Here is a 72,089-nt window from a genome sequence, read left to right as displayed (position 1 = left end):
TGCTTTGCTTCCCCACCCCCATACTCGCCAGATTTAGCCCCCAGTGACTTCTGGCTCTTTGTTAATCTTAAAAAATTGCTCCAGGGAAAAGGAGTTGGCTCAAATGAGGAGGTCATCGCTGAAACTGAAGCTTATTTTGAAGCGAAAGATAATTTTGTCGTGAATACGACTTACTTTACTATGGGGCGCCTTTTCAAAATTAGCCATATGGAAGAACTTAATCGTGAATATCTCGACTTGTATTAAAGGTAGCAACATAATTCTTTCACCATTTCATCAAAAATATGATCAGGAATTCAGGATAATATTTTGAACAGTGTGCAATAACCACAAACAACTCAAAAATTAAGTTTTCTTAAAATTTGAAAACAACGCGGAAAACTCTTTACTTTCGCTTGGGTTTTTCACGCAAGGACGACGATTTTGAGGTAGTCAGGCACATATCTTCAACTGAATGCGTATAAAAGGGGAACCGTGGTCGAAAATCGATCATTTCTTTTCGTGCGTTCGATGGAAGCAGACGTCGTGGGAGTGGAATCATCAACCAGCAGCGACGGAGAATGCACCTTCTGCGTGGTTAAAACCTCAAACGTTCAGGTCGCATCTCATTCGCTTGCTGGCCATCGAGGCGAGAGGACCTTAACCAGCAACAGCAGCGGGAGTTAACCAGCAGCGACGGAGAATGCACCTTCTGCGTGGTTAAAACCTCAAACGCTCAGGTCGCATCTCTCATTCGCTTGCTGGCCATCAAGGCGAGAACCAGCAGCGACTGAAACTGGATTCTGAGTCTGTTATTGGATCTAAATTTAGGTCTTGAACTCAGGGTCCAGTTCTCTATTCCAGACTTCTATTCGGTTCTTCTTAAAACCATAATAATACTCCTAAAGAATTATGCGGAATTTACTTTACTGTACCTCTATACAACCCATTTTTGTCGTGAATACGACTTACTTTACTATGGGGTGCCTTTTCAAAATTTACCCTCTGAGAGAGTGATAAGTTTTTGATCGTGAATATCTATTGTTGTATCTAATGAATCAACATAATTCTTGCGACATGCCGACATGGAAATATGATCACAATTTTATGATAAAATTTTCAGTTTTGTGACATAGTCTCAAATAATTCAAAATTAAACTTTTCTGAAATGTTTGGTATAAACGAGTATCAAAGAGGATAATTCATAAGGCGCGTTTGCCTTATGCGTATTTTTAAAGCTCATAGCTCAGTGATCTGTGAAAGGATTTATATAATCTAACTACCAACAGAATCGAAATTTTTCAATTTAAACGTGTATAGCAAAAGCATTGAAGTATTTCAATAGTACACTATTGAAAAACCTGTCTCATTTGCTCCATGTCAACATCAGCCAATCAGAACGCGTTCTAAGGAAGAGAACAAAATATCTGCTGCTGTACAACAAATCGTCCGGGAAAAATGTTTCGAAAAGTGGTGAATATCGCAGTGAGTTCCTCAATTTGGTCCTTGTGAATGCTAGAAACGAATCTCAACAGCATATAGATATTTTCTTTTAATAAATTATGCGAATCCGAAATGAAATAATCGACATTAAAATTCTATATGCGGCTATTTTTATAGCCGTTAGGACCGCCCATTAGTGAAAAAGCTACAAACGAAATCACATAAAAGGAAATCTCTTAACAAAAAGTACGGGTGTGTAATGTCAGAGACATAACTGGATGTCGTGAATACGAATATGACACGCTTTATTTATGCTTCCGAATTCGAATTGGTAGTTCATCGATTGTTTGAATTGTGCAACTTTCCCCTCTTTCATTACTAGAAATTTAAACGATGCGCCTAGACTAAATTACAGATTAGTTACATTAAACATTCTGAAACGCACTTAAATACTATGAAATAAGCAGTATAGTTCTTTATAATAAAAAAATGGTGACGATTTGAGTTAGTTCAGCACGCAGACTCTGAATTCTAAACCCATATTCCAGAACTAAGCTCTAAAACATGAAGACGATTTTTCGCCATGACTACCAGAATGGGTTTTATAGAGTACAGTAAAGTAAATTTCCGCATAATTCTTTAGGAGTATTATTATGGTTCTAAAAAGAACCGAATATAAGAAGTATGGAATAAAGAACTGGATCCTGAGTTCAAGAACTAAATTTAGAACCAATAACACACTCAGAATCCAGTTTCAATTCTAGAATTGCAATTTCGAAACTCAAATTAGTTCCGGAATACAGTTCCAGAATCCAGTTTCAGCACGCAGGCTCTGAATTCTAAACCTATATTGCGGAACTACAATCTGAAAATTGAACTTCTCGTTATGACTACCGAAAACCAAATGATGGCAGGTGCTCTCTCCGTCGCTGATGGTTTAACTCCCGCGATGGCAGTCTGCTCGCCTTGAAGCCCAGCAAGCGAATGAGAGTTGCTACCTGAGCGTTTGAGGTTTTAACCACGCAGAAGGCGCTCTCTCCCTCGCTGCTGGTTGATGGTTTAACTCTCGCGATGGCAGTCTGCTCGCCTTGAAGGCCAGCAAGCGAATGAGAGTTGCTACCTGAGCGTTTGAGGTTTTAACCACGCAGAAGGCGCTCTCTCCCTCGCTGCTGGTTGATGGTTTAACTCTCGCGATGGCAGTCTGCTCGCCTTGAAGGCCAGCAAGCGAATGAAAGTTGCTACCACGCAGAAGGCGCCCTCTCCCTCGCTGTTGGTTGAAGGTTTAACTTCCACGACGTCTGCTCCCATCGAACGCACGAAAAGAAATGATCGTTTTTCACCACGGTTCCCCTTTTATACGCATTCAGTTGAAGATATGTGCCTGGCTACCTCAAAATCGTCGTCCTTGCGCGAAAAACCCAAGCGAAAGTAAATAGTTTTCCGCATTATTTTGAAATTTTGAGAAAACTTAATTTTTGAGTTGTTGTATGGGTATGGGTTGTATAGAGGTACAGTAAAGTAAATTCCGCATAATTCTTTAGGAGTATTATTATGGTTTTAAGAACAACCGAATAGAAGTCTGGAATAGAGAACTGGACCCTGAGTTCAAGACCTAAATTTAGATCCAATAACACTCAGAATCCAGTTTCAGTCGCTGCTGGTTCTCGCCTTGGTGGCCAGCAAGCGAATGAGAGATGCGACCTGAGCGTTTGAGGTTTTTATTAACCACGCAGAAGGTGCATTCTCTCTCGCTGCTGGTGGAAAGTGTAACTCCCGCTGCTGCTGCTGGCTGGTCCTCTCGCCTCGATGGCCAGCAAGCGAATGAGAGATGCGACCTGAGCGTTTGAGGTTTTTAACCACGCAGAAGGTGCATTCTCCGTCGCTGCTGGTTAACTCTCGCTGCTGCTGCTGGCTGGTCCTCGCGCCTCGATGGGCAGCAAGCGAATGAGAGATGCGACCTGAGCGTTTGAGGTTTTTATTAACCACGCAGAAGGTGCATTCTCTCTCGCTGCTGGTGGAAAGTTTAACTCTCGCTGCTGCTGCTGGCTGGTCCTCTCGCCTCGATGGCCAGCAAGCGAATGAGAGATGCGACCTGAGCGTTTGAGGTTTTTATTAACCACGCAGAAGGTGCATTCTCTCTCTGCTGCTGGTGGAAAGTTTAACTCCCGCTGCTGCTGCTGGTTGGTCCTCGCGCCTCGATGGCCAGCAAGCGAATGAGAGATGCGACCTGAGCGTTTGAGGTTTTTATTAACCACGCAGAAGGTGCATTCTCTCTCGCTGCTGGTGGAAAGTTTAACTCCCGCTGCTGCTGCTGGCTGGTCCTCTCGCCTCGATGGCCAGCAAGCGAATGAGAGATGCGACCTGAGCGTTTGAGGTTTTTAATTAACCACGCAGAAGGTGCATTCTCTCTCGCTGCTGGTTGATGATTCCACTCCCACGACGTCTGCTTCCATCGAACGCACGAAAAGAAATGATCGATTTTCGACCACGGTTCCTCTTTTATACGCATTCAGTTGAAGATATGTGCCTGACTATCTCAAAATCGTCGTCCTTGCGCGAAAAACCCAAGCGAAAGTAAAAAGTTTTCCGCGTTGTTTTCAAATTTTAAGAAAACTTAATTTTTGAGTTGTTTGTGGTTATCGCACACTGTTCAAAATATTATCCTGAATTCCTGATCATATTTTTGATGAAATGGTGAAAGAATTATGTTGCTACCATTAATACAAGTCGAGATATTCACGATTAAGTTCTGCCCATTCTTCCATATGGCTAATTTTGAAAAGGCACCCCATAGTAAAGTAAGTCGTATTCACGACAAAAATCAATCAGTTTGGATTCAATCGCCACTGCGAGCAGATGTGTTTTGTGTCGTCTGCACAGCTAGTTTCGCTTTCCACAAGAGCGATTACGTCACAGCTGCCAGTCATTAGCATTGGGAAAAAAACAACGGTGGAGAGCATTGCACAATATCAGCCGTTCTAATGGCTCTAAAAGTTTGCTAAAGAGCTATTAGGATTTGTTGTTCGCAAATCGTAGGGAAATATCCTCAGTTTACGGCAAATCTAGAACAATTTGCTTAGATTTGTGCACTTTTCGCTGTGTGAAATTCACAGTAATCGAGATCAAGTGAAACTTTCTTTGTTTTTGCTAAAAATGTGAAAAAGGGGAATGCATGCATAATTCATACAATTGATATTCGGAAGTGTTAAGGAACATGTCAGTTGTTTTCGTATTCACGACATCCAGTTATGTCTCTGACATTACCCACCCGCCTTTTATCTTTTACACGACACTATTGCTAGAATCATTGAATCTGTTGACCACTGATTGACGAGTTCTGGTATTTTTCTTGCTATTCGTATAAGCAATCTGTTTGTTTCCAACTCGTTTTTTCCTCATTCGTTCTTATTACTATTTTTCATGGATTGCTTTTAATGGGTCTATCCATCTCCTCGCTCTCATCTCTAGAAGGATTTGCTTCCTTAAAATGACCACAAATCCCTCAAATTTCGTTACACTATATTGGGTTTGCATGTGTGGCATAGGTTTAATCTGGTCTTTCCTATATTCTGTGTTGTTGGTTGATAGTATTGGTTTTCTTCTATTTCAATTCTTGGCACTTTGCGTTTTATCTTTTTCTTAGTCGCTTGAACTAGCGTTATGTTTTCTTCTACAGTTTCCACTTTTTAATTAAATTGCATCCTTTTTCCTGCCTCTCTGTCTCGATCGACATTGTTTATTTCTGTGTCCGAATCTCCAGTATTGACTGCGTGATATTGTAATATTCTTTCTTTTGGGTTCTGATGTTCCATATTTAGTCTTTTTCTGTCTTACTTCCTGTTATGACATTCGGGTCCTGCAATTCCATAATAGCAACTAGGTTTTCTTCCTCTCTTTCTGGTACGTCTGTTTTATCGTTTTGTGAGTTTTGATCTGTAATCTGTTTTTTTATTATTATTTGTGTTCGCGTTATTCTTCCGGTAATTTTTCGGCTCTCGATTATTCTCTGCATTTTAGTTTCTTTCATCATTTCCATCTATTTTAATTTTCCACTTTTATTCCTATTGTAACTTCTAAACATATCAATTTCAATATTTTGTCGTTCATATATATATATATATATATATATATATATATATATATATATATATATATATATATATATATATATATATATATATATATATATATATATATATATATATATATATATATATATATATATATATATATATATATATATATATATATATATATATATATATATATATATATATATATATATATATATATATATATATATATATATATATATATATATATATATATATTATATATATATATATCAAATCATGCCACTCGCTCGGAAGGGTGAGTGTCCCCTATAGTGAGATTATTATTTCTTTTTTTGTTGCGTTCGGTGACGAGATGGCAGATTTTATGAATAATAGGTTGATTATATTTCAGCTGCACAAATAGCATAAACAACCCACAGTTTGCTTTCGAAATTGCAAAAGCTCGTGCACATGTTTGGCAGCAAACCTAACCGACCGGCAGTTTCACTTCCAGGAAGAGTCGTTAATTCCACGGCTTAAAATCCTATTTAAATGATCGAGTTTCCTGTTTTTCATCGAATGGCAAATAATCGCTAACGAAATGTAAAAGCAACCGGGATTGAGTTCATATCAGCGATTTCGTGTATATTGTTGCATTGTTACCTAAAATTACAAAGAAAATATAAAGTTTTCGTTCGTTCTTTTTATTAACAGGATTATTTTGAGCATAATTTGTCTTATACATTTTTCTGGGAATATTTGACAACATCTAAGAGGCGGCTAGAAGCATAAAATGCTAGTTTTGAAAGCAACAATTAAGTACTTGTTAAGAAACTATGTCGTTGATAAAATAAAGCATTGTAGCTTTGGGGCGTTCTTCGAGTGTTTGTAAGTTTATGAGCCTTATATGATGGAATAGGAAATGTAGTCCAGTTTACTTTACGAAACGCATACAGTAGACATTGTTTTTGGACAGATTCGATGCGTTCTACGTGTACGGGCGTTCAAACTATGCTGTAGTATTCCAAAATTGGCATGACATAAGTTGTATATAATAATATTATTGTGTAAGAGTCCTGAAATTTATGACTGAAACGTTTAATGAAGCCTAACATACTATTTGCTTTATTGACAATTGTATTATAATGCTCCACGAAAGTAAGTTTTGAGTCTAAAATTACGCCTAGGCCTCTAATAATTTTACATTTTTCTACTGATTCGTTTCGTAAATATATGTTAATAGAAGGATCCATGATTTTCGACTAAATGATATTGAACTAAAGCTAATTTTAGGGAGTTAGAACCTTCAGTTACTAATATATCATCGTCAATTGCACATTTCTATGAAAAAGAAGTATCTATAATTATTTTTATAACACAATTTTGAACTGAATCCATTTGCAAGCCATCGCTTCGCTCGAAATTTGAGTTTTCCGTATGTACACGACCCCATCGACAAATCAATTCAATTAGGGTAACGGCTCCCTATTTCATCTGAGCTCCTATTTCCATCTCATCCCTTCACCTCATTACTTTGAACATGAATATTTTAAAACCTACCTGAACCAAACTGTGAAATGTTTTAAAATGATTATAAAAGCTATTGTCACACTTTCCTATTGAAAGAAATGGTTTTAAGTTCTTCGGTTATCGTTTTTTTCATTTAAAATAAACTCACTTTTCAATTTAGGACACATTTTCGTCTCAAGATTTACAGTTCGTCATGTTTCTGATTATCTACTAATCGATTCGTCTCAAAACATGATCACTTTTTCGCACAATTACACTACCATTGAATGCTGGATGACTTCATGTTCACTTGCTACTTGTTTAATTAACGATTTAATACTTCAAAAACTACCCGACAAACAATAAAAGTCTTGAATGAGATGAAAGTTTTTCACTTAGTTCACTTGATTGCGCTTTGTTTTCATCTCATTTGGTTTCGCAAAGTTGCCAAGTTATTTCATAATGTTACAAAACAAAAATTGTTTTTCTTCTTCAAAATCTCATCAAAAAATATGTTTTTTGGTATCCGTGACATTAGTTTTATTATATTATTGATATTAATATTTCAATAAAACTGTTTTGGCTTCAAATATCACCAGGAAGATCATGTTAAATACTAATGAAATAACCATTGTGGCAAATCTAGTAGCACTGGTTTCATTCCGCTATACGTCAACATAACGCTGTGAAGTGTGTGTAATTCATCGGCTTTGCACAGAGATGCCAGATATTTTCATAGAAAATATGTATTACGTTGCAAAGAAACTCTACATCTGGTCTATCTGTTTTCACTATTAAAATGATGTTAAATCTGTTTTCACTAATAAAATCTGTTAACATCATTTTATAAGTGAAAACAGATAGACCAGATATAGACTTTCTATGCAACGTAATACATATTCTATGAAAATATCTGGCTTCAAATAGTTCAAATTGGTTCCAAATTTTAATATAAATATTTGTCAGTGTTCATAATCAATTATCTACATAAAACATTTCCAGCAGTGATTTGTCCGTTGATTAATAAACTTTAAAAGAATCACTGCAATCAAATACTAAAAGATACTCAGAGAGAAAAGTCTAATTTTTTACTTCTTTCTTTCTATGAAAATTTTAAATTGAAAGCGAAAGGTAACGAAAACGACTGAAAATTTTTTAAACGTTGAAATGATTTCAAACTGGTTCTAAAAATATCGTATATTGTCTCATAGTTGGCATTAGGCCGTTTTTAAGAAGAATTCTGACATTTTGAACCTGAGAGTGTAATAGTGGAATATTTCGTTTTGATTGCTGTCGCCATTGCTAATTTATAGGATGAATAAAGGATCAACGATAGGGTGGATAAAAATCCATTGAGATGAAATTAGGAGCAGAGTAGTGAACATTTCACAAGTGTTTTTTGCTGTTTTATGGACATTATTTTAATTTCCAAGGAATGTGAATCAAACCTCAATGTGGAGCAAGGCGAATGAAGCAGTACTATGAAATAGTTATAGTGATTTTAGTGGCTAAATCGAGGTTTGAAGGCGACGTCCTTACAAATGAGATGAAATAGGGAGCCCTTACCCTATCATCTATAAATGCCTGAAGAGAAGGATTGCTAATAGTATCGTAATAATCGAAAGAGAAAGTAAACAAAGAGAATCTCTCATTCTTACATTCGTCGTTTTGACCAGACAGATTTTATCCATTTTATCAAGCCCAACTATTTCGTCGGATACGCCTCGATTCGATCCTGATACTAAAAAAAAAGAAAAACGATTTTTGATCCGGAATTAAATAATTGCCAGAAAAATTGAAAAAAATTGCAGCTTCTTTGATTGAAAACCAACCACTTCGATCTCTGGTGATACCTTTCTCTAAGAAATATATATTACTGCAGTTTATCACTCTTGCATGGAAGCACAAACAAAAGATTTACTAAAACTCACAATGAAATATACTTCACTTGATGGAAATGAAATTCCAAATATATTTTACACCAGAACAATACTAAAAGCATACAATTTTACACCAGAACAATTTAAAAAACATTTTTTTTCTTTTTCGCAGCTGAACACGAAGCCGTTTTTTCACTTTTTGTTTTCTTTTCCATACATCCAGGGCTTTCCTCTCAGCAGGCCGTTCAATTTTGTTGATTTTTGAGCGCTTGTTGAACGACATATTGCACGAAATATTCGTTCAATTTGCTGGAACGGTTTGTTGTTGTTTTTTCTCTTGCAAAAATAGTGTGAAAATTAAGTGTTACCTTTACATAGAAAGAATTTTTTTTGTTATTCTACGTGAGGTAGAAGTATTCTGCAGTAAAACTAGTCCAACGGGACTCCAACTCCTCATGTTAAAAATGGCTCAACAATGGACCACCGTCTGCCGGGTTTGTTGAACGAAAAAAATAACATTCCGTTCAACGGTCTGTTTCAAAATCGGCAAACGAAGGACCCGTGTTGGCCTCCCGTTGAACGATTGATTGGACTTTCATTGGACCAATGATCCAACGTATTGGACCAATGAAGGACCACCGTTGAACGTTTTTTTCTAAGTGGGTTGTTTTTATACAGCCGCTACACGCATCTCGAAGAATGATTAAAAATATACCTTCAATTTCGCCTTACATATAACCATTTTATCACTAATCTACTTTTTCATATAAATGATTAACAATTAGTCAAAAATGGTTATTTTATTTTTAGCGTGTTGACCATTGGATTAGAAAATTAATTAGGAGTGCATCTGGTAAAAAATCACCAATGTATCTTTCATAATGGTTCCAATGTAAGCTGTGAGAAAGAAAGGAACTGAAGCTCAATCTAGAAGGAATAGACTTCAAAACATGACCCAACCCCGTCGGTCGCCGATTTGCTCCGGTTCATTAGTAGAAAATATCCTCTGCCATGGGATAGTTATTGACCCTTCGCCTGACGGGTTCCTACTGAACATTCCCATGTTATTTCCCATCATATGAATACCATGTAGAACATTGAACGGTTTATAGAAGTGCTTAATGACCCTCAAGTTAACCCATCTTGTATCAATCCGGTCTGCAGCAAATGCAATTTTTCTCGAAAGTAGGGGCGGTTCCAACTGCGTATCGATTGATGCTGTGCATCGAAGTGCATTGCATTGTGGTTTGGTTTGAACTATCCGGAGGTTGATTCTTGACTTGTAAACCTATCAATCTATGGATAAGGATAAGATGCTGTTAGTTTCAGTTCATCGGTGATGATGATGATGAGGGTTGAGGGTTGAAGGGATGGAAACGGATATCAGATTCGTTTCGGAAAGCGTGTGTGCAGGTTTTGAGTTCGTATGCCGACAAAACATTCCACTGCTGCTAATTTTGTTCCTGGAATAGAAAACTTCGTAATGAACTGCCTGTATGGGAATGGGGAGGTTTATTTTAGGAACGAACGATTTGTTTGTCAGTATATTTCACCTATCAGATCAGTTCGAAATGCATCTCATTATAATTCCAATCACAAAACATGATTGGGTTTCATCCCAATGTAGGCGAAATGCACCAACCTGTTTCTATATCAACGACGGATGGAATGGTTAAAGCAATGGAATAACTGCATATGCTAGAATGATCGTAAAAACAAATTAAATACTAAATTTGAATCTAATTACGTTTGATTAATTGCATTACGACTGGCGCATTTGTGAAACAAGTACCAGTGATTGCACAGTTCGATGCCCTCGACAACGGCAATTATAGCCATCGGGAAAACTAATTACTAGTTCGTTTTTATTTTAAATCAGAACTAACAGCATCGTTACAACGACGCCAGATTATCGTTGTGTTGATTGTTACTCGTTCGAAATTGAGTAAAATATATTCAACTTTTTGACAAACTTTCCAATCGTGTGAACGTTCCGGTAAAGAAAGTATCAAATTAACCTTAACCGACAGTGACGTTCTGTTGACGGAAGTCTGTTCGTCTGAATCGTGCTTTATGACCGTTAAATTCATGTTACGTCTGTAGGTTGCATCGGATTTCAACTCAGATCAAACAACTGCATACATTCAATCAGTCAGCAGCAATTTCCAGTAATTTTACACACAATTTAAAGTGAAACAAAACCAACCTACTACCTGATCTCGGTGGAATCTATTCTCAAATTTATATGGTTTCGATTTGCTACATTGCAAAGCACGAACATGACACGGTTGGGATTATTTATCTACTATAATTCACATGTGCTCATGTTGTAAATAACATGCCCGATTAGACATTCATGGATGTTCTCAGTTTCTCACAAAGGTGTTGTCGAATGTCGAGGCCCATCAGCAGGTAACGTGTGTACAGTTTGTGTACTGGGCTTGTCGCAGCATAGACAGGTACTAATTAGCAGCCCATTACAAAACTGTTGTTTTCGTAGCTTAGAAATTATTTCGAGAAACGCAGAATTTCCATTGCACCAGAATCGTTTCATATTGATTTTTTTAAATTACAAGTAAATATAACTTATTCAAGTGTCGTTTTGCCATTCCAGGGACAGATACACAGATGGCACGATCAAACCTTTTATATACATTGCGAATGCACGCAAGACAGATATAAGACCACTAACTCGTATGTCTGCTTTATATTTGTTTATGTAATGTATTAAACTTAGGATGTTATGAAACATCACCAATTTATCGAAAAACTTGAAAAATAATTTGGAATTAGTGAAATAAAATATGTGATGCAAATTTAAGAAAAATTATTTTCATTACACATGTGAAATATTTTTCGGGATCGAACATTTAGCTTTGTATATTTTTTTAGTATATACACACTTAAAACCATTTCTTGAGTTCGGCATAATAAAATGGCGTGTTTATAATGTTGAGAAAATACAAACAAAATTAATTGACTAGATTTTTAATTACTGATGATTCGGTAATTTATTTTTTTTTTTTCATTTTTTCGTTTTATTGGATTGCCGAATATTCAGTGAACGTTTCACTGAGCAAACAGTAAATCTTATGCTGACGATTTCGGCAATATTTGACGTTTGTCAAATTTTAGGATGCCGAGACGCTCAGTAATTTTATTTTTGCCGAGATGATTGCTGATTACTCGGCTGTGCGAATCTCGGCATTTTTTTGCCGAGAATCAGCTAAAAAATTTAAGTGTGTACCGAGGGGGACGACACTTCTGATTTGCAGCGACTTTTCAGCGAAATCTGCTTGAAATTTTCTTATTCCTTCGAGTTTTTCGTCATTCATGAGAGCTTTCCAAAAATCTAAGAAAATCCTCAATAATTCCATCAAATCCAGAATTTCCAATCTATCTTTGCTCGAATTCTCATAATACTGATTCTAATTTCGAGCGATTTGGCAACCATTAATATGACAATCATTATTTATTTAGATTTGGCAACAATGCTTACGTGTTGTTTTTATTCTATCAAGCACTTACCAGAGCTGCCATTTTAAAATATGTGTTTCAATTCGAAAAATATGCAAAATATCTGCGACGGATATTTTCGTTTCAAATCAGTAAAAATATGTGAGAAACGTTTGAAAAATATGCCAGTTTCATGAGATATTCCTATAAATTTGCGAATTCCGTAAAATTCCGAGATTTGAAACGCAAAATCTGATCAGTGAAATAGATAAAAAATCTTTTGCTGTTAAGGGAAAATCTGTGAATATAGTAACCCTGGCACTCACTACTCAAACAGGATTATGTTTATATGGTTTATATAGATTTTTTTTGTTATTATTATGTTTATATTCATGTTTATTTTGATCATAGTAGTATGTGGACCAGTGCAGTAAAACTTCATTCAACTCAATTGAAACTGAATGTGGAACACATTGACGATCTCTCTAATGCAGTACACTTCACTATCTGACGCACACAATGTTTGCTGACGGCCCGAACGGGCAGCATTCAGTTCATCACTCGTTTCTCTTCAATCGAGGCTCAGTTTAACCACCGTCAGTTGATCTCTTGAAGTAACAAAATATCTCTTCCAATAGTGTGAGAGTGGCCTTCAAATGAAGTTCATGTATACATTCGAATTGGTTCAAGATAACAGATGAAAGACAAACCAGGCAGCTGACATATCAATCACAGAATGCACAAAAATTAATGGTTTCCTCCTTCAGTTTTCATTTTTAATACTTTACTCCATTTAAAATTCTATTCGTTCGAATTTGCTTACTACCAAGAGCGAAGGCAATGAAGCAGGTAGACTACTTGGCACTCGAAACTGAGCAAGCAAAACTTCAAATGACTAGGTACGATTATTCAACTGACGATGAATTCCGCGAGCTTCACTTGAAAATGGCAGCAAAAGTCAAATGAACTAGTAGGGATATGCTGACGGTCAGCGGCCATAAATTTCATTTTCATCTTATATTATTCGATTGAAAATGAAATTTTACCGCACTGATGTGGACTACCTGTGAAGCTCTCAACGTGTGAGCATATTGCTTCGCGAAGAAATTTTGTGTATTTCTCGGGATAGAACGATTTTTCTCGTACTGGAGTGAATCAGTGTAGCGACGCCGTGAAACTATCATCGGGAATCTATATAAATAAAAATGAACAATACATGTAAAAAATCACTATCGAAAAGATTTAAATACGAAATAAAACAATAATCAAACAATACACGGGCAAGACGGGTTATCACTGGCCTGAGTGTAGTGGATTATTCTAAAACTGAACACGTAAGTATTTCAAATGAAAGTTAACATGATTCAACAAAGTAATAAAAGTTAGAAACTGAAATGAGTTTGCGGAGAATCAATGGAATTATATCAAACTCTGATCCATACTTACTAGATTTCTCCTTTTCGTCTTTTTGGTTTCTCGCAGACTAATTTCAACTTCCAGTTTGGATTAATTTCTCACTTTTTATCTCTGTCCTAGCAATGTCCAAAAACTACATTTGACTCCTCGACGACAATTTTTTACAATATTCTACAACGATTTAGCTGTTTTGAAGATGAAGTGTTCGGAAGTAATTCATTCTATATCAACCGATCTGGTGAATTCTTTCTTCAAACGAAATCCTTCGGTAAGTACTAGTTCATTGATCTATAATCATTGAGTAAATATTCCTAAAGATTCAACTGTACAGATATACTGAATTAGCACTACAGTGAGAAATAAATGAATTTTTATCAATGCTTTATACATACATTTCGAAAGCATTTACATTGCCATTTTTACTAAGTTTATTAAACAGCCAAAGCGGCAGTTGTTTTTCTATTTTATCTGGTGCATCTCATATAAAAATAACTCTTATTTCAGGACATCAGGTCACAGTACTATTTTTACCTTGACGCGCATTGTTTCGTGGAGCTTACCATGTTGGCACTCTCCTGGATTAATTTTCGAGAGCGAAACGAACAAAGCAGGTGTATCAGCAGCCGAGGAATGCAATATTCCAATAGAAAAGGAATAATTATGTTACAAGAAGAACAATATAGGTTTCATTCAAATCATATTTTTATTTATTGTATTAGCAGAAGCCAATAAAAGTGCACGAATGTATTTCGATGTGTTTAATTTATAAAATATGCCATAAGTGTGAGTTTCTGGCTTTTCCAAATGAGAGATATAGTATTTTGTGTCTAGAGTACGTTCGTTGAATTCTTCATCTAATTCTAATACAATATCCTTTTTACAACAAACAATTGTAAAGTAATTTCCAATTACCCCAACACCTTTTGCGGTGGTACCTGTAGGTACATGTATTGGAGCTTCAGTTAAAGTATACGACGTTCGGTCTCCACTCAAATATTTGAAACCATATATTTTTACTATGAACACTTCTTCGTTTGCTTTCATCGCTATCCATTCTCCGCAGCGGATTGAAGTAAATACTTTATTAACCTCACGCACAACTGCTTCATTGACTGCCGATGTTTCTCGAAATCGATAAGAGCGATCACTCGAGCATCTTTGAGTGCCATTAGATAAAATCCATAGGAACGTACTTTTCTTGACATGAATCACAGTACCTTTCTTGTTTCTAATAGCGAATGTATGTCTTGTTGAGCATTTCGAATTCTTCAAATTCAACTCTCCTCCAGAATTAGGGATTAGTTCTTCCACATCGTTTATATCTAACGCTTCAAAGTTTCGTTCAATTGCACTATTTCCGGAGCATTGTAGAGAAATGAATTCAAAATCAGTTGGTTTTGTTCGCGAATGTCGCAGTGAAAGAGAATCTGTAAATTCGATATCCAATTTATCAATTCCAAGACTGATAAGAGTATCAAATGCATATGCTCTTGCTTTCGTTAAAGTACATACAATTTCTTGAGTTGATGGCATGTCGAAGTTTACAGTATTTGTATTTTGTTGTATTCTCGGGAAGGAAAATTCTTCAGTCCTGCTATACATAATATCTTGTTTTGCTTGTATGCGATTCAGTCTGGATTGAAAACTTTTCATAGTGAAATTAACCACTGTCGATTCAGTTGTTGTAAACGATCGTGCTGCACGAAAAAAACTTTCGCATGTCTGACTGTGCAAAAGTGTAGGTATATATGGTATGTTTTCATCTCGACAAATGTTGATATATTTTACAAGGCTGTGAGCATTTAGTTCCAAACACCAATATGTATTGCTTGTAATACAATGTTTAACTGTTTTAAATTTATTCATGCACCATTTTCTCCAAGCTCTTATTACAAACAGCGTATACCTGCAGAAAATGTAAATTCAATTGATGTGTTATACCAGAACAAATTAGATTATACTACCAGCAATTGAAAACAGCCTCTGTTGGTGATATACATGGATCCATAAACGCCGATAGAATGAATTTCATCAATGATAAATACAAAACAGTTGCTTGGCTTGATGTTACTGACTGTTCCATGCAGAGCAGTACCTCTGGTTTAATAATTTTCAGAACGGGTTGGAATTTCATTTTATCGTCTTCGTTTAAATCACCCAATATCAGACCATGTTTATCTTTTGATACGTTACGAATGAGATCTTCCAGGTGTGTACGTGTTATTTGATGTTTACCTACAAATACGCAAATAATTTTAATATGAACGCAACCATGAATTTAGACAATTTAGAAGCCCTGGGTAAATAATTGCTAATAAGCTGTATTTATTGAAATTAAATACGGATTAAAAAACGGCGTCTTCATTTATTGCATTACACTTCATCGGTCTACCCAACTAACCAAAAGTTCGGATTAGTAGGACTCATTTGGCTTAAGCAGCGAGTAAGTTCACGCGGAACTAATTCTGTACTACGAAATGTCAAAAATTACCAGGTGTTTTCTTAAGCAGCAAGAAAGTTCGCGCGGAACTTGTTCTGTACTTTCATGTTTTCAAAAGTTCCGCGTGTACATTTGAGCAGCAAGAAAGTGACTGTTTTAAGTAATTGTGGAACTTCTGGCTGCTTGGGTAGCGAGAATTGGGTAGTATTGTTGAATTGTAGTTGAAACATGTTTTACCTTAGCACGTAAAACTGTTATTTCTAGCATATCAATTAGCTACCAAAGCTTACCAATGATAAGTTGTTTGTCACGTCGCATTAACCGAGTTCTAAATTTATTAATAGTATGAGTAGGATCCTGCACGCATATATTTTCAGCTGAACATGACGCAATAAAGTATTCCCCGTAAGGATTGTCAGTGATTGTTGGCATACGCATATCTTCCATCATTGCGGTTACATACCGTGGATCGCCGTCAGTTGATGTGGCTATAACCCCTATATCAGCATTAAGCAGTTTAGTTTTTATCGAATTCCATCTGGTTCGTACTTGACTACTAGTGAATTTGTTATCTGTACAAAAATATTGCAAACAGAAAGGTGCAGTTTTTTGCTTTAACGGCTGAGTCATAGTAACCACAACATTACGTCCTATGGGATATTGATGAACATCAGCAATGAGTTTTCGAGGGTTAGTAATTTCAAATAAATCACATTGTGGCATTCCGTTGTTGTCTAAAGGAGCTACCAATCCGCAAACTTTATTTCTAGTAGAATCATATTCGAGAGCTCCGTTGATCTTCGTTGCATCTTCACTCATTATTACAATCATTGGTAGATTATTTCTTATTATATATGCCTTAAGCTCCTCAACTCTAACAATGCCTTCTTCGATAGATTTTGATCTTTTCTGTAAGTCACGTTGCAATGTTCTAATGCTTGGGCATGGTGTATTCGCATATAAGAAATTGTAACCCTCCGGGCCTTGTTGCATGAATTCATATAAAAAAATTTCCCTTTCGACGTTACTGTAACGCATGCCGCAGCTGCGTGTCATGTTTCTCCGGCGATTTTGTACTGACTGCAACAGAGATATAAATGGTGAAGACTGGCCAAGTTCTAGTGCATCAGCAGAGGCCACAGGCTGATGCACTATGCATTTAAATTTTCGGTAGAAGTTCCTTCCTCGTCGCTAGCACGAAGAGCCTCTCTCTCTGGTAACTCCAAGTAAGATGATTCCGAATGTTCTGAACGAATAGTGTTATTATCAATACTTTCAATTTGTTCGTATTCTGCTTGTTCGCTTAGCACGTGGTCGCCATCTAAGTAACTGTTATTCGCTTCATTGATGTTGAAATCAAGAGCTTCCCGCGCACTATTTTCCTCAGACATAATGTCATATGACCGCTCAGCTTGATTTGGTTCGATTTCCAATATATAGGAATTTTCTTCACGCACAGCCATTTCGTTCCAGCTAGCTGAAATCTTTTGGCCCACAAATCTATGCACATTTCTTACATGCGATGTAAAATTTGAAATCTTCCATACACCCTTACAATCCACATTACAGGTTACAAGATGTTGGCAAATAGGACACTGAACTTTCGCCCTGACCGTATTCTCCGTTTTTTCAAGCGAAACATGAATATTAGAGAGCATTAAGCAAAACTGTTTTATCACACTAGATCCACTATTCCTATGAGAGAAATAAAAACAATGTTGGGAAAATAAAGGTTTGTCATTTTATACCTACGATCATAGTAAATTACATAAATTACCTACGATCATAGTAATCTCTAATTTTAGCGATGATTGAGACTACAACTGACTCATCTGTCGTCCGTGTGTTTAAAGAATGATTTTTTTTATACTTCGCGAAGTACATCCAACCTTTTTGTTGAACACTATCAGCAATTTTTTTAATTAATGCTCGTTCTCCAGCCATAAACCGAAATTTGCTTGGATTGGAGTTATATGTTCCCCAATATTGTTGTAGCTGTGGATGATTCGCTGGTAGATTCATCGTCTCCGGTAAGAGACGAATATCGGTTTCGATGTCATCAATTTGTTCATCTGTCAAACTTACAATCGCAGGGTTAATGAAACCAGATATTTCTAAAGCATTCTTGATATGCTTTGGGATGGAGCATGCCAAAAATTTTTCGATTTTCTCCCAGAATAAATCCTAGACGTGAAATTAGGTACGTAGTGAATATATATATATATATATATATATATATATATATATATATATATATATATATATATATATATATATATATATATATATATATATATATATATATATATATATATATATATATATATATATATATATATATATATATATATATATATATATATGTATAACTCTACCATTGTATTCTTTTAGTTAGACAATATTTGTTTTTCTATATAATAAGGCCATTCAAACATGTTCAAATTATTTCTTAATTTGGGTTGTCAAACACTGCTTGAAATATTGAATAGTAAATCAGTGGTATGCATTTCGAGCAGTTTCAATTTTTCAATCGCACTTATTCTAAACTATTCCAAATCATTCTTCTGCTTTTTTCAAAACATTTCAATTTAATCCGAATTATTCGACAACATTTTAAAAAATCCAATAACTAAACATCAAACTAAAACTATTCTTACATACAATCACGGAGTGTCGTCCCCCTCGGTGTGTACGCATTTTCTGGAGTTGATGCTTGGGTCACGGTAACATGCATTTGTAGTCCGGTAGCCTCTCAGGTCGCGTACTCATTCTAGTTTCGGGCGTCATGGTGATTATCACTTCAATCTTTTTAATACTGTATTGGGAGTCGAGAACTGAATTTTGAATTGGAATCCAGAACCTAAAGCCACAGACTAACAGACATGACAGTATGAGTAAATTCTTATAAAAATAATTTTTCGTGATGCTCTAGTTCCACCTATGTATATTGTACTGCGCGAACTATTTACTATCGGTACACCCCGGGTTGGCGGTTCAATGCAAAGGACGCTGGTCTTACAAGCCAGTTGTCATATGTTCGAGCCCCGACCTGGAAGGATTCTTAGTGTCAGTAGGATCCATAGTACTAGCCATGCAATGATTCTGTACACTAAGAATCGGCTGCGAAGTCTGTTGAAACAGAAAGGCCAAATTCCACCAAAGGAATGTAATGCCAAGACTTTGCTTACACCCCTTGTGTTATGTAAAAGTTTTTTAACTAGTTGGTCTCCCCTCGTTTGTCAACACCGACCCACTTGTACGCGGTGGGCAGATTTTCCCCCAGACGGCTGGCTATGTCTGCCAGCCATTTTTGCCGGAATTCTGCCAGAATTCCGGCAAAAGTCTGGCAACAATGCAACAACCGTTTCCGGCAGTGAATTTCGCCTAGCGGTTATTAACGGTTCTTTTCTGCCGGGGTTTTGCCATACAAGATTGACAGAACCGTTTTGAATCGGTTCTACATTTTAAGCGTTTTGGTTTTATTTTCTCAATAAAAGATACATATGAAAGGCAATAAGTTATTGCTCTTCATATAAACTAATCATGGAAAATGTTATTGCCAATAACATTGATTTCTCACTACCATACATACCCATATTTCAATCTCATTCACCTCGTCTCAAGATTCGTTTTTTGTACGTACATGCGAATATCAAATGTCAAATGTAGTCGAAAAAAAAGAAAAAAAAGAGGAGGGAAATAAACAAGACACGTACGGCGAGATAATGACGCAATTTTGCCTGGACAATTTTGACAAAAGCCGGAATGCAGCCAGCCTTCTGACGGTTGCCAGAATTTCTCACAAGCGGGGATCAGCTGATTGCAGAGATGCCTGATTTCATCATAATATTTGAAAATGAATCCTCACAATAAATAATTGGATTCCGTTGATAATATATTTAACGTTTTTAGCGATGTTGGAAGGTAACCATTTATTTTTCTCAACGTTGTTCATCTAGTCTTTTTTTTATTGTGTTGGTAATTTTCACCCGAAATTAAGGACTGCAGACCAAAAGCAAGTAAATATTGTAACAAAACGGGTTCGATTTTGTATTGCGTTGGAGGATGAGAAGTAGGCACAATTATGTATATAGTTTTGGCAATATGTATTAAATCTGTATCCTGCATGAAATTCGCATGGACGTATACAAATCAATACATTACAGGTAATTCTGTTTGAATGGCAACTCTGTTGGTAAATGAAAAAAAATAAACACAGTCTAGATGACAGACAGAATGTTTTTGATAGGGTAACGTGGTGCCATCATGACATATGCGAGTACTGTCCCAACTAAAGGAATATTCGAAATGACCGTTAAAATGATTGAAGAATCTAATTTAAGTGTCCTGTCTGTTAGTCTGTGCTAAAGCCAAGCCTTGGTATTACAACTTCTGTTTCAACAGACTTCGCAATCGATTCATAGCGTACCTGAATTTTGAACTTAATTTCAGGTTTAGAATAGTTTACAGGTTCAGAATTTAAAACTATGACTCTGAAAAGGATTGTTCTGTTTAATCTACCGAACTCGAGAATCTGTTTTAAGTGTGTAGGCCGCTTTACCTAAAGAGCTGGATATCTTGTAAATATGGAGTCTTTGTCTAAACTTAGGTTATGAAACTACTATTTCATGTGGTGTCGTTAGTTTCATTCTCAACGTTCCATGCTAGGAAAAATAAGAAAAACTATTTTTCTTCATGATTTTAACTTTTTTTAGAGGTTTACTCCATTAGAAAGAAAAAATGCAACGATACAATAAATCGCGGATTTCCCTCAACCGGCAATTTCACTTAATACGCAAAAGAACGTAACTTCATAACTTATGCAAGAGACATAAAAGTAAACAAATCGAAAAAAGCGAAACTCAGTTTGGAATAAATCCGTACACACTTAGAAAATTACGCAGAATTCGGTGATTTTTTACCTAATTTTCAACAGCTGAACGTTCGGTAATCAGTTTGGTAATTAAGTTGATTACCGATCGTTCGGTAATGGCTGAACTGTCAAACAACTACCGTAAACTGTAAACCAGATGAATCTAGCTGATTGTTCGGTAATTTTTTGTTTTTTTTTTGTTTCCCTTTGGTTAAAATTCTGGATTTTCGGATTTTAAAAAACAACCCAAATTCACAAAAAAAACAAATGAAGAAAATTCCAACCTGTTGTGGCTATGGTTTTATCAAATACAAATAATAATACCCCTAAGTCCCATATAAACGAATCGCCAATGTTTGGTTCACAGCATGAACAAGTAAGCCTAGCAAATATCTCCCTTTCGTTGCGATAGTTTGAAAATGTGAAAGGAGATCGTTTCTGGCAACGCTTTATGCTAGTAGCTACGGTGCAAAACAAACTTGTTTGTTTATCGATGCTGTATTAAACTGCAACAATCAGTCTAAATATCACCGACTAATAAACCGAGGAGCTTTCGAAATGGTGAGAAGTTGCTTAGTAGAGGGATGTGACACACGAACAGGGTCGTCCGAAATTTCGCTCCATAGTTTTCCTAAGGATCAAAATATGTAAGTAATATGTTTACATATTTTTCACTGTAATGAACAGTAACTATAGTGAACTTGTTCTCACCCTTCAGTGTTGCTAGTTTTATAGGAAATTCGCTAAAGTACATTGTCACTCTGACAGTGTATCATGACAATGTACCGCACGATGCAAAATGTGTCCTTGAAAATTTGTTGGAGTACTCCGTATTATAATTTGTATTTGGTTTTATTCCACGAAAAAAGGGTCAAATGTTCCGGCTGACAGGAATTATGAGCGCCTTTCAAAACAATGCACAATCCGTCGAGTGCACCAGAAATTACCCTCGAACGATTTGTGTAGGCAGCAAGTGGACAAGTGATACAAATTTTTTTCTGCCTATAAGTAAGCGAAAAGCTTTTAGTGGTTCAAATGTTTTAAAAATTTTAGCACCTGTATCTCAATCCATTCGACGAACTCTTCAAGATTTTTTTCGTTGGGTTAATAAAAAGACACTGAAAATTTCAATAACAGTTTGACAGTTAGTTTGACGGCAATCTGTTTTCACAGAAGTTCGGTTATTGGAATATAATTTTACCATACGGACGGTATGGTTTTTACCGTACTGGGCGACTATTCAAATTTATCGTATGAATTGTATATCTATTTACAGAATTCTGTAATGAAAACTTGCGTAAAACTGATCGTCCGGTAAAAATTTGCATAATTGTTGTAAAATGAAGTTCATGTACCGAAATAACGGTAATTTCTATTGATTACCGAAAGTTTTCGTCAAAAAAATTACCGAACAACGGATTCGAATCTTAGTGTGTACCATCTATTTCAAAATACTTTTAAATTTTAGTTTTAGGTTTAAGAGAATTCAATTCAGCGCTATAATCCCACAAAAGAGCTTATAAGAATAGAAATAGTGGGGAGATCGTTCTAGCGCTATATCGTAAGGAAACTACCATCACAATTTCAAACATCTTGTCCCGCCACCAGTCCATTTATAAAACGTGGAACCAAGCTTAAACATTCTCATCAGACCCCTCGTTCGAGTCGACAAAAGTCGGCATCAGTGGATAACAAACAACCGGAAACTGATCCGCTGTCATGCTCATTTGACAGCCAGACCGTCGTTCAATCTGTCAAAGCTACGATTTTCCTGCTCTCTCTTTTCCGGCCTTTACGATTGTTGTGTGAACGCATTTTTGTTGAGGTACGGAATGAAATTAAATTTTTATCGTGTGGATTAAAGTAACTGTGAGAATAATAGTGTTGCAACATAACCAATTTTACTATTTACGAAGATTGCTACGAATTATGAAGAATTAATTTGTGATTTACGAAATAATCCGAATGTTCAAGCAAATGTTTACATTTAGTATGCGATGTCGAATTTGATTGGAAAATCAAAATTGATGTAGCAAATGTATTTTCTAATGCTCAACTAAAACTAAAAGTGATTTACTCATCAATCAAACTTTTTAATTCGTTTAGAATACAAACTTGCTTGGAAAGTTGCAATCGTAAAAGTTAATTGATTAGGTTATGTTCTCGCATACATTGTTTGACAGTTGCCTGCTTTTACACGTCTGCTAAAACAAGTGTTTTGATGATCCTTTCCAGGGCCTAGCTAGCAGAACCCTATCAAAATGGTGAAGGGTAATCATATGATATCGAATGGTCACTTCCATAAATACTGGCAGCGACATATTCGAACCTGGTTTAACCAACCAGCTCGCAAGTATCGCCGTAGGCAAAATCGTATCAAGAAAGCGAAGGCTGTATTCCCACGTCCAGCTGCCGGACCACTTCGCCCGGTAGTACGTTGCCCGTCTCAACGTTACAACACCAAGATTCGGGCTGGCCGTGGTTTCACTCTCGCTGAACTTAAGGTAAGCTTCAAAAATAAAAGTAAAGCTGTCAACAATTATCGGATGTTTATTTATAGGGCGCTGGACTGACCAAAGGCTTTGCACAAACCGTCGGTATTGCGGTTGATCCCCGTCGCCAGAACAAGTCTGTCGAAAGTCGCCAGCAGAACATCCAGCGGTTGAAGGAATACCGCAGCAAGCTTATTTTGTTCCCGATCCACCCGAAGAAGAAACTGCGCAAGGGTGAAGCCACCGAGGAGGAGCGCAAATTGGCCACCCAGCTGAAGGGACCAGTGCTGCCAATCAGGAACGCCAAGCCCAAGGTGGAATTCCGGGCTATTACCGAGAAGGAGAAGAAATTCTCGGCATTCCACGCCGTACGTCAGGCCCGTCTGCATGCGCGTCACTTCGGTGCCCGTGCCAAGAAGGCGAAGGAGAATGCCGAGAACGAAGCCAATCCGGCCGCAGCCAGCGAGAAGAAGGCCAAGAAGTAGAATCAATCGGGCTGTATAAAATATTTTATTATTTCCTCTTTTCACGAAAAACAAGCATATGGAGAAGTATAAACGTGTTTGGGATAAGTTATTCCAATTGCTTAATAAAAACTTGTTTCATTGAAGTAGAATATGTAAACTGAAAACCTATGACATTGTAATTCTTGTCATCTTACATCCACTCTGGTCTACAAAAAAGGCGCTGTCTCACAGAAGGAAAAACGCCACAATGCTGCTTTAAAAGAACGTCATTACTTTACTACTATTGTGCGTAATGGTTATTCTCCGGATTGGCATGAAAAAACAATGGTTCTCTCAGCTGTTGGCAAAAATGATCACCTCGATTCTGGGTTTCATTCGAATCGTTGAAAAGTGTAATTTTTTTTGTATATCGATCATGTTTGTAAATCATCGAAATACATATTCATACTGCAGTGCTATAATTATTGATTACAATTTGAAAGCTGTATCGATTAGCATCTATTGTTTGTGTTTCAGATAACAATTAAATGAAATAGCATATCAGTAAGTGTTTCACTGCCAGAGATGCCAGATATTTTCATAGAAAATCTGTATTCCTTTGTATAAAAAATCTGTATCTATCTGTATTCACTAATGAAATAAAATTATGTTTAAAGATGTTATTCCAATAGATTTTGTTATAAAATTGCAAATTTAATGAGCATTTTTTTATATCGTAAGTCATTGCCGCACTAACAGGAACATTCAACGATGAAATTTAATAGTTTTTGTTATCAACCACAATTGAATTGTATTTTCATATACTTTTTTCGTTTGAAAATGTTGACTTGGAATTCAAACATGGAATTCAAAAGCCCAATACGCAACGTCAAGTCAGGTCATACTTCTCAGTCTGACAATAAAGTATCATGATGCCATAACTTCCTTGAACATCAGTTCAAATTGGTTTCAAATTATAATATAAGTGTATTTCAGCGTTCATCATCAAATAGCTGCAAGAAAAATTTCCATTTTAATATGGGAAATCAAACACTAATAGATAGTTCAGACGTAACAGTTTCATTATTCCTTTCTTACTTTTTTTGGTATCTGCATAAATCTGTATTAAATTTGGGAAATCTGTATAAAATCTGCACTCTGCATTAAATCTGTATGCGCATGTAAAAATCTGTATAATACAGATAAATCTGTATAAATGGCATCTCTGTTCACTGCTTATTTGTTGATATTATTCAAAATGAAAAAAACTGATCACCAACCATCCTCTCGATCATGGATATTTTCCTACATTTTGACAATTCGATCTCAGGGGTCCGACAACGCATTATACCGACGGTAATATAGAAATGGATGTTACACGTAAAATTGTTACCAAAGACACACTTCAAAAATCAATCACGTTATTGCAGATTATTTCCAAATCTGCACTTATGACACAGTTTTGTCGACTCTCTTTACTATGGGGTGCTTTTTCAAAATTTACTCCGAGAGAGTGATGAGTTTTTTATCGTGAATATCTCATGTTGTATCTAATGTATCAACATAATTCTTGCTACATGCCATCGGGAATGTGGTCATCAATTTACACAGCAAAAAAGAATTGTAAAAATCTCAATGTGATTATTAATCGATGTGAAAAAAGTTTAGAGGTACTGAATATCAAATGCAATAATTTCCTGTCTGTCATATAAAAGTCAAGTCATTCTATCTATCGAAATAATTGGTGTTTCAGAGGTGTCTAGTTTAACCCGGTGTCCGGAGTAACCCCGGTCGCCCCTATGATTATGTTGTCGTTTAAAGACGTTAGAATTCTGTCACTACCCACGTAACCATATGCATTATATGACTGCACATTTACAACTATATTTTTACATCGTGAATGTATAAATACACTAATCCTACATACTTTAAAGCAATGTGCATTATTCAAAACGTAACTGGGCATAATTTTACAACAACCTTTCGCAGTGCTATATATCGACATTAAATGCTATATTTTGAAGCAACTAAACTTTTATAATAACTATAAGAATAATAATCCTATAAGAGTCTAATAATTACCTTTTTCAGCTTTATAATAGCATTGTAAAAACATGAATAACTCCGTTGCATCGACCCTGTCAGCTTGGAGCGATCTCAATCTTCAGTTCAGCAACGCCATCGCACGGCGTCTCATTCAATTGTATGGGTGCGCAGTGCTGCTATTTTGGCGCGTACGAATTTTTGCATTTATGGTCACACTTCTGATTCAGCACACTTTCATACTGTGCTCTTTGATTTTTAGTGTGAGTTGTGCAATACTCAAGAAACCACGACACATTATAACTTTACATTATTTCAGCTTTAAAAATTCGCCTAAACGGAGCGGAATTACACATGTTTTTACAATGCTATTATAAAGCAGAAAAGGGTGATTATTAGATTCTTATATAACTATAATGCAAATATCTACTGTATCGATGATAACAATTTCAATCGTAGATTACAGTTAGAGTTACAAATGGAATTCAAATATTGAAAAAGATATTTAATATTCAACATAAATAAATGTTGTTTATGGTATACTATTTTTATATTTATTTGGACTTGAACCCATAAACCGTGGCTCTCTGGTTTCGCAGTCAGCACCTTTCACCTGGAAACTTGACATGTTTTGTTCTCAGTTATGAATCTTACTTTATCACTAATAGCATTATAATCTCCACGATTTTACAAAATATTTATATATGTTACAAATTTTCCTCGGTAATCCATTTTACTTCTGTACTACCGACACATATCAGTAGACTTAGACTAGCTTTAAATCGGAACTACTCCACTTTTTATCAATATCAAGACAACGATTTAATGAAGCTATTTAGTTTCCTTGCTCTATTATTATTAAAGTTTCGTTACTTCAAAATATATCATTGAATGTCGATATACAGCATGGCGGAAGTTTGTTGTAAGATAATGCTCAGTTATATTATGAATGCAAATTTAATGCACATTGCTTTAAAGTTTGTAGGATAAGTGTAATTATACATAACCAATGTAAATCGTAAAAATAGAGTTGTAAATGTGCAGTGATATAATGCATATGGTTACTTGGATACTTGCTCTTATAAACCTACATCGACTGTTTTTCAAATAAGGACGAATCTTACAAAAATAAATAAATCGAGTTTCAAAGTCCTACAACTTCGCCTAAAAATTTTGATTCTATGAAAATCTCAATCTCAGTAATTCAAATAACTATCGTTCCATTTGTTTTCGTAAGTTTTGCCCTTTGTGTTCCAGTTCAAGCAGGGCGATACTCCAATTGGTGGAAAAGAAGTGCAATATTTTTACTTTTGTCTGCTTGAAATAATAAAAGAGAGTTCAGTTTGTTTTAATGGATTGTTGTTTTTTTTCCTAGGAAAGTAGTTTGAAAATTGGGTGTTCTCTTCATATGAAAAGAAAATGTGATGTTATTCTACGCGAAGAAGAAGTATTCTACAGGTATGTAGTGATTAGTGATGTATTTTTATACTCGATTAATCAAAATAATCGATAAAAGGCTAAAGTGATCGATTATTTGTAATTGATTAACGACAGTGCCACTAATCGAGCTAATACTAAGGCTGTGAACCATCTCGAGGTTAATTTTAACTTTTAGTTGAAATCTGACACTTGAGTGGTTATTTTGATGTTGTCAAAAATAACTCTGTTCGAGAGCATGGTTATTTTTGACAGATCGATGGTTATTTTCCGACACTGAAAAAATTCAACCAAAAGTTAAAGTTAACCTCGAAATGGTTCACAACCTTAGTAGATAACGTTTAGCTTTAGGCTGCAGACATAGTGGGTGCAAGAAGCGAAGCCGAGCTGGTGACTAACATTGGCAAATCAAAAGCGAGAATGATACTAGTAGCTAATCAAAAGGACTCTTTTAGAGTACAAGTGAGAAATCGGCTCAGCTTTCACTCTGACAGGAACAAATTCGTCGTCAACGATATTTTTTTATTTTCATTGAAGTCTGTATGTCATTGCATTGGCTGTTTCGGAACGGAAGGGTTCCGATAAAAAAAAGAACACTGACGGCGCACTGAGGCACTTTCACTGAACCGTCACGGAACTGAAATGTGTGATTAGTCCTTTATTGTTTTATTTCTATGCTGTCTCTTGTCTCTTTTTCAACTGCCCTGGCCGGGGGGGGGGGGGGGGGGGGGAAGGACCGCTAAGACCGATCACGCTTAATCTCGCCGTTTTGTCATCTTTTTGATTACAATCGCTCACGGTCTATCTCGCGGTAATATTGGCATTATACATGTCAACGCAGAAAACCATCGAGATGGGCACACTGCTCAAGTGAAGGTGACACAAAGCGGTATTTAGCAACGCGCCGATCTGTCATCACATGACAAATGTCAATCGACAACAGATGCACGCTTAAAAATAGTTACTCAAAAATGAGTAAGATCTCACTCATCTACAGAAAAAGTGGAACAACTCTAATTTAGAGTAACTCCGAAGTTACTCAAATTTGAGTTCTTCCACTGGAAACGATATTTGGGTAAAATCTACTCATTAACTGAGTAATACTTTATTCGTACATGTACCAAAAATAGAGTAACTATCACTCAAATTTTGTGTGAAATTTTATTTCACATATACCAAATTTGCAAAAAAAATTGCTCCTTTTCTGAGTGTATTGTATTGTTAAATAATTGAACTCAATACTATATCAAGTGGTGGTCGCTTGGAGTAGTGTGTTATGCTCAGGCACCAACCATACACTTATTTCTCATGAATGACATTTGAGCATATTCGTTTCCATTCTAAAGAACAACACGAAGCTGATCATTCCGGTTTTTGCAGACGCAACACCGTTTGTGTTGATCGACTCACCCTCGAAATACACGTCTCACTAACAAAAAATACAACCTGTTGCTACAAATGGTTATTACAACTTTTAGACTTATCGCGAATGCGAATAGTAACAATAAAACGAGATTTTGCGTTAAACTCAAATTTAGAGTAGGAGTTACTCAATATCATTGATGATAACTACTCAATTTTTGACGTTTCCATGTATCATTTGAAAATGAGTAACTATTACTCAAACTTTGAGTAACTTTTTCTAAGCGTGTGGGAAAACGTCACTGACAAAATCACGTTTTTGCGAAGAAAATTTTTTTTCCAATCGAACGTTGAAGTGATCAGTCGTGTTCAAAAGTTACTGAAAATAGAAGTAGTTAGAGTTGCTGATTATAGAGTGAAATACTTACCGATATATTTAACTTTATACTTACCCGTTTACTTACCTGTAAGATTACCTGAAAAAAAGTTATTTGAATTATTGAAAATTTGTATATAGTTTGCAGAAAGCAGTTTCGATAGGACGCGCAGAAGTATTGACGCGACTAGAAAACCGTAATTGTAAGTTTGCATGATGTAATGGAAAAGTGAATTAGCTAATTGTAAATCTCTTTTAGTTGAAGCGTTAAATAAACAGCTATCAAAACGGTTTGTGCGCCTTTCTGTTTCCGTCCGACAGCTTCGACAATACATTAGTCAACTTTCGTACATTATATCTAAATTAGTCTGCAGATATATCGTCGGCATTTAGTTTCAGTAAGATAAGCTATTTTGTTAGCAGGAAAATATCAATACAATAATATCGTATGTGCCTTAATTTGTCTCTATGGCTGAACACCAAGGAACTAGTACGGCATTCGGTGAAACTTATTCAGCACTTGTGAAACATGCAGATACAGATCGAAAGAATGAGGAAACAACGATTGGTGCTGAAACAATGTCTTCGAACTCGACACTTGAAATGACTGCAGGTTCAGGTGAGATCAGCTTTGGAGAGTTCAAGACATAAATAACGATCTTGCTGATTTTAGGTCAGTTGACTAGCCAAGACATGCTGATGAATGTGATAGAGCAGCTCAAGTTGAGGTCGCTGGATCCATCTGAAACCGCTAAAACGCCAGAAGAAGCTTTTCAGTTTTGGTCAACCCAGCCTGTACCAAAAATGGACGAGAAGATAGTTGTCAACGAACCAATACAAACGGATAAAGCATTATCCGAGTGGATCCACATAGCGGATCCGTACACCTTACCCGACGGGTTGACCTGGGATACAATTAATCTGAACGACCCTCTACAGCTGGAAGAGTTATACACTTTGCTCAATGAGAACTATGTCGAGGACGATGATGCTATGTTTCGATTTGATTACCAGCCTAATTTTCTACAGTGGGCTCTTCAGCCGCCCGGTTAGCGTGCAGAGTGGCACTGCGGATTTCGTGTAGTTAAATCCGGTCGCCTGGTAGGTTTCATATCGGCTATTCCTGGAACCTTAAATGTACATCAGAAAACCCAGAAAATAGTCGAGATTAACTTTTTGTGCGTTCATAAAAAGCTACGCCCGAAACGACTAGCTCCGGTGCTGATTAGCGAAATAACCAGAAGAGTAGGTTTGACCGGAATATTCCAGGCCGTTTACACGGCTGGAGTTGTACTGCCCAAACCGGTTGCTTCCTGTCGTTATTGGCACCGTTTGCTAAATCCAAAGAAGCTTGTAGAGGTAGTTAAAACATTATTTGCTTGAAAAGATCATTCCCAAATTTGTCATGTTTCAGGTTGAATTTTCACACATCTTTCCCAATATGACTATGCATCGAATGATCAAACTATACAAACTCCCAGACGCTCCGAAGACACCCGGTTTCCGGAAGATCCGCGAATCGGACTTGAAAGGTACTCAACGGCTTCTGGAGCGTTATATGGCTGGATTCAATTTGACCCCGGTGTTCGACGAGGATGAATTCCGTCACTGGTTCTCTCCCCAGGAAGGCATCATCGATTGTTTCGTTGTCGAGGATCCTGCAAGCGGGGAAATCACCGACATGGTCAGCTACTACACGCTTCCCTCGACGGTCATGCATCACGCCGTTCACAAGTGTGTCAAGGCAGCCTACAGCTTTTACAACGTTTCGACCAAGACGCCCATACGTAGTTTGATTAGAGATGCTCTTATCTCGGCGCGGAATCTAGACTTTGATGTGTTCAATGCACTGGATCTGATGGAAAACAAAAAGTTTCTTGAGGAGCTCTTGTTTAAAATCAGCAACGGAGATTTGAAGTACTATTTGTTCAACTGGCGCTGTCCCAGCATGCAACCGCAAGAAGTGGGATTGGTTTTGCTTTAGTACTGGTTTGTTGTAGCATGGATATTTTTGGAAGAGGCCAAATTCAGAATACAGACTGAAATGGAAATTTCAACAGTTCCATGGTTTATTGGCATGTGTTGCTGACAAATCCTCATTTTGTTATATATCGAAATAAAGCGTTATAAAAATCATTATAAGTCGAAACAAAGAAACTAACGAAAATATGAAAAAAAAAATGTTTTCTTTGGTATGTAAATATATCATTCAGCACATTAGACGCCTGTAAATGTTAAAAAATGTGATCATTATTGCTCGAGTTAGATCCGATGTAGTGGCGGAAATGGTAAACGAGTATACATCGATTGCTTAAAAACGCAGTTTCGAGTTCTTCCTCTGAGCGTATTTTTTCTTCCAAAAGCTCATTCGGCTTCTTTAGTAAATATTCCCACTCAGTCATTGCAAAAACTAGTTTAAACTGTTACCGTCGATAAAGTAGATATTTTCATTATATCTGCATCAATAATGCACAACTCCGGCTTTACCTGTCAGATCCAAGAAGAGCCTAATAATCGCCCTTTTCAGTTTTATAATTGCATTATAAGAACATTCCTAACTCTATTGCATTCAATCGACGTCTTTACTCGAATTTGTAAAGATGAAATAATGTTGGGTCGCAATATGTCGTGGTTACTTTGGATGTTGGTCTTTGATAAGGCAATAAATTTTATGTGGTATAGTAATTTCTAGTAACTTTAGAATTAGTTTACATCATGATGAATTGGAAGCGGTTCATGGTGACACAAGATTCTTTAGAGAAAGTGTGCCACTGATATAATTGGTTACAGTTTCTTTAATCTCCTATGAATTGGCTGTGAAGTCTGTTGAAACAAAAGGTCAAATTCCACGAAAGAAATGTGTAATACTAATTTTAGGCCTTCATAATACCATAGATAGCACATTGTACCGATGTGAATAATAGCAGTGACGATTATCACCTTGTAATCCATACTAGTTGAGAAATTACTGATCTCAGATCAGTGTCATTTGAGCCGATGATCGGGTCAAATGCATTTCAATGTTATTCAACGAAATTTAACTCAAGAAATTCAATTCCATACATACATTTATTTACACTACATCACATTTAAGCTAACATATAACAAGCCACAACACTCGGTTTGTCACGTTCTACCTGGTCCACTAGTCTTGCCCGCTGCGCTCCCAGCCATTTTGTTCCAAACGGATTTGTGGCGAACATCAGTTTAGCAGGGTTCTTGTCCGGCATTCTTGCAACATTCCCTGCCTGTTCTTCCGGCTTCGGCCACCTTCTGGATGCTGGGTTCGCCGTATAGTGCAGTGAGCTCGTGGTTCATTCTTCGCCGCCACACGCCGTTCACCTTGCAGGTCCTTCTCGAGCACGATCCATGCTTCGTATCCTTAGAGGATCACCGGTCTTCTGAGCGTTTTGTACATGGTTCATTTCGTGCGGAGGTAAATCTTTTTTGACCGCAGATTTTTTTGGAGCCCGTAGTAGGCACGACTTCCACTGATGATGCGTCTTCGTATTTCACGAAACACATTGTTGTTAGCCGTTAGTAAGGATCCGAGGTAAACAAATTCTTCCACTACCTCGAAGGTATCCCCGTCTATCGTGAAATTAAAGCTTGATTCACTTAGAATTGGAACAAACTTTTGCTCATATTGTGGCGCTCCTGGTGGACGGATTTGGAAGTTCTTGGCACCCACGTGTCGGGAATTTGTTCAGCTTAACGTATGATTTTTGACATTCCGAAAATCGACTGTACTTTGTAAACAATCAACATGGAAGCCGAAAGAATGGAAAAAAATTATGCAGTTATTTAGAAAATCCAATTGTGGTCTGCATCTAGGCTAGCTAAACAGCTGAAATTGCCCAGAAATACCGTATGGCGCGTTATCAAACTGTATAAGGAAACATTGACGACGATTCGGAAGCCTCAAGCCAATCGTCGGAGTGGAACTGTCGACCGGAAACTGCGTGGTAAGATTTTGAAGACAATTAAGAGGAATCCTAATCTGTCGAACCGTGATTTGGCCAGAAAATTCGGTGCTGCCCATAGTACCGTGAGAAGAACTCGACTCCGGGAAGGAATCAAGTCGTATCGAGCTAGCAAACAGCCAAGTCGTACCATTAAACAGAATAGTGTGGTCAAAATTCGTGCTCGGAAACTATATGACTAGGTGCCGAATAAGTTCGACGGGTGTCTTCTGATGGACTATGAAATTGCCGACTAATTTGCAAGAAAATTTATGATTTGGCAGGCCATTTGCAGCTGTGGCAAAAAAAACGAAAGTTTTAGTTACAAATAAGACAATGACTTCAGAACTATACCAAAAAGCTTTACTTCCTAGACGAGTCCTGTCGTGCTCGGTTTCGCCTACTAGCACGTACTTTGTTTTCGACGCATTCACCACCAGTCCATCCTTTGCTGCTTCGCGTACCAGGCGAGTGTACAACTCTGCCACCGTTCCAAAGTTTTTCGCGATAATGTCCATGTCATCCGCAAAGCACACAAATTGACTGGATTATGTGAAAATCGTACCACGGTTGTTAAGCCCGGCTCGTTGCATTACTCCTTCCAAGGCGATGTTGAATATTAGGTATGAGAGTCCGTCACCTTGTCGCAATCCCCGGGGAGATTCAAATGAACTGAATAGTTCACCCGAGACCCTTACGCAGTTTTACATACCGTCCATCGTCGCTTTGATCATTCTAGTCAGCTTCCTAGGAAAGCTGTTCTCGTCCATAATTATCCATAACTCTACGCGGTCGATACTATCGTATTCCACCTTGAAGTCGATGAACAGATGATGCGTTGGGACTAGAGATGGTCGGGTATCGGGTATTTTACCCGAAACCCGACCCGTACCCGTACCCGACGGGTTTTTGGTCGGGTACGGGTAAAATTTTTTATTTTCAATCGGGTACGGGTCGGGTACGGGTAAAAAATTTTACTGCTCACTCGGGTACGGGTCGGGTACGGGTAAAAAAATTTACCGCTCACTCGGGTACGGGTCGGGTACGGGTAAATTTTTTTTTCGGATCGATTACCCGACCATTTGTACTTCACATAAATATGTTTACACGTTGACGAGATTTTTTCATTGCAAAACAGTTCTTCCGAAAAATAATCAATTTGATTCAAGGGGTTTTGACATTCGCGCCTAGGACCAGACCTGTCAACTGGCATCTTTTTCCAGAAAAATTCATTTTTTGCTTCATGAAAAGTTATGTGAATATTTCCCGCCCTACTTTGTTTATAACATATTTAATAAGACACACTGCCTTAGCTCATGATGTTGCGGTCGGAATCTACTTTTCACGTAGGTTTTAATGGACTGCCATTTTAAAGCTGTTTAATGCACAATCCATTAAAAATATTTGATTTATATACTGCCCATACTCGCATATCAGTCTCATATCGATTTTCGCCAATTTTGAGTTAGCTTGAGGAATGGAGTCTTTCCTCAATATACTCTCAGAAATTGCAATGAGTTGAGAGTTTGTTCAGTAAAATATAAAAAAATATCAACTCATTTCTGTGTCCCATATGCTAAGTACCCGCATATCAGTCCCATTCAGTGCAAAATTTCAATAATTTCATTTGTTGCAATATTGGAACACCAAAGGTGTATTACCGATATTTCATGTAATAATACCAAGATTTAGCATTAGGGAGCAAAGCAAAGTCTTGGCATTACATTCCTTTCGTGGAATTTGGCCTTTCTGTTTCAACAGACTTCGCAGCCGATTCTTAGCGTACAGAATCATTGCATGGCTAGTACTATGAATGACACTAAGAATCCTTCCAGGTCGGGGCTCGAACATACGACAGCTGGCTTGTAAGACCAGCGTCCTATGCATTGAACCGCCAACCCGGGACCAGCAATAGGGTGCACAATAAATAAAAAAAATTCGGAAATAAACTTTTGATCGTCTTTTTCTCAACATGCCGATTTCCCATATGGGACTGATATGCAAGTATGGGCAGTATATAAAATGTAGTGTAGTACTCATATCAGGCTCGTATCCAGGATTTCATTTCGGGAGGGGCCCAAAGATTAAAAAATAATGTTACTGAAGATTGCTCATGTACCTAATTCTCGGTGTACCTTTTACGGCTGTTTTTAACATACTTACACTTTTAACTATTCCACTGGAACTGATATTGTATTACATTTCATTACCTTTACTGTCTTGTTATTTCTGTAACACATGTCTGAGACATTCTAAATAATTATATGTTTTTGATTTCGGGAGGGGCCAGGGCCCCTCGGCCCCCCCCCCCCCCCCCCTCTGGGTACGTGACTGACTCATATCACATTCAGATACCAGAAAACTGTTATTTTAAATATTGATTTTCAAAATTTTCCTAAAAATCATTGGGATTCTTACCATAGAAGTTCTTATTATTCTGCACTTCTGGGTGGTGTCACCTCACTTTAAATGTCACCGATTGATGGCACAGCAAGTTGGGCTATATTGCTAGTTAATTTTCGTTTCTTTTCACTGGACTACAAGTGAAAATCTCGATGCGTGACAACGTGGAGTCGCAAAAGTAAAGGCGAAAATCTTTTCTCGTGAAATACTCAAATTTTCACCGTGTTCATTCGTTGAGGTTCCACCGGTTCAATGGCTGTAAAAACCACCAGCTACTGATAACATCGTGGATGTGGGTTTGTGAGGCTTATAAAACGGGCATAGTTGACAGATTAATTTAAATCAAAATCATAATTCATTTTGCTTTGTAGTAAAAAATTGTAGCCAAAAAAATTTCCTTCGAATGTTCAAACTACTTACACTTGAAGGACTCACTGTTCACCATGTTCAAAATTGAATTTTTCACACCGGGAATACACGTACGTTGTTTGATTCTTTGGTCAATTCACGTAAACGAACTGATAACACACTATTTATTTTAGGGGATGTTCGCATAACATTCATTTTCATCACGTATTATATTCAATTTGACATTTGGAACTATTTTACGTGATTTTTCCAGTGATTCGAATGTGAATTTTTATTTGTGTGTCAAGATAATGAGCACGCTTACTTATAGTTCTAAAGAATTGGATCAAAAGTCGCACTGTTTCGTAAAAACCATACCTACCCAAAATTGAGTACAACGGGTATTACGACATATTGGGTAAATATGCTTCTCGAAAAATTTGAGTAGATATTACTCGCTTTTGTTGATATTTGTAAATGAAAATAAAGTACCAAAGACATTGGAAATCTACAGGGTCCGCCATCTAACATTTATTTTTGAACTAGCGGTTATTTCGACATTGGTAACCTAAATGTCACTTCTGATTTGACAGAAACTTAGTTGTATCCTTCCGCTGAACGAAAATGGTTGTGTATACGCTTGAGGACCGCGTGAAAATAGTGCAGTCTTACTTCCAAAATTATGGTAATGTTGCGGAATATGTGCAAAAAATCATCTTCTCGGATGAGGCACATTTTCATCTCGGCGGGTATGTTAATAAGCAAAATTTTCGCATCTGGTGACGGAAAACCCGCACGTCATCATGGAGAAGCCAATCTCAGAGAGTGACGGTTTGGTGCGGATTTTTGTCTGGCGGCATCATTGGGCCTTTTTTCTTAGAAAATGAGGCAGGAGCCGCCGCCACGGTCAATGACGAGCGGTACCGCGTCATCATTAGCGATTGGTTCTTCCCGTTACTTGAAGAGGAAGACTTGGACACCTTTTGATTCCAACAAGACGACGCCCCGTGCCACACAGCCAACGCTACGATCGATCATCTGTGCACAGTCTTCGAAAATCGAATTATCAGTCGAAATTCGGATGTCGTTTGGTCGCCTCGGAGCTGTGATTTGACACCGTTAGACTATTATCTTTGAGCGGCTGTCAAAGATAAGTGTTTTGTGGACAAGCCAGAGTCAAATCAAGCCTTGAAGGACAACATTCGTGCAGCCATAGCTGAAATAAAGCTGCATACAATCGAAAATGTATTAAAAAGCTGGACCGAGGCAGCCATTTGAATGAAATTATATTCCACAATTTCCCGGAAGGATTGTAATTTAATATGAAAAAATAAATTTTTAATTCGGATGAACCGTTTGTTTTTTTATGCATGTTTAAAAAAAAGTTACATTACATTATTCATGCTTCACAGTGTATTTATATGTTTAAAAATAAACAAGCATTTTAATGTATTTTTCTTACCAACTAGAGCCTGATACGGCTCGATATCTGAAACACTTTAATTTTTCCATACTGAATTTTGGTAAAATTTTTACTACTCATTCGGGTCGGGTACGGGTACAGGTAATTTTTAATCGGGTACGGGTCGGGTACGGGTAAAATTTTTTATTTTTTTTCGGGTACGGGTCGGGTACGGGTGATTTTTATTTATTATTGATCGGGTACGGGTCGGGTACGGGTAATTTTTTAAATTTTCAATCGGGTACGGGTCGGGTACGGGTAATTTTTTTTGCTGATCACTCGGGTACGGGTCGGGTTCGGGTATAAGAATTTCTATACCCGACCATCTCTAGTTGGGACCTGGTATTCACGGAATTTTGGGAGGATTTGCCGCACGGTGAAGATCTGGTCCGTTGTCGATCGGCCATCGATGAAGCCGGCTTGATAACTTCTCACGAACTCATTCGTTTTAGGTGATAGACAACGGAAGATGATCTGGGATAGCACTTTGTTGGCTGCATTCAGAGTTGTGATCGCTCGGAAGTTCTCGCATCCCAAATGGTCGCCTTTCGCGTGAATGGGGAAAACTACCCCTTCCTTCCATTCCTCCGGTAGCTGTTCGGTTTCCCAGATCCTGACTGACTATTAATCGGTGCAAACACTTGGCCAACTTTTCTGGGTCCATCTTGATTTCAGGATGACCTTACCAGCTGCTTTGTGGGTGTTGAGCTGGTGCATGGCATCCTGAACTTCCCTCAGTGTAAGAGCTGGATCATTTCCGTCTTCTGCTACACTGACGTAGTCGTTTCCTCCGTTATCTTGAACCCCCATGCCTAAGTTCTCCGCGCCGTTCAGGTGCTCATCGAAGCGCTGCTTTCATCTTTTAATCACCTCATGTCCTTCCGTTAAGAGGCTCCCGTCATTATCCTTGCACGTTTCAGCTCGCGGCACAGGGCCGTTGTGGGATTTGTTGAGCTTCTTGTAGAATTTTCGCTCTTGTTTTTCTGCCGGGTTCCAGGCTGCAGCATTACCGCCCGCGCTGCGTTCTTCTCCTTCAAAATTACTCTGCACTCCTCGTCGAACCATTCGTTTCGTCGACTCCCTAAGCAACCAGAAGTTCCACAATTATTTAAAAAATCCACTTTCTTGCTGCTTAAAAGTACATGCGGAACTTTTGAGAACTCGAAAGTACAGATCAAGTTCCGCGTGAACTTTCTCGCTGCATAGAAGCTGAACAATGTATTTTATAAGCAGTTTAGAAGTTCGTTCGGTTGCGTCGCGCGAACTTTCAAGTGTGGATAATTACTTAAAAAATGGGCTGCTTAGAATGCTATTGATGAACTTTGAGAGCTGCTTAAGCCAAATCAGTCCCTTTTATCCGAACTTTTGGTTAGTTGGGTCCGTTCCACGTACCCGACGGTGCACTCGGCTGCGTTGTTCATGGCTTCTTTTACTGTACTCCAGCAGTCTTCTACACGCTGCCAAAAAAAACCCAACGGTTGACTTAGGCTGAGAACCATTTCGCGGTTAATTTTAACTTTTGGGTAAAATCTGACACTCGAGTGGTTAATTTGATGTTGTCAAAAATAACCCTGCTCGAGAGCATGGTTATTTTTGACAGATCGATAGTTATTTTCCAACACTGAAAAAAATCTTGCAATGAAAATTCTAATATTAATTCTTTAGTTGAAATTATTTCCAGTGGAAAATAAACCCAAATAACTTTCCGTCCGTCAAATTTTGAAATGGGCCACAGTTTTAGTCAAATTTAACTACTCGACACCAAATAACCACTCAAGTGTCAGATTTTAACCAAAAGTTAAAATTAACCGTGAAATGGTTCACAGCCTTAAATTCACCTAACATGAAGTAATCAAGCATGTTTTTGATTGTTGGGTGAAAAGTACTGTATCGGTTGAGTAGTTTTCACTCAACAGTGTAGTTTACTTCAATAAGTTGCTGTTGGGTGAAAAAATTTTGTGTGTTACATTGCAGAAACTATCGGTCAGATTTGAAGTGAGTGAAATTATTTTGTAAAATTGCCGGTTTTGGGAGAATAATTCAATGATTGTCATCAATCCCAGTGTGAGTAGCTTTGTATAATTTCTTTTGTCGTGAATACGACTTACTTTACTATGGGGCGCCTTTTCAAAATTAGCCATATGGAAGAATGGGCAGAACTTAATCGTGAATATCTCGACTTGTATTTATGGCAGCAACATAATTCTTTCACCATTTAATCAAAAATATGATCAGGAATTTAGGATAATATTTTGAACAGTGTAAGATAACAACAAGCAACTCAAAAATTAAGTTTTCTCATAATTTGAAAACAATGCGGAAAACTCTTTACTTTTGCTTGGGTTTTTCGCGCAAGGACGATGAATTTGAGGTAGTCAGGCACATATCTTCAACTGAATGCGTATAAAAGGGGAACCGTGGTCAAAAATCGATCATTTCTTTTCGTGCGTTCGATGGAAGCAGACGTCGTGGGAGTTAAACCTTCAACCAGCAGCGACGGAGAGAGCACCTTCTGCGTGGTTAAAACCTCAAACGCTCAGGTCGCAACTCTCATTTGCTTTTCGGTAGTCGTAACGAGAAGTTCAAATTTCAGAGTTTAGTTCCGCAATATAGGTTTAGAATTCAGAGCCTGCGTGCTGAAACTGGATTCTGTATTCCGTAACTGATTTGAGTTTCGAAATAGCAGTTCTAGAATTGGAACTGAATTCTGAGTCTGTTATTGGTTCTAAATTTAGTTCTTGAACTCAGGGTACAGTTCTTTATTCCAGACTTTTTCTATCCGATTCTTTTTAGAATCATAATAATACTCCTTAATAATTATGCGGAATTTTACTTTACTGTTCTCTTCACAACCCATTTTGGTAGTCATGGCGAAAAATTGTCTTCAAGTTTCAGAGCTTAGTTCCGGAATATGGGTTTAGAATTCAGAGCCTGCGTGCTGAACTAACTCAACTCGTCACTCTCCATCACGAACGCTTTCATAAAAGGCTCTTTTCAGAGTCACCATTATTTTATTATAAAGAACTATACTGCTTATTTCATAATATTTAATTGCGTTTCAGAACGTTTAATGTAACTAATCTGTAATTCAGTCTAGGGGCATCGTTTAAAATTCTAGTAATGAAAGAGGGGAAAGTTGCACAATTCAAACAATCGATCAACTATCAATTCGAATTCGGAAGCATAAATAAAGCGTGTCATATTCGTATTTACGACATCCAGTTATGTCTCTGACATTACACACCCGTACTTTTTTTTTTAAATAATAATTACACCGCAATATCATTTCAGGCGATGGAAGATATTGAGATGCGTTCGATCGCTCAACGGTGCAGTTCCAGCAGCTAAATAGAACAGCCTTGGTAGTTCAATGATATAGTTACATTGTTGAAATATGTAAAAAGATTAATATTAAATAAATAAAGTAATAAATAAAGTAGTTGACTTTATTGTTTGCGTTTTATTTTTCAAACCATCGAACGAAAACTGAAATCAAATTACCCAAGTTGATTTATATATCGCTTGCGTAGTTTCTACCTAATCAGTACTATTGATGCTTTTACTCAAAAATAAGTAAAACCCATTTTACCCAAAATTGGCTTCCTGCACACAACCCCTCTATTGAGTGAAAAGTACTTAAAATTAGGTAATTTTTTGGCAGAGTGTATGCCCCGTTTACACTTCTGCTGGCTGCCAGCATGCTGGTGTCAGTGTACTGCCCTCTTAGGAAAAAACGTTCAACTGTGGTCCAATGATCCAAAGTATTAGGCCAACGAAGGACCACCGTTGAACGTTTTTTTCCTAAGAGGGCAGTACACTGACACCAGCATGCTGGCAGCCAGCAGAAGTGTAAACGGGGCAGTAGCCATTTCACTACACTCCAGCTAGAGGAATGGCTGATGCCGACTAAGGCCGTTTTGTTAATTTCCAGCGAATATCAACAGTTTTTTTGGGAATCAAAGAAGAACTGGTTATTTACCAGTTCTGTATATACGAAGTACATGAAGATTTAAAATTTGTTTATTCAGTTATATAATGTTTTCGTTTACAAATAAACTGAAAATCAGCACGAAAACGTGCAAAATCGGGAAAGAAGAAGAAAAAGACAAATTGACAATTCAATCCGCATCTTCTCACTCAATTCCGAATGATTTCCGAATCAACCGGTTGTAGGCGAAACTCATTCGGAATCGGTTGTTGCACTGGAGGTGGAATTTATTCGGAATTCCACATGATTTCCATATGTAATTCCGAATGAAAATTTTTCGCCGATTCGGAATTCATTCGGATCTGATAATGTGGGAGCTCACCCTAGTTTGACAACACTGCCTCGAGATTCAGCGCGTATGACGAGGCGACATCCGGTTGCTTCAATCGCACTATGTTGTACCGTGGCGGTGGCAGGTACCGTGCATTGTTGATGACGGAGAGTTTTGGACGCAGTTTCACCATCACCAGATAGTGGTCAGAGTCGACGTTAGCGCCAAGATAGGTCCTGACGTCGACAATGTCGGAGAAGTGCCTTCCATCAATCAGAACGTGGTCGATTTGTGATTACGTCTGCTGTGGTTGCTAAGTTGTAAGAAGGTGCTACGAATGGCCATGCTCTTGGAGGCGGCAAAATCGATGAGTCGTAGGCCGTTTTTGTTTGTCAGCTGGTGGGCGCTGAGCTTTCCAATCGTCGGTCTGAACTCCTCCTTCTGGCCTACCTGAGCGTTTAGATCTCCTATCAGGATTTTGACGTCGTGGCTTGGGCAACAGTTGTACTGGCATTCGAGCTGCGCGTAGAATGCGTCCTAGTCATCATCGTGGCTTCCGGAGCGAAGGCTGTGCACGTTGATTATGCTAAAGATAAAGAAACGGCCCTTGATCCTCGGCTATTGTGAGCCGCTCCTAACCTGGAGAACAGACGCTCAGGCTTGCAGAAGCAATTCCATACACAAACAATAAATAGTGTTTCTAATTCCAGGTCAGGATAATTTCTTTTTATAGTTCTAAACAAAGTGAACATGTCAAAAACGGAGAACACAAAGTATGCTTCAATATTACGGTGAAAATTAACAACAAAATTCTTAGTTATTGAATATATGTAACTGTATGAAACAAAAATACATGCGCAATCCATTATACAGAGAATTGTTTAACTGAAATCACTGAAGTCCACTTTCTGTAGTGTTACTTTCAGAAAAGAAAAAAAGAAAAGACAGACTAGTAAACGTGTACCCAATAATGCTAGTTTATTTACCGACGAGGTGCGTGACTTGACTGGTCTAACATATGCGGAAAAAACAACAAAACAACGCACAGCGGAAAAAGCTCGTCTTCAACTATCGGAACTCTTATCTGAGGGTTTCTGCTCTTGCTGGAAACTATGGATGATGCCGACTTTGGTCTGTCCCGAAAATATCCACCCACCACCTAACCAGACCGTTGCTTCTAGAGCAAAATTAGGCCCACTTCTTCCGGCTGCATGCTGGGACAGCGCCAATTGTACAGATAGTACTGCAAATTGCCATCGCCGATGCCAAACTTGAGCTTCTCCAGGAACTTCTTGTTCTCCATCAGATCTAGCGCGTTGAACACATCGAAGTTTAGATTCCGCGCCGAAATGAGCGCATCGTTAATCAAATCCAACCAGGGCGTCTTGGTCGAAACGTTGTAAAAGCTGTAGGCTGCCTTGACACACTTGTGAACGGCGTGATGCATAACCGTCGAGGGAAGCGTGTAGTAGCTGACCATGTCGGTGATTTCCCCGCTTGCAGGATCCTCGACAACGAAACAATCGATGATGCCTTCCTGGGGAGAGAACCAGTGACGGAATTCATCCTCGTCGAACACCGGGGTCAAATTGAATCCAGCCATATAACGCTCCAGAAGCCGTTGAGTACCTTTCAAGTCCGATTCGCGGATCTTCCGGAAACCGGGTGTCTTCGGAACGTCTGGAAGTTTGTAGAGTTTGATCGTTCGCTGCATAGTCATATTGCGAGAGATGTGCGAAAATTTAACCTGAAACATGAAAAATGTGCGGCTGAGCTTCGAACCTTGTGTTTCGAACTGATTAAATTACCTCAACAAGCTTCTTTGGATTCAGCGAACGGTGCCAATAGCGACAAGAAGCAACCGGTTTGGGCAGCACAACCCCGGCCGTGTAAACGGCCTGGAATATTCCGGTTAGATTTACTCTTCTGGTTATTTCCCGAATCAGCACCGGAGCTAGTCGTTTCGAGCGTAACTTTTTATGAACACACAAAAAATTTATCTCGACCATTTTCTGAGTTTTCTGATGTACGTTCAAAGTTCCCGGAATAGCCGATATGAAACCCACCAGGCGACCGGATTTAACCACCCGAACTCCGCAGTGCCACTCTGCACGCCAACCGGGCGGCTGAAGAGCCCACTGTAGAAAATTAGGCTGATAATCAAATCGAAACATAGCATCATCGTCCTCGACATAATTCTCGTTTAGCAAAGTGTACAGCTCTTTCAGCTGTAGCGGGTCGTGCAGATTAATGGTATCCCAAGTGAACCCGTCGGGTAAAGTGTACGGATCCGCACGGATCTCACTGATCGCTTTATCCGCTTCTATTGGTTCGTTGACTACTATCTTCTCGTCCATCTTAGGTACAGGCTGGGTTGACCAGAACTTGAAACTTTTATTAAACGCTTCTTCTGGCGTTTTAGCGGTTTTAGACGGATTAAGCGAGCTCAACTTGAGCTGCTCTATCACATTCATCAGCACGTCTTGGCTAGGCATTTGACCTAAAATCAGCAATATCGTTATCTATTTCTTCCATCCCGCAAAGCTGATCTCACCTGTACCAGTTAAAGCAGTTGCCAATCCGACTGAGGCAGCATCGGCCGATCCATTTCCACCGACCGTAGAAAACACGGCACTTTCATTATCTCCTGCTCCTTCATCCGATTTAGCAGCCTTGTTCTTCTTTTTCTTTTTGGATTTGGCCGCTTTTCCTGTACCACTCTCTTCGGCACCGAGTGTAGTTTCTCCATTCTTTAGAACTGTATCAGCATGTTCCGCCACTGCGGATAGAGAATCGGCAGACGTTGTTGTGCCAGGACTTGCTTGCTGATCAGCCATGAATAAGGCTGTAATCAACAAGGAATGTATGACTTTGTATTGATTTTTCCTATTCGCAAAGTAGCTTATCTTACCAAAGTAGAACTTTAGATCAACGGAATGGTATATATAATCAATTGATCGAAAATAAAACTACTGACGTATACTCCACACAAGCCACCAATTCCACTTGAACCGGATGAGGCAAATTGTGAAGGATTTTCCACTTGTACAATCTTAATGGAATACACGGGTCTTGGAAAAGACGACTAATGATATGCCAATTGCCAAAGACAGAACAGAACGACACAAATCTGATGATGCGATGACAGTTCGGCATAAAGTTACTTCCATCGCCGAGGGGTGCACGCAGAGTTTCTTTCGCCGTCGTATCCGATCATGACTTTTCCGAAGAAGGGCGAAACTCAGAGAGAATATCTTGCCAACTTGAATATACAGGGTCCGCCATATAGCTTTTCTTTTAAAACACAAACGGTTCATCCGATTTCAAAATTTATTTTTTCATATTAAAGTACAATAACTCCGGTTAATTATGGAATATAATTTCATTCGAATGGCTGCCTCGGCTGGCCTTGCAGTCCGCCATACGGTCGGTCCAGTTTTTTAGTACATTTTCGATTCTATGCAGCTTAATTTCAGCTATGGCTGCACGAATGTTGTCCTTCAAGACTTGAATTGTCTCTGGTTTGTCCACATAACACTTATCTTTGACAGCCCCCCCAAAGATAATAGTCTAACGGCGTCAAATTACACCTCCGAGGCGGCCAAACGATATCCGAATTTCGACTGATAATTCGATCTTCGAAGACTGTGCGCAGAAGATCAATCGTAGCGTTGGCTGTGTGGCACGGAGCGCCGTCTTGTTGGAACCAAATGGTGCCCAAGTCTTCCTCTTCAAGTAACGGGAAGAACCAATCGCTAATGATGGCGCGGTAGCGCTCGCCATTGACCGCGGCGGCGGCTCCAGCCAGACCAAAATCCGCACCAAACCGTCACTCTCTTAGGATGCATTGGCTTCTCCATGATAACGTGCGGGTTTTCCGTCTCCTAGATGCAACAATTTTGCTTATTATCACACTTGCCGAGATGAAAATGTACCTCATCCGAGAAGATGATTTTTTGTCAAAAATCAGCGCCTTCTTCAAAGTAAAACTGTATAATTTTCACGCGTTCCTCAGGCGTATACACAACCATTTTCGTTCAGCGGAAGGATAAAACTAAATTTCTTTCAAATCAGAAGTGACATTAAGGTTACCAATGTTTAAATAACCGCTAGTTAAAAAATATGTTAGATGGCGGACCCTGTAATAGGGTAAAAGTGGTTTTTTGGCCACTTCATATATTTCGGCTCACCTAACCAACTTTATGGATTTAACCGATCTATTACGGAAGGGTTTTTCAAAGATATTCCAACATTTGGTGGATATTTTTACAAAAGGGACCAAAATCAAATCAATCCCAAAGTGGGCCAAAATACCTCTGTTACCCCATTTGAGAGGCTAGTGCTTAAGGCCTTAGGAGGACAGTGGGTCGCGTATAGATTTTGAATCTCCCTCCCTGACTCCCTCAATTTCCTTTGCGTCGGTGTGTTTAGAAACCTTGTTGAGTAGATTTTATTTCTCTCCTCTCTTTTTTTTTCCAAACACCACCAGGAAATAAAAAAAAATGGTGAAAGAAATGCGGACGCATTGAAACAGACTGTGTTTTACAGAAAAATATAAGACTTTATTTTTATCCATATATGTTTTTATGAACTAATCGTATCTAAATTATCTAGATTTTGTCACGGTAGATTCATAATATGAGCCTTCGAAGTCAAGATATTCGATGAACAAGTAGAAGGATGCCATTTCAAGCGATGCAATTTTCAGCTGTTCTTCAGTCACAAAAAATACTACACGAGCGGTAACCTCAATGAATCATTTTGAAAATTTCACAGAATATTTTCTACTAAATTTGGAAGACATTGTTAGGTGGGTTTTTCGATGTTCATCGTCATTTCTAAGAAAATTTTATTTGAAACAGAAAAATCATCAAAAAACCTACGTCTTTAACGTACTGTCCTCAGCCCAGAATATTTACCCGGTTAAAACTTATCGGGTAATTTTGGAAGCTTTTTAGAGAAAAGTGAAAAAAAGCGTTAGTAATTTGATTGGAATAGACTTATTGCTTATTATTTTCTTTTCCATATTTTTTGAGAGGCTAGTTTTTGATACGACTCTGAGACTAAAGGGTAATAGACGAACCTATAAATACAAGTTTTTTTTATGGAGTCAAATGCGTTACTTGAGCGAAAATCAAATGTAAGAATCTTGGAATACTGAATTATTGGTAAAGTAATGATAAATATTTCGGAATGTACTTTAAATTGGCTATTAAATTGAATTAGAGAAACTCAATGTCATCATCACATTTATTGTTGGAAATTTTGGAAATACATTTCCCATTATGGACAAATCGCTTAAACATAAATTACATTTTATCACTGGAGCTAAGTCAGTTTAAACAATAAAGGCATGGACGAAGTAGACGAAAATCAAGGGGGCGCCAAAATCCATAAATTTGGAACACGACAAAGAATTATTCACCAGAAATTTCGAAAACTTATGGCAAGTAAATGGTTTTGTACCATTCAATGTCGATGGTTCTACAACGTACTATACTAAAACGATACCGATATACTGAGTCTTGGATTCATACACGCAGAAAATTGTAGACGTAAAAAAATTCGGGGTGATTTGCACTCCTTTTTAATAAAATAGTGAAAGAAACCAACCAACACTTGTGTGAATCAATCAGCTGCAGTTCAAGTTAACTGTGTTCTGTTCTACTAGACCCAAAAAATGTTCCTTCACGATATTTCCCTCTTAAACTGTGAACCATTTCCCGAATGAATTTATCTTTTGGTTAAAATTTGACATTTTGATAGTTATTTTAAAACTACGGCCCAACTCAAAGTTCAGCGGCCCTTACACGATCATTAAAAGTGTTATTACTAAAAAGTATTGTCATTTAAGATGAACGTGTAAGGGTAAGTATTGATGAATTCTCCATACGAATTTGGAATGCCATTACTTCAGTTGTCATTAAAAATGACAATAATAATTTTCGTGTAAGGGCCGCTTTTGATGGATAGAAAGTACTTTGGGTTTATTGTTTATTGGGTTTTTAGTAATTTTTACTAAAGATCTGGAAACAGAATTCTTTTACAAGATTTGTTCTCAGTGTCTCGAATTACTATCGAACAATAAAAAATAACCGTGCTCTCAAGCAGAAGTACCCAATTTGGGGGTTCCGTTCAATAACCTATTTTTTGGTAAAGTGGCTCTAGGTAGTTTCCGTAATGCACGTGGAAAAAAAATACTTAAAGATTAGTTATATCTACTCAATGGTAAGTTATATTTACTCTACAGTTGAGTCGTATTGACTCAATTTCAAGTTAGTTCGGTTTACTTAATTTTGGCTTATTGAACGAAACTCTCGCTGCTGGGTGGTTTTTCTCTTTGTATTTTGACAACAATTCAAATAAAAGGTAGTTTTTATTTTCCGTGTAGGTCCTTAGCAGGGAAGTCGCTTCAAAGACAAAAGTCATTATGAACCAACCAGCCAACATTTCGTTGAAAAAATGAGTTTTTTCCACTACAGCGATCACTTCATTATGCGTGATGCTGGTAATAGGGAAAATCAATTTATTATTTAATTCAAAATTTTGACTTATTTGACGTTCCCATTATGTTTAAAATTTCGAGCATATTAGTATTTACTGAGATATGAGTTTCTTTCAAATTTCATATTTAAATAAGTACGATAAAAGTGCTCCATCCATCAATGTTTTTTTTTCAATATGTATATGTTATGTATATATCGATCCACGTAATCTCCCAATATATAAACATCTAATAATTATCATATATACTTGTATCTTCTCTTTCTGTTGTTTCTTTTTTTCTCGTCGGCTCGTATGTACACTATTCACATCGACAGTATGGTATCTGCTCGTTTTATTGTTGATTGCGACATATGGGTGTGTATTATGTATGTTTCCGTTTTCTATTTTGCACGTTTCAAGATTCATCTTATTAGGAGAAAAAGCCGTTCAAATCACCCGACCGAAAAAGAACGCCCCACCTCTATTCTACAGTTTTTTTTTAATTATTGGAAGCGTATAATTGGTTTGGAACATGTGTCTTCATTAAAGCAAATAAGATTTTAAAGCTGTCGGTGTTTTGGTGAATGTTTCGAACTATGTTCCTTCAATGCTTTTGATTGTTAGAGCTTATCGAATCGAGTTTCAATTTTTGAATCAATAACATATATTAAACTCGTTGTTTCAAGTACAAAATCGCTGAACTAATGTAGATTAGAGAACTTAAGCCAAAATTTTGATGAACAAAGTTGGTCTTTTTAACACTACCCAACGAGAAAAATAGTGCTTTCAAATCAAACTTCTTATGGATGTTCAAATCGAACCTACAAACTTTTCCAATCCGTGGAAATGTTTTTATTATTGAGCTCCTCAACACAGAAAAACAAAATTACCATTAATCATCCGAATTTTAAATCTTCCCATAATTCGGTATCCCCTTTGTGGCTAAAAACTAAACTGCTTTAAAAAAATTAATGGAGAAACAAAATAATGAAACCTCTTGCCTCATCTTGTTTTGGAATCTAACTTACCTTTCTGTATATTTTTGCAAAAGTCTTTTGTAAACTTATATTAAAAAATTAATATATTACACGAAACCTCGAAGCAAGCACTCAAAAACAGGTAATCTTCTAATAGTTCATTCCATTATACACAGTGTACATATACGAGTCGGGCAATTTCATTAAATTTCTTTTTTTGAATTTTAGGTTAAAATTCTCATTCAATAATATTTTTCGTTGGGTAGTGGTCAAAAGTAACGTTTTAATAAAGATTTGTTTGTTGCACAGCCACAAATTACCGAAACAAGATGTGTGGGGTACTGTCTCGTCGTGTTCTGTTTCTTTTTTGTTCTTGAACTTTTTACCTAACAATGTTATACAGGCTTGTTTCTGTTGCATTTTTGTATGCTTCTTCAACTACAACATCAACCGTCGGGAATTGTGTGCTCATCGATAAATGTACGTATAAAATATTCAGTTCCTTCGTGATTTGCATTGTTCTTGTTGCTTGTTGATCTGAATCTGTACCGCTGGAGGAGGACCAAAGATCGAACCTTTCGCACTTGGTAGTTTAAATGGCATTTATTTTATTACTAGACTATTTTTCGCTTTCTGAGGTTTCATTTTGTACAGACTGTGCCATTGCGACGAAATTGATAGTTAACAATGCTGTCCAACCAAATATTTGAAATAGTTGGATTGTTTATGCAAGTAATGTGATGACATTTTATCCGAATTTTGGCAACATAGACGAAGCAGAAAAAATGTTGTTGCCGGCGAGCTCAGGTCGGCCTAAAGCGGATAGACCTTAACCAAAGACATCATATTAACATGATATCCAGCTCTCACATTTCCCGAACAAATCTTTGGCAACATCCTTTTTTGTGACCATGGCGCCTTCAGGCGAGTCCGCATCGAATCACGTACATAGAAGTAGGTGAGAGAAATGTCAAATTCGTACGCGCCAAAATAGCAGCACTGCGCACCCATACAATTGACATGACATGTTGAATGAGACGCCGTGCGATGGCGTTGCTGAACTGAAGATTGAGATCGCTTCAAGCTGACAGGGTCTGCCTTAACTCAAATCTGTCAGTTGCTAGCAAGGACGAAACCATTGAAACCTGCAGATAAACTGGTTGTTTTAAAGAAAATAATCAATCCCCTATGAAGAGAAAGATCTAGGAGAGGACGAAGTTGTAACCTGGAAGACTATCACAGGCAAAATGCCGGGAAAATCGTAGTATCAAGACTGTGAACGATGTTTTTTTCCGAGTAAGTTCCGAGATGTCAGTACAAGCCAAATTACCGGAAAGTATTGTCCATGTTCTCATCAGTAAAATTGAATCCGAATATGGCGATATGTTTGGTGATATTATAAACACGATGGTTATTCGCAGACCCGTGCGCAGGAGTCATTCAAGTGGGGCTCTGAAAATTTTAAAGTCAGTTTCAGAATTCAGTTCCTGATTAAAGGGAGAGAAATTAAAACTATGACTATGAAACTGAAGCCTAATTTTTGGGACTGGTTTCGCGACTAGATTTTGAAACTGAATTTAGATGCTCAATTTATATTCGGAACTTTGATTCAGAATTCTGACATCAATTTTAGATTTTTGAAACTAAATTCAGGATATGAATTTTAGATCGAGATTCTGGAACTAAATGTTAGATTTGAACTCCGAAACAGAATTCTGGAATTGATTACTGAACTAGAATTTAAATCTTAAATTCAGTTTCAAAACTCAGAACCTGCATGCTGGAACTAAATTCGTAATTTGAATTGTGGAACATAGTTCAGGAACTGAATTCAATCCTCAAAAAGAATGCCACAACATTTTCACGTGAATACATCTTACTTAGCTATTATTTGTTCTGCGTGGTATAATATGATAGTCAATAAGTCAAACTTTCATATATCATATATAATCACCGCAACTTTGTTAAATTTTACTGATTTATTGATTGATTCCGGTGAGAATTAAAAAACCTCCATTTTTGATTTTTGTACAGCATAACGCGTGCGACGATGGCTGAAGAACAGTAAGCCGAAATGTTACGCTGTACAAAAATAAAAAATGAAGGTTTTTGTAAAATTTAATGACTCCCTTATTAATTCTCACTTCCACTTCCACTTTTATTTCACTCACATATCACTTCACTTGATTTTACCTATTACCAGTATCACTAAAAGTGAAGTGATCATTTTAGTGGGGAAAATCATTTTTTAAGCAAAATGTTGGTGGAATGATGTTCATAATGACATCAAGTTTATCCCAGTAATATCTTTTGTCTCTGAAGTGACTTCCGTAATAAGGACCTACATTCACTTCACTTGGTTTTCACCGCTTAGCATCCAATTCTGGATGCGAAGTTGTAATATTCACACAAACAAATAACTAATAGGAGCAATGATCGATTCTCGGAAATGTTAAAGTATCATGTAAATTTGATTCGTAGTCACGTCCTCCAGTTATGTTTGTGATATTATCCATCCGCCTTTTTTTACATTTTAGAGCCTATCCGCACAGACTAACAGACAGGACACTCAAATTGGAATCTTCAATCATTTTAACGGTCATTTCGAATACTCCTTTAGTTGGGACAGTACACGCATATGCTATGATGTCGCCACGTTACCCTATCAAAAACATCCTGTCTGTCATCTAGACTGTGTTTATTTTTTTCATTTACCAACAGAGTTGCCATTCATACAGAATTACCTGTAATGTATTGATCTGTATATGTCCATGCGATTTTCATGCAGGATACAGATTTAATACATATTGCCAAAACTATATACATAATTGTGCCTACTTCTCATCCTCCAACGCAATACAAAATCGAAACCGTTTTGTTACAATAATTACTTCTGGTCTTCCGCCACTTAATTTCGGGTGAAAACTACCAACACAATAAAAAATAGTTTAGATGAACAACGTTGAGTCAAATAAATGGTTACCTTCCAACATCGCGAAAAAGTTAAATATATTATCAACGTAATCCAATAATTTATTGTGACAATTCATTTTCAAATATTTTGATGAAATCAGGCATCCCTGCAAGCAACTGATCGGTGTTGACAAACGAGGGAAAACCAACTAGTAAAATAACTTTTACATAACACAAGGGGTGTACAGATAGTAAATAGTTCGCGCAGTACAATATAGGTGGAACTAGTACATCACGAAAAATAAATTTTTTAAGAATTTACTCATACTGTCATGTTTGTTAGTCTGTGCTATCCGTTCTATCACCAAAATAATGGCGAAAACAATAAATCTATGATAAACTTTAACTGAAATATTTATTTTATGTTTTAAATTTCGTTTCAATTAAGTGCTTAAAATTTGGGCAATAACGGGCCATGTTTTGTTCTGATGTTTACTTGTGTGGACCCCAGCGCGATGCTTAATTTTGTGAGAAAATTGCATATACGGTCAAAAAACCGCCCTATCTCGCCACCAGTGTTAATTCTACATCATGAATTAAGCTGTCATCTTCTATTAATCAACTGATAAAACCATGGTACATCATGCATATTTTGTTGGCTTGATTTGGACCCACGTGGTTCAACACAAATTAATAAATTTTCTTACTTCCACCATCGGAGCTCATAGTAACAGGTTATCCCTTTATAGATACGTTTTAAGTCGATAATGCATGTTTAGGAATCAATTGATTTGAGACTGAATGTTACAAGGTAGTGAAGTTTCTTCCAATTTTGAATGATTAACATATCGCATGGAAGTCAGTAAAAAATTGAGACACTTCGCTGGAGCAACTTTTTTTGCAAGCACAATATGTGCACTAGACCTGATTGTCAAGTATAATAATGTAATTGTTGTATTTGTGTGTAGTTCGATGAAGTGCGTGTTATTTAGCTTCTCCCCTTATAGGGTAAAACAGATATTTTGGCCCACTTTAGGAAGCATTTGCATAATATTGTGGACTTAGTGTTTTATTTAATTACAATATGGTCCAATTTTAAACAGAGATTACTAATACACGTCTTTTCTACGATATAAAACATATTGTGACATAATACTACTGACTGACTAGAACTGACTACCTTGATCAAAAAGTTCCGGGAATCACAACAGTATGGCGCTCTCAGTGTTTCGGCAACGATACTCTGAAGAAAACAGTCGTTTATCAGAGGCACGAACGATTCACCGTGAGTCTGTAAATGATGATGAGAGAGTTTTCAGTCGAAAAAGAAGGCAATGCTCACAGTTTTGATCGATTACAAGGGTGTTGTACATCATGAATTTCTTTCATAAGACCAGACCGTAGTATTATTTGGGCGTTATGAGACGCTTGCATGAAGCAATTTGTCAAAAAAGACCAGATTTGTGGGCAAACAACTGTTGAAGCAAACAGCACGTTAACTCACCGTCACACAATGACATCGTTACCCTGGAACATTTGGCTAAAAACGAAACAAATGCCGCTTAACAACCGCCGAATTCACCTAATTTGGCTCCCTGCGATTTTTCCCTATTCGGTCGACTCAAGAAACCGCTCCGTGGAACGCGCTGAAGCACCCGAGATGAGATTATGGAAAAATCGCAGATGGCTCTGATGGTCATACTGAAAATTGAATATAAAAAATGTTTCGAGGATTGGATCAAGCGCTGGCATAAATGTGTTGCAATCGATAGGGAGTACTTTGAAGGGGACAATATCGATTTTGATGTATAATCTTGTATATTGAATTTTCTGAATGAATTCCGGGAATGTTTTAATCAAGATAGTATACACACAGACTAACAGACAGGACACTCAAATTAGATTCTTTAGCCATATAAACGGTCATTTCGAAGACTCCTTTAATTGGGACAGTACTCGCATATGTCATGATGGCGCCACGTTACCCTATCAAAAACATCCTGTCTGTCATCTAAACTGTGTTTATTTCTTTCATTTACCAACCGAGTTGCCATTCATACAGAATTACCTGTAATGTATTGATTTGTATATCTCCATGAGAATTTCATGCATGATACAGATTTAATACATATTGCCAAAACTATATTCAGAATTATGTCTTCTTCTCATCCTCCAACGCAATACAAAATCGAACCCGTTTTGTTACAATATCTGCCGCCACTTAATTTCGGGTGAAAATTACCAACACAATCAAAAATAGTCTGGATGAACAACGTTAAGAAAAATAAATGGTTACCTTCCAACATCGCTAAAAAAGTTAAATATATTATAACCGTAATCCAATAATTTATTGTGAAGATTCATTATCAAGTATTTTGATGAAATCAGGCATCCCTGCAAGCAGCTGATCGGTGTTGACAAACGAGGGGAAACCAACTAGTAAAAAAAACGTTTACGTAACACAAGGGGTGTACCGATTGTAAATAGTTCGCGCAGTACAATATAGGTGGAACTAGTGCATCACGAAAAATTATTTTTATAAGAACTTACTCATACTGTCATGTCTGTTAGTCTGTGGTATACATTTTTTTTTATTCTCCACGTCTAGAAATCACTTTATCGATAGCAGGATTAAGATAGAAGAAAGACTCATCACCTTTCACTACACCGTTGGCGCTCATAAAGACTTCAGAGAACCTTTCTCCTTCCAAAATCGATAACTCTTCCTTGAACCGAATATCGAGCTCTGTAGCATTGTTGTTGACAATCAGCTACATTGCACAATATCAAAAGTCCCCTGGCGAAAACCGATTTTTTCTTAAAATATGGAAGATATTTTGGACATGGCTTAATTGTCAGTTAAACAAGATTGTTTTGCTTTTATTTTCATAGTCCTTACTTCAAATAGCTCGTAATTATTGGCCCACTTCATTACATACACAAAACACGTCGTTTTTGAGATGTAATATCATTCGAAAAATGATTCGTCGGTATCAACTGACTGCCATATTTGAATAAATTATTTTTTGTCAAAATTTCTACCAAATGTTGTAATATCGTTGAAAAATCCTTCCGCAATAGGTAATTTGATGTTATAACCTTCAAATTGATGCAACATGGCTTACTTAACATCGGCTAAATCCATAAAGTTTGATCGTTAAAATCTGTGCAGAAAGTTGAAAATCTGTAAAACACAGATTAATCTGTGAATCTGGCATCCCTGTTCTCTCGTACGCATCCGTACGTGGCTAACACGCTAACCCAATCATACTCAAACTGATTGTGGCTATGACATAACTCAGGATACCACAGTCCATTCCCCAACTGGAGTAAACATTCGTCAAAAGCTTGATAAAGAAATTATGCGCAGTAAGGCAGAGGTACGATAATGAGAGTTATTTGGACCGGTACCGGAAGCAGCTAACTTTGATCATTTATGTCGATAAGCTCAGGTCGTGCAACAATCGCTGTCTCTGATGGGATTTTAATGATCGGTTTCTAGGGAAATTACCTATTTTCTTCGTTGAGAAATTGAGAGTAGAAGGAAGCAACGAGCTATTCGGGTCAGTCGAGAGACCTGAAAGCAGCTAATGGATTCCGCATACCATCACCGACAAAGACGACTTACCGAGAAATCCATTTCAAAATAAAAAAGAGAATTCACTTGAATTCCGCACGAATAAAATTCTCATTTCTGCAAATAAGTATGTGTCCTGTTTTCATCGCAACGACAAGTCTATAGTCTTGAAACATTTCCGATTGCACAGTGCCATGGAAAGAAACCTTATGTAATTTAAAACCTTTTCTTAGGGTTCGGTTACCGCTATGCTCATGACATCCCAGATATTCGTGTGATTACCATGTTAAGCTGGATCGAAGTGGCTGACTGGGAAATATCTGCAATCCCAAAAGCGAAGCAGTAACATTTAGCACATAACGTATCTGTCAAAAGACAGGATTTTGCACGATTTATCAGATGCTGCCTATGCGATGTGACGTCTCCTAGAGTATCTCTAATAATTATAATAATAATGATTCACTACTAATATATAGTCAACAGCCACATGTAGAAGTTTTTTTCTTAGTTCATCGGATAAAATCGGTCTCGGTTGAGGGCTTACCTAAACTCACAAACATAGCATGAAGAAAACAACGCAACAGTTATCACTGGCATGTCTACCGTTTCTCGTAAATAAAATGGCCGCCGGCCACACTCTAGCAACGATTAAGTATCGACGTTCTAAAATCAACCAATTTGTCTTCTAACTCTGCATACATACAACGAAAAAGAACAACAATTTTCTATAGAATCTCCTAAATACATCGTCAACACATAACAACTAAGTTCTTCCGAACCGTACTGGGAGCATGTGCGCACCGTACCGAAGGCGATGATGCTCTTCCTTAAGTTAGGTATCTGGCAGCGAACGAGACTCGAAACTCGGGTTGAAGTGTGGCACATCGGGTGGTGACAAACCACGTGGGCAGGGCGGACCAGTTGCTTCACCGGAGCTAAATATTTACCATCCTACAAACCGCAGTCGAAGCTTTCGCTGAACTCGCTGTAGCGGGAGTCCTGCTTCTGCAGACGCTGTTGGCACGCTTCCAGGTAGCTGTCCTGAATGCGGTACATTCCACTGTTGGCCTGGTACATCAGTGTTTCCAGAATCCGTTCGTTCTTGATGGCCTTCGACGGGAGCACGATTTTGATCAGTTCTTGCGGTGAAATACGGTGCAGCTTCAAATCGCGAGCCAACCGTTCCATGATACAGCGGAACTCCACCTTGGCGTCCATTTTGGCCGATGCTTTCGATTTCACCTGGGGAAGAATTTGGGTATTACAATTACGTCGCATATAAACCGTGCGCTTGAATAAATACCTTCTGTTTAGCCCACGCTAGCATAGCTTCAAACTTGCGAACCTCGGGAATCTCCAGGTTACGGCACATGATCATTTGAACCATACTTTCGCTGAGCGTCAGGAAATCCGACGTTTGGAACAGTGCGTAAGCGCGTGTTTCGACGAACGCCAAAATCATATTGACCAGCTCGGAAGCCGATGTGTACCGCCAGTAGTAGTTCTCCAGCGAGGTCAACATCGGACAGACGACGTCTATTCTTAGGAACTGCTTGGCATGATGGAAACAGGCTTGCAACAGCTCGGGAAGGTCGTAGTGTTCGGCAGCGCAGATTAGTCCTAGAGAACAAAGTGGATTAAATTCGGAAGACAATTGGCTTGCCAGTTTACCTGGAATAGATATGCACGTCAACGGGCAACTTCCGGTGTGCAAATAGTCCAGCAACACTCGGAACGTCTCCGGATCAAACTCAATGATTGTGAACTCCGTCTGCGCTAGTTTGGCCCGATCCACCTTCTGTGCATCGGCGCACACGGACAGTCTTGGAACGGCTAGTTGGCTAGCATTGGCTTTGCTTTTAGAATTACTTTCTTTGCCATCCTTGTCTGCGTGCGATACAAAAAAGGAGAAAATTAGTAAATTAACCCCAAATAGAAACCATTGCACCCCAGGAACTAACCGGAACAATCCTGTGAGGAGGCCCACTTCTTCTTGTCTTCCACGTTGAGCTGGGATTGCTGTTTCCGAATCGAACGGCCCCACCCGGCGGTGATCGTGCCGAGACGGGAGAAAGCTCGCTTCACCATCGGAGACGAGGGAACACTTTTCGGTCGTGGCGATTCGATGTCCGGCACTTGGAGGAAGTTGCTACTCTTCGGTCGTTGGTTCTGCGGCGAAAGGAGTGTGGGAGCCGGACGGGCTAGGAGTTCAGCTACTGGAACTTGAGGTGATCCGAAACCGGTTTGGATGCCGTATAGCATTTCCTGTTGGAGAGATTGTTCATTAGAACCTAGTGGTTCTGAGGCCGTCGGATGGAACCATACCTGAAAGACACGACTCCGTACGCCAAGAATGGCACGGACGCCGATAAAACGGGCGCGTTGCTTCGACTGCTGGCCGACCAGGAACACCACGTCGAATAGCTGTGCGTTCTGAAGACACGACGGTTCTGAGTTTAAAAATACGCGTGTAAAATCCTTCGCTAATTGATCATAGTCCTCGAACTGATCTCTAACCGAATCTAGTAACGGTGAAGAAGGCCTCATGTGTCCTGTTTTGGGGGGAAAATTAAGGAAAACGATTCTTCAGAACCAAGTACACTGCAGGAACGAAGGCGGGGAACATCTATTGGAGGACAGGGGAGGGTTTACGTTTTGACGAAAAAATTATAACATTATCGTTCATACCTTGAGCAAGTCCCTTGTATTACAGGGCTTCAAAAGAATGTATAATCTTTTTCCAAGCTCAACGAAATTCGCAGATTCTCACGCGATTATCCAATAAAAGATTTTTGAATGTTCTTTTAAAACAATGAAATTAGAATTTCAGTAACCATTCTAGTCTAATCAATTATCCATTACATTGTTATACGTGGCACTATTTGTTTTTATCCCATAAAAAACACATAACTTCGAATATTCGCCTAAAAGAGCAAATTTTTAAAATTCTCATAAAAAGCTAAAGAAAAATATTTTTTCGGGTAGGTGATCCGATCCGAAAAAAAAATTTCGAATATTTTCTCCCAGTTCCAGAACATCATACCGCATAGCATTGAAGCTTCGAATGAAAACCGCAAAGCTTCTAAAATGCGCTTAAGATATATTCGCATAACTTTGTGAATTCCCAATAAAAACCTGTCTTAATCCACCTAGTGGTGTAATGATGCCTTTCTCATGTACATATAATATTGTGGTATTCTATTCAAAAATTTTCTCTTCGATTTTTGAAAGAAACCAAGTGATTGTTTATGCATAACATACAGAATAAAACAGTGCTTTGATTGCGTAAGCCATCCTTAAGAGAACGAAATGGGTTCACTATTATATGCACTTCCGGCACCGGAACCCGAGAACCGGTATAGTCAAAGTCGCTTCGTACGGCAACCAACTAACATGACACACAAACTCTTCTAGTACGCACTCTATAACTCCGGATTCGGAAGTCGGATCCGGATGAAATTCAGGAATTCCGTATGGGACCAGAAGACCTTTCATTTGCGTATTAGTTTGTGGAAATCGGTCTAACCATCGCTGAGAAAAGTGAGTGAGAAAAATTTTGGTATATATGACCACTATTTCCGGTACTTCCGGAACCGGATACCGGGAACCAGGATAGCCGGAATCGGTTTGTTTAGTTGCCTAATGGTAATGACTATCGATTTGTGTAGTTTTAAGACCAGTTTAGAAAAATTTTCACGTTTTTTGCTTCGCTGGTTTAAGTGACGGTGTACAATATTGAACACACTTTACCCTATAATTTCGGAACCGGAAGTCGGATCCGGATGAAATTCAGGAATTCCGTATGGGACCGGAAGACCTTTCATTTGAATCCTAGTTTGTGGAAATCGGTCAAACCATCGCTGAGAAAAGTGAGTGAGATCCATTTTGGTATATATGACCACTATTTCCGGAACTTCCGGAACCGGATACCGGGAACCAGGATAGCCGGAATCGGTTTGTTTAGTTGCCTACTGATAATGACTATCGATTTGTGTAGTTTTGAGACCAGTTTAGAAAAATTTTCACGTTTTTTGCTTCGCCGGTTTAAGTGACGGTGTACAATATTGAACACGCTTTACCCTATAATTTCGGAACCGGAAGTCGGATCCGGATGAAATTCAGGAATTCCGTATGAGACCGGGAGACCTTTCATTTGAATCTAAGTTTGTGGAAATCGATCAAACCATCGCTGAGAAAAGTGAGTGAGATCCATTTTGGTATATATGACCACTATTTCCGGAACTTCCGGAACCGGATACCGGGAACCAGGATAGCCGGAATCGGTTTGTTTAGTTGCCTAATGGTAATGACTATCGATTTGTGTAGTTTTGAGACCAGTTTAGAAAAATTTTCACGTTTTTTGCTTCGCCGGTTTAAGTGACGGTGTACAATATTGAACACGCTTTACCCTATAATTCCGGAACCGGAAGTCGGATCCGGATGAAATTCAGGAATTCCGTATGGGACCGGAAGACCTTTCATTTGACTCTAAGTTTGTGGAAATCGGTCAAACCATCGCTGAGAAAAGTGAGTGAGAACCATTTTGGTATATATGACCACTATTTCCGGAACTTCCGGAACCGGATACCGGGAACCAGGATAGCCGGAATCGGTTTGTTTAGTTGCCTAATGGTAATGACTATCGATTTGTGTAGTTTTAAGACCAGTTTAGAAAAATTTTCACGTTTTTTGCTTCGCCGGTTTAAGTGACGGTGTACAATATTGAACACACTTTACCCTATAATTTCGGAACCGGAAGTCGGATCCGGATGAAATTCAGGAATTCCGTATGGGACCGGAAGACCTTTCATTTGAATCCTAGTTTGTGGAAATCGGTCAAACCATCGCTGAGAAAAGTGAGTGAGATCCATTTTGGTATATATGACCACTATTTCCGGAACTTCCGGAACCGGATACCGGGAACCAGGATAGCCGGAATCGGTTTGTTTAGTTGCCTAATGGTAATGACTATCGATTTGTGTAGTTTTGAGACCAGTTTAGAAAAATTTTCACGTTTTTTGCTTCGCCGGTTTAAGTGACGGTGTACAATATTGAACACGCTTTACCCTATAATTCCGGAACCGGAAGTCGGATCCGGATGAAATTCAGGAATTCCGTATGGGACCGGAAGACCTTTCATTTGAATCCTAGTTTGTGGAAATCGGTCAAACCATCGCTGAGAAAAGTGAGTGAGATCCATTTTGGTATATATGACCACTATTTCCGGAACTTCCGGAACCGGATACCGGGAACCAGGATAGCCGGAATCGGTTTGTTTAGTTGCCTAATGGTAATGACTATCGATTTGTGTAGTTTTGAGACCAGTTTAGAAAAATTTTCACGTTTTTTGCTTCGCCGGTTTAAGTGACGGTGTACAATATTGAACACGCTTTACCCTATAATTTCGGAACCGGAAGTCGGATCCGGATGAAATTCAGGAATTCCGTATGGGACCGGGAGACCTTTCATTTGAATCTAAGTTTGTGGAAATCGGTCAAACCATCGCTGAGAAAAGTGAGTGAGAACCATTTTGGTGCCAATTTTCACTAGTCGGTTTTTCAAGTGATTGCATAACCTTTCTATATGAGAAAGGCAAAACTTAATATTTTTCAAAATTCGCATAGAAAAAAACCGCAAAACAAAGGAAAACAGTTTTATTTTTTCTAACAGATATCATCAAAATTCAAATATTCGTTCTGGAATGGATAGAACTTAATCCTACGAATTTTCGAAGTCACGGGTTTTTCATACGATTATTTTACGGATCAAGTGTGAACCATGTTTACTTGTGTTGGTAATTTGTGTATCACGTACATTTTATTTGGTACGTACACGGAACCGCAAATCAACCTAATTTTAAGTACATTCCACCAAATTTGGGGGTTTCGTTCAATAACATAATTTTAGGTAAAGTGGCTCTAGGTAGTTTTCGTAAGACACGTGCAAAAAAATACTCAAAGATGAGTTATATTTACTCTATAGTTGAGTCATATTGACTCAATTTCATGTTGATACGGTTTACTTAATTTCAGCTTATTGAACGAAACTCTCGCTGTTGGGTGGTTTTGCTCTTTGTATTTTGACAACAATTGAAGGAGCGAATGAAAGGAAATACTCAAAATTAAGTAGCAAGAAGTCAAATAATAGGTAGTTTTTATTTTTAGTGTATGTCATTGATCTACACTCTTACCAGCCGCTACCTACTTTTCTTTCAAAACCTATTTAAAATCAACTTAAGTGCATCGCCCTAATTTTAGATAACGAGTGATGACCTCAAAATTTAGGTAAATGTAAGTTTACCTAAAGTGTTATGCCATAACAAAGCACGCTATCCATTTTTTACGATCAAGTCAAAGTTTGAGTAGATAACTACCTAATTTTGGAGCTAATGGAAGAGCTCGACAATAAGTGATTTCTCCTTAAATAATGGGTTAAGAAGAATGTCAATTTATCTATTTATATATGCAGTGCCACCAGTTTCTCAAAGTGGCTTTAACGATTGAGTTTAAAATAATTTTCAAGTAATAGTTTATTCTCAAACGAATGTTAAGCCTGACTTTTTGGATGAAATATCAGTTCGGATAAATTTTCTACAATGTTTAATGGAAAATTGCTTACATTTTATGATCGTAGATTTTAATTCCCTAAATAAACAAAACTAAATATTTTCTGTTAAAAAAGCTGTTAAATTGAAGGTTCCTGTTTTGCGGCATTACTAATCTAGTGTACGTAAATCTTTTTTTAGTAATAATTTCTGCAAGAGAAAATCCATATAGGAACGTGTTCGTTGCTAATCAAATCTGTTAGTGACGTAAACAGAAACTGAAATAGTTTTTTTTTCGTGCAGTTTGCAGTAAAACAGAAGTGTTATATACCACGACTTCGATTTTTTAAAATTGCAATTCTAAACAGACTGAATTGATTTGTTTATTTTTCAACCATATGGAAGATTTATTGATTAAAATCGGGAAAAAAAGCTGGTGGGTAATGTCAGAGACATAACTGGATGTCGTGAATACGAATAATATTGGTACGCTTCCTCTACACTTCCGAATATGCAGTTAGTTGATCGATTGTGTGAATTGTGCAAGCATTTTCCTTTTTCACTACTAGAATTTGAAACGATGCAGTGTCCCTAGCAGAAGGATTTTAGGTGGAACTGATCGAATTTTACGAGAATCGAAACTTCTTGACCAGTACAGATAATACTCTCGTCCAGAGCATAAAATTGTCACACATTCTCAATGAAAGAAACCATTCCAACAGTCTCATTTTCAATGTTTTACAGTATCATTCGTAAATGACCGACACCAGAACAAACGAAGAGATTTTCGTTTCTCATTGGGAAAAAGAGAGAGTACAATTGACAACGTGTCTTTTTCCTCTATGACAAGACGAAACCAAACTAACGTCTTCAGGGAGCATCAGCAGAATTTCAATTCTCATTCTTTCATCGATTTATTGAAAATCTGTGACGCTTGGCAGTAAAAAGTGACTAAAATTTGGCAAATCGAAGTAATTACATCCCAGAATCTCTTTGCAAACCAAAACTACAAAAAAATCGAGCACCAACAGGTAAAAGTAATTGTGTAACCTTTTCTGTCATTTTCAATTCTCACAGCTTCGATTGAATATCGACACTGCATACTATGGGATTTTCACTGAAAACTGCAAATGACTGAAAGAGCAAACGAAAGCAAAAACACAATTTTGAAACTACTGATCCGCTTATGTCATTGACTGGACATCGATTTCGTTCTCATAGTTTGCAAGCGAAGCTAAGAGTGACAGTAATTTCTTGTCATTTTCCTCTATTTTTAGTCAATGAAAATGACTTTTATTAGCTCTGCTCTCGTCTCAGAGGAGATTCAGGAAGTAATTCCAAGGGAAAGATGTAGCCAATGTATCTCACAAGGAGCGAGAGAGGTCAAAGGTCTAATTGATCTGTTTTTCCGTGACACGAGCATCTCACGAACACAGATAATCAGCAAATCAGGATGTTTGGTGTTCTCGAGAGATGTAGAAAGTTGAATGTGGCTTGATTGTTTAATATTAAAGTTATCGAACTAGGCGTGAAACAATACTTCTTGAAAATCACAGATACTTCTTGTTTCTCAAAAGTGGTTTTAGTATTCTAGGTAGAGTATGAAGTCTGTTTCTGTAATGACCAATTTGTAACTCCTTTGAGTACATTACACGTAAAAAAAATTGTTCTTGATACTGGCAAAATCCATCACCATATAAAAAAAAATTGTTGTCGAGATTTTGAACGTGCGTGTGTACTATTATTGGTATTGTTGCAAATGAAATCTGTGGTCAGTTGTTAACAGATCGGCTGAAAAGTTCGTATCGTTTCTATGAGAGGGCACCACTAGAATTAAATCCATACCATTTTCAGTTAGTACCAACCTTCAAAAGATACGTGTATAAATTTGACAGCTGTCTGATTATTAGTTTGTGAGATATTGCATTTTGAGTGAAGCTATTTTTGTTATTGTGAAAAAAATGAAAAAAAAAGGAATTTCGTGTGTTGATGAAACACTACTTTTTGATGAAAAAAAGTGCCGCCGATTCCAAAAATTGGCTTGATGAGTGTTATCCAGACTCTGCACCGGGCGAAGCAACAATTCGTAAGTGGTTTGCAAAATTTCGTACTGGTCATATGAGCACCGAAGACGATGAACGCAGTGGACGTCCAAAAGAGGCTGTTACCGATGAAAACGTGAAAAAAATCCACAAAATGATTTTCAATGACCGTAAAGTGAAGTTGATCGAGATACCTGACACCCTAAAGATATCAAAGGAACGTGTTGGACATATTATTCACGAATATTTGGATATGAGAAAGCTTTGTGCAAAATGGGTGCCGCGTGAGCTCACAATCGATCAAAAATAACAACGAATTAATGATTCTGAGCAGTGCTTGGAGCTGTTATATCGAAATAAAACCGATTTTTTTCGTCGATATATAACAATGGACGAAACATGGCTCCATCACTTCACTCCGGAGTCCAATCGACAGTCAGCTGAGTGGACTGCACGCGATGAACCGAACCCAAAGCGTGGAAAGGCTCAACAATCGGCCGGTAAGGTTATGGCGTCTGTATTTTGGGATTCGCATGGTATAATTTTCATCGACTACCTTGAAAAGGGAAAAACCATCAACAGTGACTATTATATAGCGTTATTAGAGCGTTTGAAGGACGAAATTTCAAAAAAACGACCTCATTTGAAGAAGAAAAAAGTTTTGTTTCATCAAGACAATGCACCGTGTCACAAGTCGATGAAAACCATGCTGAAATTGAACGAATTGGGCTTCGAATTGCTCCCTCATCCACCGTATTCTCCAGATTTGGCCCCCAGTGACTTTTTCCTGTTCTCAGACCTCAAGAGAATGCTCGCTGGTGAAAAATTTAGAAGCAATGAAGAGGTAATCGCTGAAACTGAGGCCTATTTTGAGGCAAAGGACAAATCGTACTACAAAAATGGTATCGAAAAGTTGGAAAATCGCTATAATCGCTGTATCGCCTCTGATGGCAATTATGTTGAATAATAAAAACGAATTTTGGCAAAAAAATGTGTGTTTCTATTAAACGATACGAACTTTTCAGCCGAACTGTTATATTTGAAAATATGTTGCACGTTTCTGTAATCAATGTATTTGGTAAATTTACTGCCCTCAATCTATTACAGAAGTAAATTGAATTTATCCACCTATTTCTAATCCTAAATAAACAGTAAAGAAAAACAAATACTGTAACAGTTTGACAAAATGTTAGCCTATTGTTTTGGTGTGAATTCAGTAGGTGGATACATTAGAACCTGTGTGTTACAATTTTTGGGGGACGGATGCTGTTTTATCAAATGTGGATTTCGAGCGGTGTTAAGAAATTCTTTGGAACATTTCAATCTATATTTTTTAGGATAAATAAAATACAGAATAATCTGTATATGTAGCAACCCTGTTTCGCACGACATATTTCGAAGCGACACCCATACTAGTGTAAAGATGTGTTCTACATCAATATTTTCATTTTCTCATTGCGAGAGATCGTTACCGTCGTAATTGAATGTGTTAGTGACGGTGCAAACTTTTTAACTTCCATTTTAATGAATCTGATATTTTTGGTAGGAAACGGAGAAAATGTAATTAATTCTTAACCATGATCTGTGGGATTGAAGAGTGCCTTCAATTGTCACGACCAACAGGAATTGGCATGTACACTCGGTAAACTCGATCAAAATATGATTAGGAAATTCATTGTGATTTCCGATTGGATTCCAAAGAAGATGAAAAAATCCGTATCGGGCGGAATCAATTGGTACAATTGGAACACACAATGAAATCTGGCTCTAATTCCGGACAAATTAACTGAGCGGTACTCCCATGACGGCTGACGATTCCCACTGGCAGGCTTTTGGTGTGTGCCTGGCTAAGGCAATTGGTCAAATCAGACAGTTTCGAATCTATTGGTAGTTAGATTATATAAATCCTGCCACAGATCATTGAGCTATGAGCTTTCAAAATACGAGAAAGACAAACGCACCTTATGAATTATCCTCTTTGATACTCGTTAATAACAAACTTCTCAGTAAAGTTTAATTTTGAATTATTCGAGATTAAGTCGTACAACTAAAAATTTTATCATAAAATTATGATTATATTTCCGATGGCATGTAGCAAAAATTATGTTGATCAAAAACTTATTACTCTCTCAGAGGATAAATTTTGAAAAGGCATGCCATAGTAAAGTAAGTCGTATTCGCGACAAAAGGGTAAGAATTTGTTTTTACGCACACATTGTTGGCATTACTCAAACGCTTGCAATGTGTCTTGCTCCTTAAGGTGTTCAGTATTCTAATTTACGCCAGTTCACTAAAACGTACATTGATATTAGCTGGTGCAAGAAAATTTCAATTATCATTGATCATTGTATTCATGAGTCCCTAAAATTATAAATCCACCTTTTTCAGAAATAAATCCAAAAACGCTTATTTTCATTTGAATAAGTTGTTCAACAATATCAACCATCACTTTTTGAATGATCCCATCGAGTGTTAAACACAAACAAAAACAACTCCCAGTAAAGTCCACAGTGTCGTCAATGGGGGCCCGAACAATTTGGAAACTGTACTCTCGGGGGAGTGGCGTATTTACTGTTAGTCAACAAGGCGCTCCAACGAGAGAATCTATTGTTCAACCTTGACGTCTCGAACCAGGAACAAGGCAAACAATTTGAAGAATAGCACAATGATTATCGTGACCTAGTGGAGGGACAATTGCGCCCTTCCGTCGAATGGTCGAACTCTCTCTCTCTAGCCAATGGTAGGCACGGAACAAAAGTAAGCTTATCATAAGGATGGTGTCAAGTGTTCTTCAATGGTAACTGTTTTGTCCGCGATTTTATTACGACGTTTCGCATCCCACAGTAAACAGGTCAGGCGTGTTGTGTACTTCTTATAATTTAAGAATGAATTTCTTTAATAGCTTCCAGGAAGCGAAACTGACGTACAATATTTGAATAGGGAAAGATGGGGTAAAACGTACCCCCGAGGCATAATGCACCTTTTGCTTTTCTCAAAAGTTACCAATTTTTTTCACTGAAATTTCAATGAAACTGAAAGTCCGCCATAACAACAGATTACTATAAAATTTTGGTAGCGATGGCTCAATAAAAAAATTAAAAAAAAAAAACAATTATATCTTTGTTGTAACAAATTTTTGATGTTCGTTCTTTAGTAATTTTCTAGGGTGAGGAAGACGATTTTAATTTGGTAACCAGTGAACTTCTTTGCCAATCATTCGGGTTTCTAAAATTAGTTCTAATACAGACGATGTAATTGCAATTTTATAGAAAAATCGTCAAATTTATCGTCTCATATTTTTGGGGCAAAACGACCAGAATTGTGTGAGGCAAAATGCTCAAGAATTCGCTTACAACAATTATCCATAAGTTATCAATTTAATGAATAATAGTGAACAATCTTCCACCTGGCAAATATTTCGTCAACGAAAAGTCTAAAGCTTTCATTAAAGAAAGAGAAGAATCTTTATGAGGGTGCATATTGCCCCGTGTTTGTCATGAGCTTTAATCCGTTGTTTTGATGGATGTTTACCCGTTGTTTAAGATCATCCTGCCTCTATGTTCAGATAATCGTCACTTCGCGTAATTTAAAATGTATATTTTTCATGTTTTCCACGATCGGGCGTCATGCCCCGCATATATTTCAATAGACAATTTTAAGGGTTTTAGAAAATAAGATATTTCATGTATTTTTCAATAAATTCAGCGAGTATTTGTACGTAATTTTGAGAAATTACGGATTACGGAAGATAGTCATGCATGAAACTCTTCCGTGTTATTCTCTATAGTTAAGATATAGCTACATTTCCTTAGGGGTATTCGTGTATTCGGCGAGGCGATCCGACTAAAAACTTTGGTGACTTTGGTAATTTGAGGGTTCGGCTAAATGACCGATTTTAACGTTTCTTTACGTTTCGTCTTAGATTCGTCAGTGCAGAGCAGTTCAAATTGAACTGCTTAATGCAAAAACTCGGCAGTGCAATTTGAACCGCCAAGCAGACGTAAAATTAACGCTATTTGCGAAACACAAACTACGAAAACTTGTGGTCTGCAAGTAAAGTTGCCTGTGCGTTTTCCGTCGGGACGTCAGATTAAACATTGCGCTTTGACACAATAGAAAAAAGTGTTTCACAAATAGTGTTAATTTTACGTCTGCCTGGTGGTTCAAATTGCACTGCCGAGTTTTTGCATTAAGCAGTTCAATTTGAACTGGTCTGCACTGATGAGTTTAAAACGAAACGTAAAAAAATGTTACTTCCGACTTGTTTCAGATCATCAGAAACGATAGAAGATTTAGATTTACAAATGAAGTCGTCAAAGGGTAGTGTTCCAGAATCTTCGGATGTAATAGTTTGTGTTTGTGAATTTTTGTGCCAGTAATCCAAGTAACATCAGAAACATAGGGCAAAACACTGGTACCGAGTGAGTGGAATCAATTGATAACGGCAGTAGTCAACATTGATTTTCACTGATCCGGTTTATATGATCACAGGTTTGAGAGATGGCATTTCATTAGAGTGATACACCAGGGCGTAGGTTTCAATTATACACTGCGGATACATTTGCTGCGCTCCACACAGAGAGGAAAGCGCACTTCTTGTCAGTGTCCAGACAGACAGACTTTGAGTGCGTGCTTGTGTTGAAAGGAGCTGGTGCGAGAGAATAACATTTTCTTCGCACGAATCGCTCTCACGTGCTGTCGCCTAAATACACCCAAGTGATCACTGGCGCGTGATGGTGAGCGAACACTTCTGTGAACATTAATTAATAGAGAGTAGATCTGGGCTTGCTATGAAAAATTTGCAATGAAAACTGAAAATTTAACGATAAATTGTTATATTTTGCTGATTTTGCGTACCTCACGCTTCTTCTACGCAAAACATACAGCAGAGTGCTCACCGGCGTGTACACCTCTGTGAAAGTATCTGCATCCACCTCAGAGAATTTATTAGCTAAGCTCTAGCACTTTGGTGCGATTCAGTGGAAGAGGTAAAAGGAAATAAACAAACGCACTCATGATGCGTGCACACTTTAGACAACAGTGGTGTATATGTGTGAAAGAGAAGAGCTCTCGTTGAAGTTGTCAGTGCGAGGGAAGAAATTTTGCTTGCTCTTCGTCACACAGAGGAGATGGACATCTCTGCTGAAATGCCATTGTCCCATCGTATTTTACTGATTTGACATCCAAGAAGGCGTGCATATTACTATGGAGAACTGCAAAGTAATAAAATAAAATGGATATTGTGATATTGGATATGGCTACGTATCGTTCGTACTGCAGAGGAATACGCGCAACAACTGGAGCTAGCGCTGCCAACGGTGTGGCGACTCATGAAGACGGCTGGAGGAATAGAAGTGTGTAGCACTGCTTCAACCGTACTATAGGTAAGAGGTTATCGAATCGAAGAAATGACTGGTTTGACGGCGAATGTTAGCAGTTGGTCGAAGAGAAGAATGTAACAAGGGCGAGGATGCTGCAACACCGCACTAGAGCGAACAAGGAACGATACAGACAGGCGTGGAACAGATAGAACACGGATACAGAGAACGACACAGGAATCAATCTGGATGCACGCTCAGCCGACGACAGATCCCAGCACCTGATCTGTTGGAGATAAGTGAGGAGATCGGCAAGCTGAGGAACAACAAAGCCGCGGGCAATGACCAGTTACCAGGCGAGCTGCTCAAACATGGAAGAGAGGCACTGGCTAGAGCGCTGCACTGGATGATTTCTAAGATTTGGGAGGAGGAAATTCTACCGCCGGAATGGATGGATGGAGTGGTATGTCCCGTCTACAAAAAGGGCGATAAGCTCGACTGTTGCAATTACCGCGCAAAATGCTTAACGCCACCTATAAGGTACTCTCCCAAATCCTTTGCCGTCGTCTATCACCAATACCTAAGGAATTCGTAGGGCCGTACCAAGCGGGATTTACTGGAGCCCGCGCCACTACGGATCACATATTCGCGATAAGACAAGTACTCCAGAAGTGTCGTGAATACAACGTACCCACGCACCCACCTGTTCATTGACTTCAAAGCGGCATACGACACAATCGATCGGGAACAGCTATGGCAGATAATGCACAAATACGGTTTCCCGGATAAACTGACGCGATTGGTCAAAGCAACGATGGATAGAGTGATGTGCTACGTCCGAGTATCTGGGACGCTCTCGAGTCCCTTCGAATCTCGGAGAGGGTTACGTCAAGGTGATGGACTTTCTTGTATCCTGTTCAATATTGCCCTGGAAGGTGTGATTCGAAGAGCGAGGATCGACACGAGTGGCACGATCTTCCGAAAGTCCGTACAACTTTTTGGCTTCGCTGACGATATTGATATTGTGACACGTAACCTTGAGAAGATGACGGAAACCTACATCGGACTGAAAGCTGAAGCTAGTCGTATCGGACTGACCATAAATGCGTCAAAAACAAAGTACATGAGAGGAAAAGGCTTCAGAGAAGAAACACTACGCCTCTCATCACGAATATTGATAGACGGTGACGATATCGAGGTGGTAGACGAGTTCGTCTATTTGGGCTCACTGGTGACTGCCGATAATGACACCAGCAAAGACATTCAGAGACGTATTTTGGCAGGAAATCGTGCGTACTTTGGACTCAGAAAAACCCTTCGATCGAGAAAAGTACGCCACCGCACGAAATTGACCATCTACAGAACGCTCATTAGACCGGTTGTTTTCTATGGCCACGGGACCTGGACTATGTTGGCAGAGGACCAACGCGCTCTCAGTGTTTTCGAAAGAAAGGTACTGAGGACCATCGATGGCGGAATGCAGATGGAAGACGGAACGTGGAGACGGCGTATGAATCACGGATTGCAACAGCTGCTAGGAAAACCACCCATCGTACGGACAGCCAAAATCGGACGTCTGCGATGGGCTAGGCATGTCATAAGGATGTCGGACGACGGCCCAGTAAAAATGGTTCTTGAATCAAATCCGACTGGTACAAGAAGAAGAGGAGCGCAGCGAGCAAGGTGGATCGATCAAGTGGAGGGTTATCTCCGAAGCATCCGTGTCTTGAGTGGTTGCCAGCCATGGACCGAGTTATGTGGAGACGTATTCTTGATATAGCAAAGGTCACCCCATGACTATAGCTGTTAGGTAAGGTAAGGTAAGATTCGTTGGCTTAATCAGTTGTTTTTGGATTTTGTCTAAGAAAATTTAAAATTTGTTTTGTTTGTAGTTTTAGTGAACATTGTATGAATATAGGCCGTTATTTGGTCAATAGAACGGCGTCGACGGGGTGCTATCGCCTTCTGCGTTAGTAGCAGAATGAGAGGGTGCAAAATGGCTTGTAGGTTGAAGCCCATCCTAAAATGCAGTGTTTATCATAGTATATTACAACATATAATTCTGTTGTTTATTACATCATGTATTATTATTATTATTTTAATTATTATTATTATTATTATTAGAAGAGCCAAACTTACATTACGACATCAACTGTTATATTGTATCATAGCATATTATTTCATATATTATCGTCTTACACTATTTTATGTTATTATATAACATGTTGTATGGTATTATACTGCATTGCATTATATCATATTATATTGTATTATATTATAGGGTTTATTATGAGTAGTACTACGTACCTCTGCGCAAAATATAAATTTGTTTTCCTTATAAGTTATCATTTTTAAAGTAACTTTCAACTAAATATCAAGGTCGTCACAAGGTGAGCTTGATCCTCACTGGTTCCTGTTTCATGTCTACACGTGTGTCTGTGGTGACAAATGGTCTATGGAATGCGTTGATGGCAGAATAAGAGGATGAGAAATGACATATAAATTCAAGTAATATAATATCATAGCATATCGCAACATATCATTTTATTTATTCTATTATTTATTATATAATTCATTGTACTATATTATAT

At 38.0% G+C, this 72,089-nt stretch overlaps 5 protein-coding genes and 1 long non-coding RNA gene across 14 annotated transcripts in view; 3 read left to right on the top strand and 3 right to left on the bottom strand.

The window, feature by feature from the left end:
- The first annotated feature begins 13,381 nt into the window (after positions 1-13,381).
- Positions 13,382-14,382, top strand: LOC131432401 (uncharacterized). The gene is made up of 3 exons (XR_009229855.1): positions 13,382-13,656; positions 13,859-14,006; positions 14,243-14,382. It is a non-coding gene; the product is annotated as an uncharacterized LOC131432401 (long non-coding RNA).
- A 46-nt stretch (positions 14,383-14,428) lies between these two features.
- LOC131432400 (uncharacterized) lies at positions 14,429-18,299 on the bottom strand. Of its 2 annotated transcripts, XM_058598643.1 has the most exons (5): positions 17,956-18,299; positions 16,469-17,873; positions 15,703-15,973; positions 15,251-15,644; positions 14,543-15,165 (listed from the first exon to the last, which is right to left on the bottom strand). In XM_058598643.1, exons 2-5 carry the CDS (start codon positions 17,232-17,234, stop codon positions 15,061-15,063), a joined length of 1,536 nt encoding a protein of 511 aa, XP_058454626.1. In that variant the 5' UTR covers positions 17,235-17,873; positions 17,956-18,299; the 3' UTR covers positions 14,543-15,060. The 2 variants fall into 2 exon arrangements, with proteins under 2 accessions (XP_058454625.1, XP_058454626.1); XM_058598642.1 differs by having other exon boundaries at positions 14,429-15,644; positions 17,956-18,297.
- Positions 18,300-22,790: 4,491 nt separating this feature from the next.
- On the top strand, positions 22,791-24,139 carry LOC131430679 (large ribosomal subunit protein eL13). The gene is made up of 3 exons (XM_058595827.1): positions 22,791-22,876; positions 23,287-23,555; positions 23,612-24,139. Exons 2-3 carry the CDS (start codon positions 23,313-23,315, stop codon positions 24,026-24,028), a joined length of 660 nt encoding a protein of 219 aa, XP_058451810.1. The 5' UTR covers positions 22,791-22,876; positions 23,287-23,312; the 3' UTR covers positions 24,029-24,139.
- Positions 24,140-29,889: 5,750 nt separating this feature from the next.
- LOC131430249 (glycylpeptide N-tetradecanoyltransferase-like) lies at positions 29,890-31,191 on the top strand. The gene is given in 2 exon segments (XM_058595054.1): positions 29,890-30,566; positions 30,622-31,191. Coding segments are annotated over 2 exon segments (1,236 nt in total). The 5' UTR covers positions 29,890-29,900.
- Positions 31,192-42,594: 11,403 nt separating this feature from the next.
- LOC131430212 (glycylpeptide N-tetradecanoyltransferase-like) lies at positions 42,595-44,756 on the bottom strand. 2 transcript variants are annotated; one of them, XM_058594966.1, is made up of 4 exons: positions 44,553-44,756; positions 44,196-44,486; positions 43,450-44,141; positions 42,595-43,388 (listed from the first exon to the last, which is right to left on the bottom strand). In XM_058594966.1, exons 2-4 carry the CDS (start codon positions 44,476-44,478, stop codon positions 42,819-42,821), a joined length of 1,545 nt encoding a protein of 514 aa, XP_058450949.1. In that variant the 5' UTR covers positions 44,479-44,486; positions 44,553-44,756; the 3' UTR covers positions 42,595-42,818. The 2 variants fall into 2 exon arrangements, with proteins under 2 accessions (XP_058450949.1, XP_058450950.1); XM_058594967.1 differs by having other exon boundaries at positions 44,202-44,486.
- A 3,536-nt stretch (positions 44,757-48,292) lies between these two features.
- The window catches only part of LOC131432644 (uncharacterized), a 638,754-nt gene continuing 614,957 nt past the window's right edge, over positions 48,293-72,089 (bottom strand). For all 7 annotated transcript variants that reach the window (XM_058599051.1, XM_058599052.1, XM_058599053.1 and 4 more), the window contains 5 exons: positions 57,920-58,146; positions 57,556-57,859; positions 57,266-57,481; positions 56,898-57,214; positions 48,293-56,836 (listed from right to left, as the gene is read on the bottom strand). In XM_058599051.1, the coding sequence (XP_058455034.1) occupies positions 56,546-56,836; positions 56,898-57,214; positions 57,266-57,481; positions 57,556-57,859; positions 57,920-58,146 (1,355 nt within the window). In that variant the 3' untranslated portion in view covers positions 48,293-56,545. The remainder of the gene's footprint in view (positions 56,837-56,897; positions 57,215-57,265; positions 57,482-57,555; positions 57,860-57,919; positions 58,147-72,089) is intronic.

The sequence above is a fragment of the Malaya genurostris genome, chromosome 2 (genome assembly GCF_030247185.1).
Source record: "Malaya genurostris strain Urasoe2022 chromosome 2, Malgen_1.1, whole genome shotgun sequence".
NCBI lineage: Eukaryota > Metazoa > Arthropoda > Insecta > Diptera > Culicidae > Malaya > Malaya genurostris.
This window is presented reverse-complemented; position numbering and strand designations above follow the sequence as displayed.

Coding starts and splice junctions, on each gene's coding strand:
- LOC131432400 (XM_058598642.1), bottom strand. CDS start 17,234: ATGACACGCAGCTGCGGCATGCGTTACAGTAACGTCGAAAGGGAAATT. Junction 15,974..16,468: donor TGACAAACAACTTATCATTG/GTAAGCTTTGGT, acceptor GCGTATTTGTAG/GTAAACATCAAATAACACGT. Junction 15,645..15,702: donor GAGGCTGTTTTCAATTGCTG/GTAGTATAATCT, acceptor CATTTTCTGCAG/GTATACGCTGTTTGTAATAA.
- LOC131430679 (XM_058595827.1), top strand. CDS start 23,313: ATGGTGAAGGGTAATCATATGATATCGAATGGTCACTTCCATAAATAC. Junction 23,556..23,611: donor TCACTCTCGCTGAACTTAAG/GTAAGCTTCAAA, acceptor GTTTATTTATAG/GGCGCTGGACTGACCAAAGG.
- LOC131430212 (XM_058594966.1), bottom strand. CDS start 44,478: ATGGCTGATCAGCAAGCAAGTCCTGGCACAACAACGTCTGCCGATTCT. Junction 44,142..44,195: donor AACTGCTTTAACTGGTACAG/GTGAGATCAGCT, acceptor TGCTGATTTTAG/GTCAAATGCCTAGCCAAGAC. Junction 43,389..43,449: donor ATCCAAAGAAGCTTGTTGAG/GTAATTTAATCA, acceptor TTCATGTTTCAG/GTTAAATTTTCGCACATCTC.